Source organism: Melopsittacus undulatus, chromosome 7 (assembly GCF_012275295.1).
Source record: "Melopsittacus undulatus isolate bMelUnd1 chromosome 7, bMelUnd1.mat.Z, whole genome shotgun sequence".
Lineage (NCBI taxonomy): Eukaryota > Metazoa > Chordata > Aves > Psittaciformes > Psittaculidae > Melopsittacus > Melopsittacus undulatus.
This window is the reverse complement of record NC_047533.1, coordinates 53,686,271-53,758,359: the sequence shown is the minus strand read 5'-3', so window position 1 is coordinate 53,758,359 and position 72,089 is coordinate 53,686,271. Positions and strand designations below refer to the sequence as shown.

Here is a 72,089-nt window from a genome sequence, read left to right as displayed (position 1 = left end):
ATAAGTTACAGAAACTCCTCTCCAGGCTGCCAGACACTCTTGGGCTAAGACTTCAAAGCTGCTGCTACATAGGGAATATCCCACAGGAGCAAAGTGGGGCTTTCTTTTTCGGGGGGGAGGAGGTAATATACAGGAGCCTTACCGAAAGAGATTCTGGCTCTGGACTAACAGTACAGTGAAAACAGGCCCTCATTTGCTATAACTGAAACAAAGGTAGAGCTAACTGCTCAGAGAGGACACAAATCTCTCTCCTGTAGCAGCTTTGGAAACGTCCCAGAACTCTAGTTGTAAGAGCAGCTGGGTATGCTGTAAAAGAAACAGGATAGTAATGTTTTCCAAAATTTCAAGAGTTTGCCTTATTGCCAGCTAACCTAGGTCCAGATGATCAGATCACAGCTGCAGTTCATTTAAACTTTGTTCCTTTGTATTTGGACTGAAATGTTCTTACTGCCTTTTGCTTCCTTCACTGCTGAAGCCTTCCCAGCTGAGGTTTTCTAAATCGAACACAGGATCAGGAAAGATTTCTTGGACTATGGAGTCTAGTTCCTTCCTGCAGCAGTTAAACAGGTCATATAATCCCATTTGTAAATTTATCAAGCTTTCATCTTAAAACAGGTTTGGGTTTTTTTGCCTCCATAGGAAGCTGTTGCAGTACTTTATGTTCCTGACAGTTGGAAACTTTTCTAATCTCCATGGTAAATTTTCGTGGCAATTTTCTCAGGTGACCTTGCTGATACGGAGCTCCAGTTCAAGTATCTTCCATTTCAGTGTTTCTCTTATCCTCCTTTGTTCCCACTGTATTTGGCGAGCAATAATAAACCTTTTCTCAGATTTTCTTTAAACAAGAAAGTAAGTTAATAAGCTAAGTAAGGTAAATCCTTTCAGTTGTACACTTGCCTGCCTATAGGAAAACTGTGAGGAAGGTTTCATCTTGCAGTAAGTAGTTCTGCTGCAACAGATTAATATACTAGTTGTTTTACCTAAAGGTCTTTTATAAAGTATCAAGTATTATCTGGTGATAGAAAGTTCCTGTTACTAATTCCAAAGTGTGCGACCTTGCACTTTGTACATTTTAACCTCATCCCTTTACAGTAACTGAAGTTCAGTGACCTTTATGATTATTCCAAGCCTTTTCTAGTTTGACACTGCTTCCAGACTTTGTCATCAGAAAATGTCATAAGCACACACTTACGCTGTACCAAAATTAGCTATGATACTATCCACTATTTTTAGCCTCCAAACTAATCCTAAAGAATTCTGCTGGTAACTTTCCTCCAAACATACACTTTCCCTTTCAACGCAACAGGTTGTCTTTGTATTTTTGCCCTGGTAGTGAAGATAGTACAGTCTCTCCAATACCAAGGAATTTGTGTTTTTCTCTGTAATTTTGATTTGATTCCAGTTTGTTTTCTACCTCTGAATTCTTATTTTCTCGTGGTGAAGCCTTTTTCCCATTGTGGGCTAATTTTTGATGGGCTAATGTGCAAGTGGTTTAATAAGGTACATCAAAACTAGGCTTATTTGGCTTATTTTAAGTAGAACAAGAAGTTGCTTTTCTCTGAAAAAGGCAACTAGGTAGATCTCATACAATCTGCCTCACATAAAATGATTTTTGCTCTTCAACTGTTTCAAGTTTCCATTTACCTCGGTGTGTTAATTGTTCTATCCAATGCTGTGTGTTCTAAAACCTTGCATACTATTAAAGTCAGTTTAATAGGGCTGTAGTTCACTTGGTTACTTTCTACTCTCTCCCCATCCTCCATTTACTAATCTTTAGTAATACGATACAATATTTGCCTCATTCACATAATTAATTAACCCTTTGCTTTTCAGTTCATCATTTCAGGCAAAGTGACAGATTTTTAGAAAGTCTGTCATTCCAAAAATAAACTTGGTAAGGAGTACTGTCCTATTAGGAGCGTAACTGAAGTGCCTAAAGCCACAACTTGGCCTGAGTCATTTGCCTGTCTGCCTAATGGCCAGCACATCCACAGGGGTTGTATCTAAACTAGGGAATAAAAGAGAAGTCTTATGGTATATCATTTAAGTTAGTTGCTGAAATGCCTGTTTTTTCCTTGTCTTTGTTACTAGAAGTTATTGTGATTCACCACTATTACTAATCAGTTTATTTGGAATCATTGTTCTCTATCATATGCTATATTCTTCAAAAGTGATACTTTTTCTGGTGCTCATATCATCCTGACCTTCTCAGATATATTTCCTAATTAACACGTAATGTTTTTTCCTGTGTCTACAACAGAACAGGAGAGATGCATGAACTGCACAGTATTCTGACTGACCAGCTTTCTGGAGAATGGTATCAAAGTACACAAGGGAAAGCAAAGATCAGGGTATTCCCATCAGGAATAGTACAAACCCTACTGCGTCCCAGATATTTAAAATTTAATTTTTCCATGGTGGCGGAGTACTGAAGAGCTGAAATCTCTTAAGGCATCTGAAACTGTCATCCTTATATCCTTTATTTTAATGTGAAGAATAAAACTTGTTAGTTAGATCCTTACAACATCTATCTCAAACTTACTTTAAAAATACCATTTCAGGATGAAACAGTAATTGCATTGTTTGCCCTATGCTGTAGAAAGGAATTATGAAGGAGAATTGCAAAAATTTCAAGAAGGAATCTGAACTCCTGCTCCTTGCGTAGGGAACTGGATTTTTCTTTCCAGTATCCACTGTAAATGAACCCATTTAGCATCCCCAGTAACAATGCTAGAGAAATCTGATTTTTGTTTAGTACAGTAAGTGCTTCAAGTTAGAATTTCTGAAAGCATGGGTTTAAAAATTGACCATTTGCCTACAAATATGGAAGGTCTTAATATTTCCTATTATGTTCTAACTCTCTCCTACTTGTCCTATTTTTTCAACACTCATAGGACAAAGCCTTGGCCACAGATACTTCAGAGCTGTTTCTTCTGAAACCAGAACGTACGAAAAGAAAGTTCTCCTGGTCTGATGCCTTCCCTTTTTAACAGTAGTGTTCAAGGAGATAAAGTAGCTTATCAGTTCAGGAAGGACAGGGAATTGCTTGAAAGAGTCCAGCGCAGAGCCACAAAGATGATTAAGGGAGTGGAATGCCTCCCTTATGAGGAGAGGCTGAGGGAGCTGGGTCTCTTTAGCTTGGAAGAGAGGAGACTGAGGGGTGACCTCATCAGTGTTTACAAATATGTAAAGGGTGGGTGTCAGGATGATGGAGCTAGGCTTTTTTCAGTGGTGTCCAGTGATAGGACAAGGGGCAATGGGTGTAAACTGGAGCATAAGAGGTTCCATGTGAACATCAGGAAGAACTTCTTTATTGTAACAGAGCACTGGAACAGGTTGCCCAGGGGGGTTGTGGAGTCTCCTATGTTGGAGATACTCAAGGCCCACCTGGACAAGTTCCTGTGTGATGTACTCTAGGTTACCCTGCTCTTGCAGGGAGGTTGGACTAGATGATCTTTGAGGTCCCTTCCAACCCTTGGGATTCTGTGATTCTACATCTTTGAAAACAATGTCTGTTGGTTGTTACTTTTTTTGTTACTGTCCTCCTGAAATGTAAATAGGTGGTCAATGTGTACCATATCTGCTATTTCAGGGACATGCTTATTAGGATGGAGGAAGGCCTCTACTTTCCTAGGCATCAGATAGATTGATCAAAAGGCCAGAAGCCTGTGGGTTTCTTAATTGCCAAAGAGTGCATTTTGCTTCAAAGTTTTTTAAACCACAATGAATCAAGGGCTTCAAAAATGAACTCTGAAGGGAGAGATTACAGATTCTGAAGAGAAGGCCTGTCTTGTCTAGATAAACCACAAGGGTTGCTATAAGTGTTAGGTCTATAACAGAGCCTTTCAAGCCAGCAGCCTGAAAATGTGGTCTCTAGATGGAAAGGGTGAGGCTGAAGTGGGGAGCAAAGGAAATTATCCAAACCTGCCAAACTCTAGATTCTGACAAGCACTGAGTGTGGAGGAGTGTGCTTGAGTTACTTTGTGTGGAGACTGCTGATCCCATGTTTTCCTTCAGTGAGAATATGTATCATTCTGCCATGTCAGAACAAGGTGGTTGCTCTTTTTGTTCTTTGAATTGTGAATCTTAGGCAGTGTTAAGTTGTGGAAAAACACCTGCTGGATCTCAATTACTTTTCTCTTTTGCCTAAATAACATGAAAAGCTTGCATTGTTTAAAGACCAGGGGAAAGTCTGGGAGGCATTTGTTTGTGTTCTACATGTTGAACAAATTGTTCTTCTGTATTAAAGATTTGGCAGCCAACAGTATGCCTTGAGCCCTCTCATGACACAGTATTTGTAGAGAAGAAAGGTCTGGTTTTATGGTTTGGTTTAATACGAAGCATCTACGCTTACCCGATAAACAATTTCTGTGTCTGTGTACAAAATACAAGTCTGTAATTTGCTTATCTTGGCTTTCTCTTTCTTCTCTTACTCTGTTTTTGACAGTTAGTCCATCCCTTCTTAGTTAGGTCTCAGAAATTTCCCCAAAACCCTACAAAAGTCTCTGAAAAGAATGTGTTTTCTGAGCTAAAAAAGACACATTAAACTGTACTTGTACAATTTCAAATTGCACAGGAAGATTATGAAGGACATACTTATGTCAGATCAGAATAAAATTTTAGAGGCTGCTTTGTAAATATACACAGAGTGGTTCCTGATGTGGTTTCCCACAATGGTTGCTCTAGGCTTTCATCTGGTGCAATTTTCACTGAGTGCTGTAAATGACAGGTTCCACAAAGTCCCCTTCATTCATTTTTAGCTCTATCAAAACAAAACAAAAAAAATCAGAAGAGAACAGCCAGTAGCTAAAATCAGGCTCAGGAACAAGAACTTCTGCTCGTAAATTCTGTCTCTACACACTGAGAAGTGGTCACTATAACTGCTGAAAAACTGTATGTACAGGCAAATACTTAGAATGCAAGTACATGGAGATGGTTCCAGGCACATGAAGCAAGGTGAATATGAGTGGCAGCAAGAAATGAAGTAATTTTATGGTACAGGTCAGTTTAACCAGGTGAAAGGGAGTAAGCACAAAGGTGCTGGATCACATGGAGCTACCCTCACAGCAGGTAGTCAGCTGTTCATATGCAGCTTTGAAACCATGTTCTGGATGAAGTCAAGTAACAGCTTTACTATGCTGAGGGACTAAAATCAACATGAGTCAAAATAATGTGCAATGAGTTTGCTTCTAAGAAATTATCCCTAAATGAAATTGTTCTAATAAAGCAGTATAAATGTTCTAGAGCATAAAGAAAAATATAGTAAGGAAAATTCAAATTATTCAGTTAAACGAAACTTCATTTCCGGCTCTCTCTGAACTGTATTTTTCGTTAATTTGAAGAGTTTTAAATTATAAACAGTAACCAAACAAGAAATAAGTGCATTTCCTGTCATGATCCTTGCCCTGATCAGTGTAGGTTACCTTTCTATGACAAAAATCTACATAACCTTCCCCTCCACATCCCCCCCCCCAAAAAAAAAAAGAAGTTTGAAATATGGATGATATGGATGATATTGACTATATTCTACCTTAAGCTAGTAACAAGACCATGCTCTTCACTCTGCTCCACTCCCCAGCTCCTACAGAGAGGGATTTGAAACTGCCTTAACTCAATGTAGCCAGTATAATTATTTAGGTAAATTACAGAAGTGAAAGTTCCATGTAAAAACATTTTGGCCCAGAACCTAACCAACTAATCCTTGTGCTTCTTCCCCTCTGTGCTGTAGATTGAATTTAGGTAGCAGTCTGTTGATTGACTAATGATTGATATGTATAGATTGTGTTTACCTGTGGTAAGCTAAACCTAGCTGTAACCATTTTTTCTAGTCAAAATAACCATGGTGTTTATTACTGTAAATCATCAGTGAATGTGTAAACAGTGGAAATGTTGCAGTAGTGTTTATGGAGCACTGATGTTTGCCTCTAAAATTTACTCAGGAAGAACAATTTTCTTGAAGGGATGACTCTGTGTTTGTATGTCTGCATTTCAAGTAATTTAATCTTGATCATCTGCTTTGATTTCCAGACCAAGAGAAGATTGAAATGGGAAGTTTTGTATTAAAGAAAATTTGGATATGAATACAATGATGATTCTGCCATAAGTACACCTTGCTTTACAAAATAAACGTTTTCTTTGTTTTCTTTCTTATTTAACTTCTTCCAGTTCTGCTTCTTTGTCTTTCCTATTCAAATATTCTCTTTTTTAAAAAATGACTGTTTTATTTTCACTCTCTCAACATCTTGCAAGGTGATTCTGCAGCACAAGTTTCTAGAGAACGTTGTTGAACATTCCTTTTCCTGCATGGCTATATTCTGTATCATTACAATCCAACTCTGAGTAATGATGTTAATTTGAAAAAATATTCAGCAAAATAATAAACCTCCTAAGATTTCTCCAATTACTGTTAGGCATTCTGTTTAATGATACTTGAGTCTTTTGTGTGAATTAACATGTAAATGAATACATATTAAACCATTGATTTTAAAAGCCATATACAGACATAACCTTTATAGAGATTCAGAAATGCTAAACAAACTTTAGCACATCTGTCATGACCAAGTGGAACACAGTGTAATACGTGAGCTAATGCTGCCACAAACCAGGTCAGTCTGCCCCCTGATAGACAGCAAGTTGTGCTGTTTTTTCACAGGGCACTGGGCCTGGTATGTGTTAGGCTTCTGGAGTCTGAAGAGACTCCAGGTGTTTCACTTGTGTTTGTATTGTAAGGTGCAAACTTCAATGTACCCATACAGTTCAACAAACTGACTTCTATGCCCACTGTTGACTCTTGAGGCTCATTGTTAAGCACACTTTCAAGAAGAATTCAATTTGCAGGGGCTGTGTTTAGTTCTTTGGGCACACATAGACGTGAAGGCAAAGACTTAGTAAGCAGCAAAAGAACTAAAATATGATCTGTCTTTACTTACAAGATAGCAGATTTATTGATTAGAGAATAGTTTCTAAATGCAATGCACTTTTTTCTTTCCAATTATTCGAAGTCTGTCTATTCAATGTGACAGGACTTCTTCCTGCATTTGCTTTACCTGCTTTGAGTAAAAATGCACGTGTACGTTAGCTCTTATTATTTTTTGTTATCAGCCCCTCTTCCACAAGACTGCTTTATCTTTGTCATGCAACCAGATGATTTGCAGCTTAAATACTCCATCCTTTTCGTCTGCTACAGACCAGAAAGAGTAGGCTGTAATACAAGCATCTCCTTGTCCAGAAGATAATAGCCAAAATGTTATGATCTTATGTCAACTTCGATTGGAATTCTGCTTCAAAATGCAGGTAAAGTAGTGACATATGGGCTTACAGTCAATGTTTTGAGTCCAAGGTAAACACGGTTCATAATCAGATTACTCAAATCCTTGTAATAGGTACATGAGTACAACTATGTTCCACATAGACACAGTATATTCATAATAATGTTTAGCAGTCATCCAGTTTATCTGATTGGATTCTATATTAAATGAACCATATGACATTGGGAAGGAAACCTGATACTATTAGCACTGTTTATAGCAGATATGATTACAAAGATTCATGATAAAGACACATGTTCATAGTGTTCATGAAGTAATGATTCATTCCTACTGAGAAATTTTACAGGCTGATGATTCAGAAAAAGTTTCCCCCCCTTTTTAAAATATAATAATTTAAAAATACTATTTTTACATATATATACATATAGCTTCTCTTGTAGTTTCCTTGCCTCCTTTTCTCTCTCCATTCTTCACAGGATGATAAAAGGAGCTCTTTTTATTCATTCTCCACCTCAGTATGTCCTGTTCTGAATGCCTCCATGGCATCATTCTTGGGGCTGGTTTTTATTCAGGATTTCTTTCCACCAGTTCAAAATTGCAGCTTTGCTGAACAGACAGCTAGCAGCCTGGAAGCATTACCCGCTGTTGCTGAATGGAATGTCAGATTCTGGATGCAGTCCCATCTGGTCTGCTCACTAAAAAGTTTGCCCAAGAGATTCCACAGTCTTTTTCAGAAAGTAACAATAACTTCAGACCTTTTTCCAGGGGTGCCCCTTGTGATCTGTAAGGTTACGGACCTGTAGCAACTCAAAAGATCACTTCAATGAGTTTGCAAAGTTGAAAAGGTTTGAAAGATCTATGTTTCAGAGACCTTTATAAAATCCTCCCTCCTATATTTTTACATTGTTTATTGTCATAAGAGAGACTTTTGAGGAGACAGAGAGGAATCAAAGTGACTGTGTAAATGGGTCTGACCAAATCTGACTGTACCCACGGGAAAGAACAGTTAAAATGCCAGCAGTTATTGTTCGTGTTGCTTTTCTCATATTTCAATTTTGCTCTGTGTTTATCAGCATAGTGAAGAGTATTCTTCTCAGACATCAAAAGGAATAAAAAGAAATAAATTACTACTGTAGCATTTAGAGATTGATCCTGTTAGCTACTGGGCTGAAAGCCTCTTAAAAAGGGCTAAAACCTTCATCTTCTTTTGATTTGATTAAGCGCACTAATCATCTGTTCTAACTTAAGTCCCTGAGAGATTTGGATACAAACACTTCACAGGCTGTTCTCTGTATTGCTCTGACCAAAGCCACAGTAAAGTCAGGCTGAGATGAGCATCTGTCTAAGGCATAGAGGTGAGAAATCCATACTTGGGAATTAAGTTACCTGTTAGATACCTAACCAATCAACCAACTTATGCTGCTACCAACTTCAATAAGAAGAGGGGATGGAGGAAGTGACCAACTCGGGGTGTGAGGTATCACCAAGACATCTTTGCTTATAAACTGTGGTTGGTAATGCATTCCACTGGGGACTGAAACAGTTATTCTAAGAAAACATGATTTCTAAGTTCCTTAGAGATGTCTTGAAGAAAGTCTTTCAGTTAAAGCTGCTTCAGGCTTTCACATCTGGCAAATAATTACAAATTTTTAACCTTTAGGAAAATGTCTGTCATATGAATAAATATTTCAGATTAGAAGTGAGTTTTCCCTGGTCTTGAGTCGCTGGATTTAAGCACCTTATGAACTGAATTATAAACGTGTTTTGTGTCTCTGCTAGCTTTGGCCCTTGGTGTTCTCCACCAAAACCCATTTTATAATTCTGTACTAGTAAATGCCACCATGGTAGAATAACTTTATTTAAAGCAATTAAGCTCCTCAAATTAAATAGCTCCAGTAAAAAGAATGATTATTCAAATGTTACAGAATGGGAAATGAAACCACAGAATGATCAGCCAAAAATCTTTACAGTCAAGTAGTGATTTTGCAGACCTATTTAAAGTATCCATTTTTCAAGGATGGTTAGCATCTACGTGGTTTTAGGGCTTTAGTAGTTTTGGGTAGTCCTCCAAAACTTATGTCAAAAGGTCTGATATTGAACAAAAAATAATGGAGCTATAATGTGTACCTCCATTCCCCTTCGAGTATGCATTTCATGATTTTTGTCCTGTTTTTGAACAAGCAGACCACACTCTTCTGGAAACCTTTAATATACTTTTTCAGAGGTGATTCTTATGAAGCTACCTTCATAAGAGTTTAGTGATTCTGTGAAAACTCACCAATCTTTTAGTATCCATGTATACAACACTTGCAACACTTTCATGCAGAATATGTTTTTCCATCTTAGAAAAATGAGCAACATTCTATTTCTGAATTATCTTGCAACTTGCTAGTTCCATTTAGAAAAAAAAACAGAGATCAAGATTATGTGTATTTGCCGAAACTGCTGAAAAACCCTAAAATAACTTTTCCAAAATTTTCTTTAGAAGAAGTAATTCCTGAGGTTAACATTAGCTAGCCAGAGTTTCAAAATTTGCCACGGTTGCATTGGCAAACAGGTAAGTCAGGCTACTACAGTGGTTTCTAACAGGTGGGCATGCTTATGATACAGTCCTCTATTTAGCAGTCCAAAAACGTTTTCAAGATGAGGTAGGTATTTTTCTCCTAAATGTGTTGTACTCAGGAGGTGGGACTGCATGTTGAGAGCAATAAATTATTGAAAAGCACTCTAATGGCTCACTTTCCATTTGCAAAAAATTAAATGACTGAAGAAGAAAATGCATTTCAAGTATTTCTGAAAAAGAGCTTTCCTCATTAAAGAAAAATTGTTTGCTTTCTAATGACAAGAACTATTATTAAGTTAAATGAGCTAAATAAGCTAATTAGCTGGTGAGAAAGCAATTCAATAGCACAGTGATATTAGAAATTACTTTGCAAATCTTTATATACAGTATATTTACTTCAGTTGAAAACCATATGCTCTTGGAAGGAACTTCCTTTTCAACAGTTGTGATTTGACAAAAACAGCCGTAGGGACATTATGTCCTGGGATTGCTGACAAGTGTGAATGTCCCCTGTGTGTCCTCATCCCTAAGAAAACAATTTGTTAGTTCACATTCACTTTTTTTCTCAGGTCGTCTCTCCTACTAGGATCATGGCTAAGAAGAGCTGGTTCTTCTCTAGCTTTATGGTAAGAAATGTTGCCATCTCTTCTTCATCTCTTGCTCACCTGAGAGAAGCTGTAACTGCTCATCCTTGTTCTAGTTTTCTTCTGTGAGCATCTTCCTATCTTCCTGCCTGATAACCTTCTTCTGTTCCATTCATGATCCCAGAGACCCACCAGGTTTGCCACAAGATTTTTTTTCCACATAATGTCACATCCTGAGATGTGCAAAAAGAAAGGAAAAATGGTAGTTTTCTTCAAATGTTGAACAAATACTTTAATAGGAATAGAGAAAACACCTATAAAATTATCCTTGTATCTGCCAAAGACCAGGTGAAATTACATAATACCTAAATTTTAAATGGACAAATTTATATCGAAAATAGACATCTGTCATATAGATAAATAGTTTTGAAGTTTTAAACACTGAAATTAGGACCAGATTTTTTAAGGGTGTTAGTAACCTAAAGACACAGAGAAGCACACAGCAAAGTATTCAGGTTTCCAGGTGTATGTCTAGTTCCCAAATTAACTAGCACTCCTGAAAATGTCAGCAGTCACCTAGAACTACCTATAGCCACTGCCTGCCTATAGACTACAAGGACAGTCGATTATCTTCAGTTATCTAGTACTTAGCTCTCCTGTAAAGTTAACTGTTGTCAATGACAAAGTAAGACAAACTCCGAAATAGAGAATCGCCTGAAAGCCTGCGATATTTCTTATTCACTGACTGACCTCTAGTGGTAACGACAGCTTTTGCAGCAGTTGAAATGCCAGCACTCAGAACATTCTAAGAGGTATGCAGTGCAAAACGTGGAGCCTGAGGATCAGCTTTTTCAAAATTGCGCACTATGCGCTTTTGCTCTACCCCTGTCACTATTAACATATTTTACTTAACTTTGCAAAGTGAGCACTCCGTGAACCCAGAGGGAATTTTAAGCCGAAGTTCTAGTATCGCCACTGCCCCTTGCTGTCTCCCTTTGCTAGCCAGTACCTTCCTCAATCTACCTCTCTTGTACTTTGTCAAAGACAGCAGTGTATTACCTGGAACTAGCCACGAACCATCAACTTTCACTGCTGGCCAAAACAGATCACTTCATTCTGAACACTGACAGCACATGGAGTGAGTTTATACGTCTAAAGAGCAAACTCAGCAGATTTCGTAATATAATTGGGAAGAGAGCTTTAATCCTTAGTATTGTGGGACATGAAAAGAAATCTGAGTTGAACATTCAGCAGTATGTCAGAAAACAAATTCCCATCACCTAAGGTTTTATTAGCATTTCAGCTGATCTTTCTGTGGCTTCTTTGAGCACCTGGGCCAGATTGTTCTGCTGGACATGTGTATCAGTCCAAATATTAAATAATTTAATAAAAGCTTTTGTGAAAGACAGAGAATGGGTTCCCTGAAATACCTCCTCTATTCCCATCTTTCTCAAATATGGGAGTTATACAGGTCTTCCTGTATTTGCATATTTTGTGTGTAGATGAGCATATCTTGTCTGCAACCCAAGGTGCATTACAAGCGAGTATCCACACATTAATTTTGTCAATCTAAAGGTGCTTTGGTGGTCATCTTTTCCACTACACAAGCCTGGTGACTGAAGAAAAATACCACTTCCAACAGGAGACCACTGAATAAGGAATGTATGGTTAAGAGCCATTTGAGATTGCTTCATGGTCCTAATTCCAGTTGCAAAAAATACTCGAGAAGAGCTTGAACAAAATGCTTAATCTCTTTAAAAGGTGTTCTGAAGTTCTCACCAGAATGGCATCAAAAGAAGAATTATTTATGTGAGAAATAAAGTTTGGAAACAATGCTGACAGAACAGTGATAAATCTTTTCTGTGTAGGCAACAGGATCTATATTGAAGATGACATCTCTCAAAAAAACCCAAACCAACAAAACCAAGAAAACTGCAGCCAGCCTGCATGACCACCTGAGTTACACTGCTGGGGGTACAGATGCATCTTTACATGACATGATATCATTAAAACTTGATCAGAATGTTTACCAGAGGAGCAATTCCAGTATTAAAGGCATTTCTACTCTAATTTCTCATTGAAAGTGACTACAGAAAGTGGATTCTAGAGAATGCTTCATTAATATTTTCTTCCTATAAATAAAATAACATGGACCTTAAAGATAGTATTTATAGGTAAGACATTTGCATATCCATCACATACAAGTAGATGGTCAGACTTGAACAACAGAATACTTTGTCTTCAGTCTGTAGTCAAGTCTAATTCAGACATTCCTTTTATGTTATAATTGGTGTCTGGAAGCTACTCAAAATAATCTTGTCTATTTTTTAACATACTTAAGTTTGATTTAGATCTGTTGTTTCAACTGACATATTTAGACTTATTTTCTATGGCATTACCCCTATGTAGAATTGAAAGGATTTCCCTGGTCAGCACGCCCATATGTTGAATTTGCACTAGGCTGTCAGTCCTTCTTCAGTGGTATTACGTGGCTGCAGGCTGCTTTGTCTAAGTTATCTGTGTTCAAAGCCTGTTCTTACCAATCTTCCAATCAGAATCTAACACAGTTCTTTAATGAGTTCCTATGCTCTCTATGAAGATTCTAGCAATTTCTTTTTAACAAGTACCTCAATTTTAATACAATTTACCCTTTTAAAATTAAACACAATAGTAGTGGATGCTTTGTTTTTGTTGCTCCTGCAAGAACATTAAATGCAAATTTATTATGGTCATTTTACAGAGTAGATGTTTGGCAGAAGTATGCAACATCACAATCAACCCAAGAATACTACATCCCAGTTGTTCTTCCAGAGACAGAGTGGTTCTTTCGTAGAGCTCAGACTAGCCAAAGATTTAGCTCATGACAGAATTTTTGCCATCATTCTCTTACCAGACTTTAATAGAGCACAGGCATGTAGCACATCAGCACCATAGAGAAGGGTTGCAAGAGAACATGCTGTCATGAGAATGGTTTTTTAACTCAGAAAGCAGATTAAGAAATAACAGCAACTCATCAGAGATTGATTATTGATTTGGATTTCACTAAGGGCCCACAGAAATTTTCTTCTGAAGTTCAGAAAACACCTGGCTTGGATACTGTAATTGATCCACCATGAAAGATTTCAGGAAAATAGAACTGGCACTTACACCTTAATAGCCATGCAAAACTTACGCATAACCTTACAAAGAATTCATAGGCTATTTGTCCCCAGTTAGTTGTGGGTTTTTTTTTTTATAAATTAACATACATATTCTTCCTATGTTTAAAAAATACTCTTTTCATCTCCCTCTTTAATAGGCAAAGGAGGTTAAGATGCTATAGAGGCAAAACGCATGAGCAACAATCTCTATCAGCACAGTTAGGATAAATAACAGTAGAATTTTAAAAGGATTGTGATTGCAAATAACATTTAGAGTAACCCAAGCTGTGTAAAGCAATGTTGCACAATGCACAGTTAACCAAGTGTGCTTTAGGCATAACTGAATAGTGAACAGGGAAAGCTCTCAGCTCCCTTTTGCAGGGCAGTATACTAGCTCTCTTTCCATGCTTGGGAGAGCATTGCATGAGAGGTTCTGCTCAGTAAAATTCAGGTCCTGCTTCTGCTGTTGGTTGCCATGGTCAGAAGGCAGCCAGGCGCTTCCAGTTGCAGTTACTTGCTGGGCTGCATGCTTTACAACTTTGTCATTCAAGTCAAGCCTAAATAAGTAACTGCAATGGTTGTATAAATTCTATCTGACCTTCAAATTGCCTGGCAGCATTTCTAATTATTTTTCTTGATTTCTGGGAGGTCATCTACCTTGCATAAGGACGATAAGCTTTTAATCTGAATTTCAAGATATGCTTTAAAACCAACACATTAGTATCTTTGGAAGAATGTCTTTCTGATAGAGCAGGAGTAAAAATTCAACCACAAAGATCTTTTTATTTCCTGTGTAAACTGTCAGAGAACAAACAATCTACAGACAGACTGTAAATAGGCTAATATTTTTACAGTAAATGGAACTTGTATTAGCGCAGCACCATTTCCACCTTAAGATTAGCACTTTAGTGCTAAGGCAATTACTTTCTGGAACTGATATAAATGGACTAATATTTATACAGCAAAAGTAACCCCCGTTAATATAACACCATCTCCACCTCAAGATTAGCACCTGATTGCTAAAGCAGTTCCTGTCTGGAAGCTAGAATCCAAGAACTTCTTGTTCCAAATGCAGTGTAAGAGATTTCCTAGAACGCAGCACAGAATTAGCTTTGTTGGACTCCTTGTAAGGTGGGAGATTTAATTAACGCAATCCTTGCCTTCCAAGTCACTCCTGGCTACACTGTTGTTTCTCAGCGTTTCATCACCTCCAAGATAAGGCTTTGCAGCGAAGCCCTGTCACTCCTCAAAGACAGGGGAGAGGGTGCCTTGCTCAGGCGACGTCTTTAGCTTGTCCCTGTCACATAAAATGTATCGGCCGCTTAGTCCCACTCCCCAACTGTTCCTGAGGGATGTCGGCCTTCTTCCCAGGAGCTGAGAGTCCCTGGGTGACGGGTGCCCGCCGCAGCCCGGGTCAGCACCCGATAGGGACAGCCCCCGGCACCCCAGGCCGCCATCAGCGGAAGTGTCTGCGAGCCGCAGCTACCGCCCACCCTGCCTCGCGTCATGGCGCGGCGCAGGCGCGTGGGGACTCCTGTGCTCCCCCCAACTCTTGGTGCCGGTACGCAGCTCCGCCCTGCACCACCTTTGGCCGAGCCGCGGGCGGGGACGCGTACACGGCACAGCGCCTCGGCTGCTGCTGCGGCTTCACCCACACCTAGCATCAGTGGGGAAGGTGTGTTCTCCTTCTTCTCCCTTCCTTCCGTTGCTGTTCCTCCGCGGCCATGGAACTGCCCGAGAGCCAGTGCAAGAAAGTCAAGCTGAGCAACAGGATGCCGAACTGGGTGAGCTGGTGTGCGGGGAGCGGTGCCCCCGTGGGCAGGTGGGCGAGCGGGGCGTGCGGAGCTGAGAGGGCTTGGAAGGAAGACGCGGTCGAGCGCCGTGGTGATGTGGCAGTGGGCGGCAGCCGGGACGGGGGCTTCCTGCTCTGCTCGCTGCCGCCCGCCCGCCTGCGGCGGGGAGGGGAGGGATGCGGGCCGGAGGCGTGAGCCGAGACGGTTAACGGAACGGCCGTGCGGGCTCCCTGAGAGAAGTGTCGCCATGGAGCTCGGCGGCGGCGGCCCGTGCCGGTGTCCTCCAGAACCAGGGGGCAGCGGGTGGGGAAGGGCAGGAAGCCCCTCCGGTGGGAACCGGCGGGCTGGGGGTTTCATCCGTGCCTCTTCTGTCGTGAACCCTCAGCTTCTAGCGCCCTGGAAGAAGGAAGACCTAAGAATGCGGTGTACAATGTGGCCATTCATAAACTTGGGTTGGCCGAAGACTGAGGTTCTTTGTATAGTGGGTGTTCTGTGGAAAACTGTCGAGACAGGGTTTAAAAAAATCTAACTAAAGCCTTCATTCTTAGCCATAAAGATGGGGGAAGATCCGTTTACAGTGAAGACCAAAGCACAGCTAGTAAGAAGATACACTGCAGGCCTTTGAGAACATTTGATACTTTTGATGATGCAAGACAAGTGAAAAGTAGTATGATTTTTTTGAAACTATGAAACAGGGCTGAAACTGATGAGGGATATTTGATAATATTTGATATAAAAATAACAGTGTAAACCAGTCCTTGAAGTCTTACTATGAGTAATAAAAGCCACAGTGCTCTTATTAAAATGACAAATCTGTTAAAGAAGAAGAGTCTCATGGTTGTCTGAAAATGGGAAAGTTGGTATTGTACTAAAACAAGTTCAGTAAATGTACCTCTCCAAGCCTCTTCCACTGTGTACAAGTTCAAACTTGTTTGCATAGGAAAGTAATTGGTAAGTGACATTCTTTTGATTTCTGTGAGGAAAAGGTAAAATCAGATGTTACAAACATAGTGAAATAGATCATGTCTCGGTGGGATTAACAAATTGTATTCAAAAATTACTTAGTATCATTTAATTTGTCAGAAGCAAAGCCAAGATGGTTTTGACCAAACAAAGGAAATGTTAGGACAAACCCCAGGGAGTTTTAACTGACATTGACTGAAATTAACAGAAAGTTAAGTGACATCAACTGGTCAGTGAGTTCAGTTGATGTTAGCAATCCCCTCTGTGTTACGTGGCAAGCAGAGGAAGATGTCTACTTCTCCTTTTTTCTTCAGCAGACCTCGGCTGAATTGCTCTTTATAACCCAGTAAGCTTCACCAGGGAAAAAGAGTGCTGCTGATTCACATGCTCCACACACAAATGTTCTGGCGCTTCTGACTCTGCGTCTGTTCAGCTGAGAGCAAAGTCAAAGCAAACCATTATACCCTGATGGAATTGGCAGCCCCTAGGAGAGTGGGCAGAGCCTTGTCTTCCAGACTTTCTCTGGGCATCCAGCACTATCCAAAATACACCTCTGTCTGTGGAAATCCCCATGCCAAGCCCACCTCTGAGCACAGAGACCTCCAAGTTACAGAACAGCACATAACTTAGCCTCAAATACCGCAATTACACTAGCTTGATAGGGAGACTTGTGAAATGCTGTCTTTATTGTAGCTCTAATTCCTAATGTGATGGAGGTGTTGCATCATTTTGCAGGTAACTCCTCAAGAGAGCTTGCTCCAGTTCTTGTTTTTGAGAGTATGTTCAGCAGAGACATCTCTGGCTTTGCTTTTGTCCATTCCTTTTGATGTCAGCTAATGACTCCACTCTGGCACTGGTGAATAAGCTATCTCTGGTTTTGGTCATGCTGTTACTGTGGCAGGTGGCAAGTGAAGATATATTCCTTATAGTATGGTTATCAGTGAGTACTGTACAATATTCTGGTTGCTTTTTGCTGCTGTGATTTTTGAAACTGTCCCAACTTTATAACAAATCATTTGTGACAGTGGCAGGAAAGCATGCATTTGTCAAGTTGGGTGATGCTTCACGCAAAGGTGTTTAGATGCCCTGTTGAATCAGTAGCACTGTGGCAAACTGATCCGAAGGGCATTTGTGAGGATAAAGGTAAGAGGTTTTGTTATAAGTGTGAGGAAATTTCATGCTGTAGGCTATGGTAGAATATGGATTAGAGAATTGCTAGTTTTTTAATCTCTACAAAACATCTTGTTCAGATGCCATTTCTGGGCTTGCCCTCCATTTCCAAGCACAGTTGTCCAAATCAAGGCACAGAATTTCAAATCAGAATTTGAAAAAGTAGCTATTGGAAGACATTCCTTGCAGGTATTTTGGTGAACAGGTCCTGAAAGCTGATCTACATATGGAGTAGGTGTTTGGGTGAAATGCCATTGTTTTAGCATCTGAATTTTTGTATTGCAATTATATCTGTTCTCCTTGCTTGTGTTTGTAGACAAAGGAAATGGGCAACGTTCAGTCTGCTGGATTTGCTGTTTCACTATTGAGAACAGTTTGGTTGGAAAAAGAAACCTATCACTTGGTTGAGTTGTCATTGCTGAAGAATAAATGTCATAAAAATGTGCATTATTGGGATAGCCTTTCTTATAAAGAGGCATATGGTGATCAAGTTAGCAAATGGCTTAGAAATGCATCTGAGGTGTTTGGAAAATGGGAATGGCATTAAAGATAAGACTGCATTTCAGAGGTGATGCTGGATCTGTTGCTATTGTTAGCTTATGGGTGTTGTTCTCTTGAGGAATCAGCGCTGTCATCTTACAGCAGAAGACTGTGGATTTAGTCACAGCTTCTTGGGTATATATGGTTTGTATAGAAACCATGCCTGTGCTTTACACAGTCCTTTCCTGATGCTTCCAATGTCAGAGCTGCCTCAAGTTAGAGCTGTGGCATGGGGAGTCTCTGCTTGCCACTGAAAGCTTTACTTCCTACCGTAGGGGTCTTGCTTTGTGAGAAGTTAAAATTTGATGTCAAGTGACTGTAGAAGCACAGTGTTTCATTGTTGCTCTGAAGTAGTGAAGAATAAATTCAGTTTATGACAGTGTAATGATTTGGCTGTTAATTATGAAACAATTAAGCAATAATCTTTTCTGCTGCCTTTTGATCTTGGTGTTGCAACCTGGGTTTGCTCTCCTTTATCTGGATGTCTGATTGGAGTTCTTACCTCAAAGGTGTTTGTTACTGATAGTCAGATTTGGCTTTGGCAAAAAAAAAAAAATAGTTGCAACTGGGCAAAACATCAAGAATAAGATAAGAAAATAAATGCAGGTCACATCTCCCTCCACAAATATTTATACAGATAAATTGACAGAGATATATTTCCTTTTGGTCCATGTCTGCTTGCTTTCTTCTGTTTCCATAGTTCTTAGATGTCTGTACTCATTTTCCTGGTCAACTACCTGCAAAGTGAAAAGTTACCTTTATGACAAAAAAAATAAGCTGTGGAGTCATCCTTTCTTGCTGTGTTATTACAGCTTTTCAGTGCACATCTAAAGTGAAAGGCTTATTATTCCTTTTTTTTTTATCTTCAGTACAAAGATATTGTTATACTGCAACACGTCAGATTTCATGTGAGACACAAACTGGTATAGTGGGAAGGATATATCAGCATTCTCAGCTGACATTACTGTTATAGTGAAACACAGTGGACCAGAGCATTTAACATGCAGGAGGGAAAACATTAAAATGCAGTGTTAGTATAAGTAGTGCAGAAGCACTTAATATGTAACATGGGTGCAAGAAATATTTTTGCAGGCAAGTCAGAGAGGAAATTTCCAATGGTTGTAAAAAAAAAAAAAGGCAGATAAAAAGACCTTTGAGATTAATGCCCTTTTTTTCATTAGCCCCTTTTCAAAAATTTAGTGTGTTGTTTCGGTAGAGTGACTATTATAGTGAATTTAATTAGGCTAAGAAGTTTAAAATAGCTTTTTTTTTTTAAACAGTACTTCTTCATCTTATTGCGTTTTCTTGTTACTCATTTTCTGTTTCATTTCTTTTAATATTGATAATATGGATCTCCAAGGCTAGCAATGCTTTGATGCAGTATAAAAGGAAATGACTGTTCTTCATTTCTGCTATCATTTTGGATGGCCATTTAATTTCATCAGTTGATAGTCATAAAATTTTATGTACAGGAATTTGAAGACTGGCTAAATAATTTAAGAGAGCAACTAATGTAAGCCACTGATTTCTGCTCCTGAGTATTTCCCTGTACCACATCAATATTTGTAGTAAATATATATGTCTGGGATAGTAATTAAAAACATGATTTTGAGGATGCAGCTTTTGGCTTTTGTTGCTCAGCACTGCCAGTGAATCATCTAGTAGGAAAGTGAACAGGATTAGGAAACATTACTAGGTTGCTGGGTTTTTTTCAGCAAGAGAGAAAGACTTGCTAAATTATTAACTCTTCAGAGCACTTCTATAAAAAGCTGTTCTCTGTTGGAAGATAAAGAAGATTTTGCTACTTTGTCCAGGAGTAGTACTGAGCTCTCTTGTGTGCATACACACATAAACAAGAGGTGGGGCTGGTGGGGATAGGTGTGGTTTTGAAAGCTTGCAGTCAGTTTGGGCACTTTAACCTTTAGTCTTGGATGCCTGCTTCTGAAGGATTGTTGTCCCACCCCTGAGCTTGCTGGCTGCTCTGTTGCACTTTGTGTGCCTTGTATTCCTGCAGTCTTTTGGCCTTCCTGTTGCTGTGTCATCAATGCTCATTTGTTGCTTGATACTTTTTTGTTTCTTTTTTAAAGTTGTGTCTTATTTTCATCATTTTAAGAATCCCTCTTGCCTGCTTTCATGTGTTTTGTGAGCTTAGTGCAATACCCTGATCAGTTGCATTGCTGCTTTGCTAGTTCTGGAGAACAAAGAAAACTGATGCAACTTACTGAATATAGTCTGGAAGAAGTCTCCTTGGATGAGACCTTTGACCTCCAAAGTGTTTGAGTCTGATAACATACTGATCGCCAGGAGTCAACAGCAAAGTATGTGTGTTTTTACATTTTAGTGTGAAAGAGTTAGTGGCAAGGGAGCTGTGCTTTGAGACTGTCTTGTGTTTTTTCCCGTGCCTGGTACAATACAGTACAACTGGAATTGATGAGAAAGAATGTTGCTATTAATGTATTAGTTTGAATTGCTATGTATAGTGTATAAACAGTATATCTTTCTTTTAATTGAAGGCCAAGTACTTAAATTCTTTTTGTTGTTTTCAATTCCACAATCTGTCCATTTGCTTGCTGATATCTCTGATTTTATGTAGTGCATATTTGTTTTTACTGTAGGAAGAAAGAATAGATATATTTTTTTTTTTACTTTTTGACTTCTGGCTTTAGTTATCTGTACTGTAATAATTTCATGTACAAAACAGCTTTGGTTTTGGAGATAAAGTATTTGAAGGTAACATGATCAGCAAATACAACTTAATTTTTGTATTTTTATAAACTGTTTGTAGATGGTGGTTTCTTATGGGTTGGTATTCAGTCTTCATCTAATTTTAGATGCTGGACTGTCACCTCTGAATTATGGGGTTGTGTCTGAAAACTTGAACATCTGTTTTTACCTTAACTATGAGCCCAGCTGTGTATAGAGACATACAATCAAACAAATTCATAACTTCCACTTAGGTTATAGATAAACTTTAAAGTGTTCTTCTGCAGAAGAATGCTGTAGCAGCAGCTCTTGAAGTCACAAGTAGATATGATTTTTCTGTTAACACTACTTTGTGGTGTTTCTCTCTAAAACTATGAACAGCTCCCTGCTAGTACTTTGTAATCCTGTATCCTCCCTTCTTTTGTTTTTATTAGATGTCATAAGTGCTTTTCTTTCCAGCTAGTACTGAGAAAATGATGAAAGAGAAGACAGTGTGAATATCTTAGAATATGTTTGTAAGCAAGAGAAGTCAAAGCAGCATTACATACACCACTAATTTCACCCCATCTCTCTTTTTTATTTTTTTTTTTAGCTTTCTTTTTCTGTTTGATTGTTCATGCTTTGGTTGTCTAAGGTCTTGATCTTTTATGAACAAAGTTCATGTTACCTGATGCCATTAAAGCTTAAGGGAATGCTGAGGCTGATCTTCCTGTGGGTTCCCTCACCTTAAATTGTGAAATGTGTTGACAGCAGTGTAATTTTTCTTAAGATACTCATACAGCAGCTTATTATGAGGAATAAATAGTTTTAAGAAAATCTGTAACCAGCTTTGTTGTAGTCAAAATTATACTACAAAAGTCCCATCTTTAAAAGTATATTCTTTAGTAAATCACTTGGAAGTGGTACTTTATTTAATCATTCAGAATATATAATTGGCTCAGTTCTGGAAACTGATAGTATAGATAAAGGCAGAGTGGTTTGGAGGTGTGTCTGCTGAACTGAAAGTTGGACCAGACATGCACAGTTTGCAATGAAAAGGTCTCTTAAGAGTAAAAAAATTAGCTGATGTTTGGCTGTTTTATGACAGAAACCTTTAGCTCGGAGAGGAAGAGTCCATTTGATCTTACCTTTAAATGACTTGAACAGAAGTAGTGTCTAGCAGCTCATCTCTATTTATATAGTTGATTTTTCTTAAACAAGTTGTATTTGAAAGTAGTAATTGCCTAACCTGGCAATCTCAAGTTTCACTGAAGGAGCACAAGGGATGTGGTGTGCTATGGGTGGCTTTTCTAATTTCCTTTGTGTCCTTTGATCTATGCTGCAGCTGATGGATTTGGTATTGTTTTTGCTTCCATTGATCTGTCTTCAAGTCTTTCTCTGTGTCTGTGAAGAAGCTTCAGTATGTTTTGCCAGCTCATCCTATCAGACATTAAAGACCTAATGAGCTGCTGCTTTTACAGGGAATGCAGAGGGCAACCAATGTTACCTACCAAGCTCATCATGTCAGCAGAAATAAGAGAGGCCAAGTGGTGGGAACAAGAAGTGGTTTTCGTGGATGCACAGTCTGGTTAACAGGTACGTTCACAGATTTCTGAGGATCTTCTTGTTTTAGTTATTCTTCTGAAAAGCTACTTAGTGGTAGATCCTTCTTTTTCCTGCAAAGTTGAGTATTTGTGGAATCTGAGATGCTGATGCAATTTTATTACTATTTTTAGGTAGACTAGGAAGAAATTGCTCTGGGCAGATAGTAATTTGAGAATGTATCTTGTTTGGTGCTCTAGGATCATTTTTTTTGACACTGTCTATTGCTTAATTCTGGTTGAGTTTTGAAGTGCATGGAGTTTTTGTGTGTTGTAACTAATTCTGACTCTTCTTACTGTCCATTTAACCTATTAACAAATGAAACCTAAGTTGTCTCCCCCATTCTGCAGGACTGTGTTCCTGAATCTTTTCTGTAAGGGTCTCTTCTCTTTAGAATGATCTTACCTGTTTCAGATGAAATAATGATTCAACATAAAACCTATGCTTTGGACAGCAACTGAGTGTTCAGGCAATGCGTACTGAGAGTTATTTTTAAAATCAGTGCTGTATTTTTGCCACTGAGTTGTTTTGGCTGTAAAAAAGAGGGGGTGAAAAAATTCTGGAAGACACCTTTGTTTCATAACTGTGAAGGGATTTTTTTGTTCTGTCTTTCAAAGTTCCTTGAAGCTTCAACATATTTCCTTTGGAGCTTTTGGTTTTTGTTGTTTTTTTTTTTTTCCCCAGTTAAAATGGAAAAGAAACAAATAAATATAGCAATGTGTTAAGTATTTTGTAAACCATTTAGAGCACTGTTATATTGCAATACAAAAAATCTTCACAAAATATTCGAGAAACTTACTGCACTAAGTAAAATTTGTTTCCACTAGTGTTAATGAACATACGGGAAAGGTAAAGTAATAGTTGATATCAAATTGCAGAAAGCCACTCAAAACAGAATTGATACAGGAACTTGCTGTCATGTATTTCTTTGGTGAAAGAATGGAGCACTTTGTCTCCCTATATCTGTCACATAGCTCCAGCATGTCTCAATGCTTCAATGATCTAGTAGGCTGTCTTTCTGTTTCTCCTGCTAATTCATTAATATCCTTTTGAAAAAGGTCATGATAAAAATGTTTTCTCAGTTATCTACACAGCCACATTTTCCAGGCATCATTCTTTTAAAACATGACAGACATTAAGATTACATTTGTTTAAATCCCAGCTGGCAACTAAGTACCATGTAGTTAGTTGTTCACTCTCCCCACCCTGATAGGATGAGGAGCAGTCCGGAGAAAAAGGTAAAATCCATGAGTTAAAAACAGTTTAATAAATGAAATAAAGTAAAATGCAACAACAATAATAATGATTGTAATGAAAAGGGGAGAGAGAAGGGAATAAAACCCAAGGAATGAAAAATGATGCACAATACTCACCACCAGCTGACTGATGCTCAGCCTGTCCCTGAGCAGTAACCAGCTCCTCTCAGGCCAATTCTGCCCAGTTTGGGCATGAAGTTCTGTGGTGTGGGAATAGCCCTTTGGCCATTTGGGTCAGGTGTCCTATTTCTGCTCTCTCCCAGCTTCTCATGCCCCTCCTCACTGGCAGAGCATGAGAGACTGAGAAGTACTTAGGGTGAGCACTACTTAGCAATAACTAAAACATGAGTGTGTTATCAGCATTGTTCTCAGACTAAAGCCAAAACAGCACTGCACCAGCTACTAAGAAGTAAATTAACTCTGTCCTGGGTGAAACCAGGATAATGCCCGATTTCTTTTTTTTGTAAGGAGGAAGGAAGTTGGTGGTAGAATACAGAAAAGTAGGAAGGCAGTAAGGTGTTAAAAAGAGTGTGTCAGGGAAGCTGGATTGTTGACGTTTGAGCACTGATGTTACGGAATTAAATGGACTGTAGGTATTGAAGTAAGCAATACTACCCATTCTAGAACTGTGCAATGAGTCTTCAAAGCCCTACTAGGTTTTAGAATAAAAGCTGAAACAGTGGTATACTCCTTTCAAGATTCTCTCACGTCACCACCGTTCCTGGAGTGGGAGTGTACTGGAAGTTATTTCAGAGGTTTTAATTTTTTATTTTTAATTTTATTTTTCATTTTTAAGCTCGGGTTTATTTGAGAGTTAAATTGTAGTAAATGTCTTGTGGTTTTGAGTCAGGGGGTCCTAGTAAAAATGAAAAACAACATCAAAAAACAAAGAATGTATAAAAAATGGGAAAGCGTTACTTTAACATGTAAAATAATATGCAATTTTGAGAGTGTAAGTTATTCTAAAGACTTGTCAGCTCAAAAGCTAGTTTTAAAATTCATTATTATATAACATTACATTTTGTATTTCATTAAACACTGGAGACCAAGTGATACGTGCTAGAGCATTTGGGTAAATAGCATGCTAGATGTGGGGACAAAAACTGCAAATCAAAGACTGCATTAATGAGAATTAAATTATGAAGTTGCTGAAATCTTAATTTGGACTGCCGTGATTACTTTCTAGGAAGAGGGTGTGTGTAATTGCTGCCAAAAGAAGACTGTTCTGTTTCCAGCCTTGCTTTCCTTTCTTGCCTCGCGCAAGCTGTAGTGCTTGCCCAACCCAACCTTGAGCTGATTCAACCTCAATCTAAATCATTCTGAACTTAACACAGCCTCCTTCCAGGCACAGAAAATGGAAAAAAAGTGTGTGTGTGTGTGGGGAGTGGGGGAGGGAAGAAGATGAGCAAACTGAGTTGGCTAAGGGGCACCAGAGGTGTTGAAGTAATAGAGTGGAGATAGGGGAGGGCAAGAGAGCAAGCTTTCTCCTTTCGTCATGTATAGCTGTTGCTTTTTTCAAAGTAGACAGGTGAGCACTGAGGCAGGAAACCTGTGTTGTCCAAGAAAAAGTAGATTATTTTAATAGATGATGATAGGTCATTATTCACAACTCCGCAGTTTTTTCAGAGTTTTGAGTGTGAGCCAAACCATACAGAAATCTGTGATGGATGTGGGGGCTTTCCTTGAGAGAAGTGTGGGCGCAAATTCTTATGTAGGACTTGCCCTAGGATGCACATATTCTTATGTTTTCAGTAGGCTGCTCTGTACCTTCTGGATTTTGAGTGAAAAAGGAACCAATGCAATGACTCCATCTTTAGATTATCCTAAACTGTTAAAGGTGTCAAGGTTTCCTTTGCACTTGGAGTTTTCTTAGAACATGCTTGTTGTATGATTGTGATCCTTTGCTGCAAAGGTCTTAGCAGTAATATCAAACTTGTGGAGTTTTATTTTATTTTTTCTTGTTTGCTTTGTCTAGAAAGAATCTTAACTGCCACTAAGAAAGTTCAAAACATTTTTCTTCACTCACTAGTTTATTTAGACTGCCATCACACTTATTTTTTAAAATATTTTACTTACTCAAAGGATTTGTGTTATCTTGTGAAGATTTGTGTTTGTGTCCCATTTAGCAGCTGATTGCTCAGTATAAGCAGAAGCATGTGCTCCAGATAAATTCCTGAAATCTAGTCTGGAAAATTATTTAAACACATTTGCAACTTAAAGCAAACAGTAAACTTTTAAGTGCCAGCAAGACTTCTGAATTGTTTAAAGGTTTGTTGCCTAAGATACTGAACTGGGCTAAAGTTTAGTATGAAAATTGTCTTTGCTTGTTACTGACCTGTTCCAGTTAGTAGAACATGACTGCTCTGTCTGAGTCTTGAGTAGGCGAGTTTTATTGTGTCTGTAGTGTCTAATTCAGTGCTGTTATTCTGCAAGGAGTAAAAACAGTGTGATCTGGTCCCATTTCTTATGTTGGCTGGAATTCACTTCAGAGATCTTCCTCTTTTGATATAAACAACATCTTAACTGTGTTCAGTCTCCAAGTTTAGTTTGTTCAGGTAGTATCAACTGCCAGCAGCAGCACTGGGGAATGTGCACAACCTCTGTAAGTGGCAGCAGCTCTCAAGGCCACACTATTCTCTGTTTCTTATGGCCCACTTTGCTTTGTGCCTTACTGTCCCTATACCTATTGTCTGTGTAAAAGGCACTTGGCCTGTGTTGCAGGCATTGCTGATGCTTGTCAATTTGGGTAAATGTACTTCAGTTTGCCCTAACTTGTTTCTGTGCTTATGTAGTTATATTATTGAATATTCTAGGTCTGTCTGGTGCTGGGAAGACTACAGTGAGCATGGCACTAGAAGAGTATTTAGTATGCCATGGCATTCCATGCTACACATTGGATGGTGATAATATTCGCCAAGGCCTTAATAAGAATCTGGGTTTCACACCAGAAGATAGAGAAGAAAATGTCCGTCGTATTGCAGAGGTTGCTAAACTTTTTGCAGATGCTGGTTTGGTGTGCATCACTTCCTTCATCTCTCCGTATACTCAGGTAAATATGAAAACCCTCTAGATAAAGTGTGGGGAAAATACAAAATGTAACTCAGTGACAGGAATCCCTCACTGAACTTAGCCAGGATCAAATACTTGCTTGACTTTTTCTTTTTGTCTTTTTTAATTTTTTTTAATGACATTTGTGCTTTCTAGAGATGATTATTCAAATTTAATTATTCATTTTTTAAATAAGAAACATTAATCTTAAATATAAAAGTTTGCATTAGTCTCTTAAATGGAACTGTCCTTCAGTCTGTTAGACAGAATTACTTACCTAACACAAGGAACAAACACAAATGATAGTTCAAGAGTCGCAAAATTACAATATCTTGTTTGATCCATGTAGATTCTAGTACTTTATAAAGAATAGGTATACACTTAACCTGAAGACTCACTTAAATTTTTTAAAAGCATTTTTTCCTCTAAGTGAATGAATGGTGTGAGCTGTATTTTACCAAATGGCTTAAGGGAAAAAATGTGTAATTGTCCATAATTATTTTTATTTTATTTCATGCTGTATGTCCAACATAACATTTGATAATACTGAAAATTAACCTAAATCCATGTTTCCATTGTTTTGTGAAGACCTTTCTTTTTTGTTTGTTTGGTTGTTTTGCTTACCTATGAGAACTCAGATGGGAGAGACAAAGTGAACACCAAGTATCTTGAAGATACTTGCAAGTATCCTGTAAGCTACCTGGGGCTGTAGCTTACATGTTTCACAGCCTGAGAAGCTGTTACTTCTTTGGTTATAGTGGTGCAAACAGTTCTTGCAATGATAAACTGGGGAACTCAAGATCTTGCAGTAAAATACAGGTCTTTAGACGTAAGACTAATAATAATAATATTTAATGGGAGATTATTTAGAGTGGATTTTTGGAAGTGTTTTGTTCTCTAACTGAAATTCATCAGATGTATGGCTTGATCAAGCACTGAAACAAATAAAATAATGTTTGAAGTATGGAAGCCTTGTCAGATGAATGAATATAGATAAATCTGGTGCTCTGGAGAGAAGGTGGTTGTATCAGGGGTAGCAGGTAATACCTCCTCTGAATTAAGCAAATGTAAAAGTTAGGGATGTGCTAAAAGGTAGAGGAAGGTACAAAACATTCTGCAGTGTATGCCTGGGTTCAGTGTTGGGTGTTTTTTATTGATTTATTTTTTAATAAATCAGGCTAATGTAAAATACCTCGAATTTTCATGTTATCTTTTACCATGTGATGAACTATATTCAGACTGGTATAGCTTGCAGGATATCAGTCAATCAAATCATGTTTCTTTTTTCAGACTTTGAAACTTGCTTACATTTTACTGTCAGCTTCTTTAAAAAGAACTTTGAAAGCAGAAAGTCACAGTATGTGGGTGCAATCTCTTACTATTTTTTTTCCTGTTTTCTGTCAGGATCGTAATAATGCCAGACGAATTCATGAAGGGGCAAGTTTGCCTTTTTTTGAAGTATTTGTGGATGCTCCGTTGCATGTCTGTGAGCAGAGAGATGTTAAAGGACTCTACAAGAAAGCCAGGGCTGGAGAAATTAAAGGTGAGCCTAGGTGTAGTCACATCCTTTCATACCTGAAGCATTGGTGTAATGTGACTCCACATAGGTGGATGTGCTCAAGTCTGTGCCATGCTTAAAAGCAACATGAACTGGGGAAAGGACTGAGCAGAAAATTGTACCAGCTATTGCAAGCTCTTACAGTTGAGGATTAGTCTGTCCTTTGTGTCCATTGAGTAGTTAAAGAAGAGCCTGATTCTTTATAAAGAATTGCATTAACAAGAGTTACTTCTTCCAGAAGGCAAAGCATGATCTCTCTCTGTAAATCCCATTAAGAGCACTTCTGAAGAAACTTTTTGAAATTAGGGTTCTGTGCTAGTGCCCATGAAAATTACTTCATATACCCAGCCTCAGATCAAGATCTAACTACAGCCTGCAATAAAAATAGCCTAAATATGCGATTACTCTTTGTAAATATTGCTTCAAATGCTTCCTTACTCTGTGTTATATTATAGTTTGCAGGGGCTGATGATAGCAATTTTTAAAGTAACCATTTTTCTGAGCTGAGTTTACTGATGTTATAATGATGAACTCAGCATTTATCAGAAGGGTTATAAAAATTCAGGAAATCTAAGACATTGCACGTGATTGATTGTTTGATACTTCCAATGCTACTAAATATGTCCTGTGAAGACCAGGAATAAATAAGGCTGACCTAAGGTTTGCTCAGAATCATAGCAAGGTGGCTTGAGATTGTACGACACAAATCATAGAATCAAATAGGTTGGAAAAGACCCTTAAGATGCTCAAGTCCAACTGTTACCCCAGGACTACAGACTACATGTCTGTACAGAATCCATATTTGTGCTGTAGAACTTCCTTAATACTTTGTGAATTTTGAGAGCTCCATAATGGGATTGTGTTACTTTAAAAGTGGTAGTGAGGTATACAGTGGATGAGTAAGTTACAGGTGGGTCTAGCACTGGCTGTGTCTTATAACCCATCTGATACATGAAGGATGAAAATTAAATGAACTTGTCTGTTCACAGAAGTGAGCAACTGTCACTGCCTTTTTCTCTGGCCGTGGTAATGAGACACTTCGTTTGTTCCTACTGCTCCTAAAATGCGATAGTTATAAAGTATGCAGGTTTTGGTACAGATACTGGGTTTTATTTATCACATGAGGTACTGCAGCAATCTTTTTTTCTTAGGTGGGGAATTATGCTACTAATTTTCAGAGTATTTAATACTGAAGTGGAAAACTCAGTTTTAATGTTTGTAGTTGTGCAGGATGCAGATGTTCAGTGGCTGTAGCTCATCTGATATTTCTGCTGCAGATCTGACTTGTAAACTTTACATGCTTTGCCTTTAGCTTTGATTTCTTTTCCTCCTTGTTCATGTATGCTCAGTCAGAATCTCCTCCTTTTCAAATCAGACTACTGGCTAAGTAGGCCAGAACAAGCTCACTGTAGCTTGTAGTGCCTGTGGCAGTAGTTGTTACAACTATAGCAAACACACACATCTACTTCATATTAACAGCTATCTTAAAATTATATATTAGCTGAACTAAGGTAATAGATGTTGGAATTTCCTACTCTTCTGAGTACTGCCTGGTGTCATGAATGTAAATTCACCTATACACTCATTGTTCTACATCATGCTTTCTGTTAAAAAAAACCCCACAACATCACAGCTAATAATAAAGGACAGCTGATGGATGACTAACTCTGGGTTGATGTGCACAGTTCTACTGCCATTGCTTCTTTCTTTCTTCACAGTAAAAATCAAATAACATGCCAACAAAAATGAGCTATGTATATGCTACAGAATGCTGAAGTTTGATGCAGTTGTGTAGCAGGATTAGCAGATGGTATGATTAAGAAAAAAACCTGTTGATTACCCGAAGAAATGCTGTATTAAGAAAGTTAAAACCCTGTGCTCTTGCCTGTTGTGTTGCTTTATATCTAGAAAACTGAGAACATTGTTAAAATGCAGTAATCATTTGGGAAAAGTTGCTTAAGATTTTTGTCTTATGTTCTGTAGGTTTTACTGGGATTGACTCAGAGTATGAAAAACCAGAAGCCCCAGAGCTTGTGCTGAAAACTGATTCCTGTGATGTGAATGACTGTGTACAACAAGTTGTGGAACTTCTTCAAGAAAGGGTGAGCAGAAATGCTTGTATATCTTAGTAACTTTTTTCAAAGCATGTGTGCCTGTAGTCTGAATGTATGTTCTAGGAAAAGCAAAGACAGTTTTTAAGAGTTAAAGGTTTATTCATCTTTAAATTCTAGCTTTTAAACTTGTCCTGATGTGTGCTTCATTTTTAAACCTGAACATTGCAACATGTTTGATCTCTAAGTGGAAAAAAGAATTGGACAAGTGGAAAATTATGTTATCTTAATTATCATAACTGATAACTGGAAGGGAGAGAAGGTTGCGTCAGTTACAGAATCACTGATGAATGCTGACTTAGCAAATTATATGAACCAATTTTAAAGATTCTGAAATTTTTTGCTTTGTCTCTATATTGTACAAGTTAATATATACTGCAGATAGGAAGAACCAGGGATGCACTCACACAGTACTTTGAGCTGGCTTAAATAGGGGTGCAGTGGGTGTGTCTCGTTTCCCTGGTTGCCACTGTTTTTCCTGCTCTAGTAAAAGTAGTCGTGCAATTGAGTAAGGACTTGTTCAGGAAGCTGTTCTTTACATGCCTGAGTTGAGGTAATGGTTCATAGCTTCTGAAAAGGTAAGACTCTCCTTGTTCATGCCTGCAGTCTACACCATCCCTTTTCAAGCCTCTGGGCCTCCTCCCATTGTCTGCTAAGTGATGCAGTTCATTAACCAACCTAAAAAGACCAACCAACCAAAGCAAAACAAACCCAACATAAAAACCCCAAAACAAAGAAAAAACCTAAACAACCACACCTCCCATCCCCCCAAAAGAAAAAGCACACCAAAAACCCTATGCACAAAACAAAACAAAAAAAAGCAGCAACAAAATAAGGCAAAGAAACAAACAAAACCCCACCAAAACACAAAAAAAAAAACAGACACAACAACCCTCATCCCAAAACCAAACCAACAAAAAAACTCAAAAACCCAAACCTTACTAGAAGTGAAGGCAGCCATAAGATGGCCTCTTGAAACCAGATTGCCAGAATTTGCTAGTATTCATGTAGAAGAAATGTCTCCTTACATTCTTATCTATAGCCAGTGGGTAGTGAGCAGATGACATTTCAAACAATCATTTTAATTTTGATACTCCAGCAGACAATTATTCATGTGTTTTGTGGTGGATTTGTTTGTTTTGTGAGTTGGATGTTCTGGAAATTTAGGATTTAGCTTGAGTAAAGCTCCCTTCCAACCCAAAAGATTCTGTGATTCTATGATTTTTACCCTAATGCTCATGTGAATGTTTTTTGGAATTAAAAAGGAGAGTGCTGTATCAGAGTCCTGTGTATGGGAGGTTACAGTTCCTGACTGTGGGAGGCCATGTGCCTCCTGCTCAGAAGAACAATTCACCAAGTTTCATAATTGTAGAAACTAATGTTGTGTGTGCTGAGATGGTGATTCCCAAAGTCTTGCGTTAGCACGCTTGGTTTACAGTGCTGAATGCTGGCTCCTAGCCCAGTCAGCTTAGCTCTGTCCTTTGCTTAAGGCACATCTTAGCACAGATTTTTCTTTCTTTGTAGACAACAGTCTCATGAATGCCAAGATATCTTAGTGGTTGCTTACTTCCTTCAGTGAAAGAAAATGAAACCAAGGCATGGCTGAACAGGCATGTCTTGCTCTCACACCATCTTAATTCAGTGATACCTTGAGAGTATAACTTCTGTAGGTTTTCTTTAGTTGGAACAAGCCATCTCTGTGGTGTTCTTGAATAATCCATTGTGATTTGTAAAGAAAAAAGACCATAGGCAAGCAGTATTAAAAATAATTTGTGATGTTTGTTTTGTTTCAGTAGCTGTGAAAAAGTTTTGGAAGGAATCCTCTCAAAGTGTTGGTAATCCTTGAGTTTCAAGGAGTGTTTTTATGTACTAGTTCTGACAATAGTGGCAGAAGAGAGAAGACAATTGGAACTGTATAAGTGTGTATGGTAGCAGAGATAGATATACATACAGAAGTTTATTAACCAAGAACTTGAAACACAGTTGTTTTGTAGGTAGTAGAATTATTTGGTTCTTAGGATTTTTCGTATTATTTGAAAAGAGCTCTGAAGCAAATTTAGCAGGACTTTTCCAAAACTGTGTTCAGTCCTTTGGAAGAAAAGGGAGCTAACCATGCAGAAAAAGGAGTTATATGCAGATATTTAATCTGGAAAGTTCTTGTGTGTTATAACTTGGTTTTGAGGGTCATCTGGCTTGGTTTCTTTGCACATAAATGCAACAGACACTTGAAAGTTCTTTTTAGGGACCTAGACTTCAAGGTACTGATGCATATCTCCTACAGCTACCAAGTGTCACCCCCTGCTGCTTTCAGTACTATACACACTTCTTTTCTTTTCACACACCCTCCCCCCCCCAACCAGAAAGACTTTTGTGGCTTTTGAGCTTGATAAATTTGACTTGAAACAAGGGGGGCACAAAATCACAAAATGGAATATATAAACCTTTAGAATTAGTTTTAAGCAATGTTAAATTTTAATGGCTTTGTAACAGTAGCAATGGAAAATTACTGAGGTGCATGACACATAGAAAAAAAACCAGAGTACAGCTAGAGAACGTACTGAGAATTCTTTTACAAGAGAAATCATTATAATTGACATAGTTTTAAGAAAAACAGTCTAGAAGTACAGGACACAGGGATAAGGAATATCTGGGAATACCAGGTGTCCAGGATAGGCTACAGTTTAACTGATAGGTAGGAGAACAGGAGGATTATTATGTCTCTGGTGCTAACAAACCAATTAAACTAGTATAAGCATCTACTGAGTGTGCTTCAAAGGCTGCCAGAAGTGATGAAGATTGTTGGAAGAAGTAAACGACCCTCAGAGACCACCACCACGATTTTGTGCGCATGAGGGGAGCTTTCTGGAAAATAATGTAATCTGTATGTAGCCTCATGAATATGTATGTATGCCCAGGGACTGTATAAGGACGGCTTGTGCAGCAGCAGGGGAGACACATGTTAGGAGGAGCTATCCCCTGTGTCTCTCAGCGCTGCAATAAAGAATACCTGCTTGTCAGCCTAAAAACTTTGTTGGCAAGTTTGTTCATGGAGTTTTCTCCGAATCAGACTTCAAATCTGCTGACATTTTCTAGTGGAGTCAGACAACCCTAGTGCAGGTGTTTGGCAGTAAAGATTTAATTGGTTATGTTCTTGTTTTTCCTGTCAACAAATATAGCTGATCTAGCCCATTGCGAGAAGTTTCTATTTCCTTACTATGGAGTAAATTCAATATTTGGCCTGGCAAGTATTTTCTGAAAAAGTCATAGTTCAGAAATGCCACCTTTCCTGTTAAGGAAATGCAAAATTGTACAAGGGAAGAGTTGAATTTCCAGTAGGTAACTTGAAACTTTGAACTCTGAACTTTTTCTAAAAGTCCCACACTTCTGGATATCAGTTTATGGAAGCTCTGCAAATACCATCCCCTAAATTGGAATTTGATGACACCCTTCTTCTACTGTTTAGGTCAATGCATTGGGGGTGTATAAACATGGTGTCCCTTCTTCCATCTCCCACTCATCCCCCAACAGTTACACACAATTTCCTGTGTAAGCTTGGCATTACAGTGGTATTTGGGAAGGTGTTCCTTGTGGTTACACAGTACCGGTTTACTAGCTCTGTTCACACAATTCCCTGCAATTGTATTTAAATTCTGTACTCAGAATTAGGAACACAGTAGAAGCTAAGGCTTGTTCTTGGAAGTCAGTCTCTTTTGTTTGGTTGGGGGTTTTTTTGTTTTTTTGTTTTTCTTTGCTTAAGATGCAAACTTTGACTCTGGTGGGTCTTGGAAAATACATGGAAATGTGTGAGACTAATTGGTTTTCAGAAGACGTGAGTTATGTGGGAAGCCACCAGGGTGGTCAGGGACTGGTGCATATTGCTGTAAAGGAAAGGCTGAGGGGAACTGGACTTGTTAAGCCTGGAGAAGAGAAGGCTAAAGATCTTTGTGCTGGTTTTGGCACTGCAGTGGGAGAGTGTAAAAAAAGACAGATTAAGGCTTTTGCAAGAGGTGCACATGGGTTCGATGAGGAACAACAGACATGAAACATAGGAAATTCAGGCTAGGCATAGGGGAATAATACCTTTTTACTGTAAAGATGATCAAATATCAGAACAAGTTTCCCTGAGAGTTTGTAGATGTTCCATCCTTTCAGATATTCAGAAATTGATTGGCTGTGTCCTGAGCAGCCTGCTGTACTGGATCCAGTTTTGAGCAGGAGGCAGGACTAAGTGACCTTTGCAGGCTCCTCCATAATTCTCAGATTAGGCTAATAGTTACTTTGTGTGTGAAGCTGAGGGGAAAAAAACCCACTCTGTAAATGATGTGCAAGATTATACTATTAGTTTTATACTATTGCACTGAAGATTTGAACACTTAACAAGAAAGATGTAAACCAGAGTGAGCAGTATAAGCTTCTAAGCATAATTAAAAAAAACACACCTCAGTACTTAACTTTTGTACTTCCCACATTAATGAAACATTGATTTTTTCTTACGCTTAGGAAAGTACACAGAACTTCCTGTCTTTTAAGTTACAGAATTCCTATTTGTGAAATATGTCTGCTTTCGTTGTGATTGCTTTCGTTTGAAAACACACTACTGAATGTTATAGAAATAGATTTCAGTAGCTCAACTTGGAAAAAAACAAGCAAAAAGGCATGTATAATTTTGGAGTTGTTATTAAAAGAACAAGCTCCAGTTACACTGAATTGTGTAATCATTAATACTATGATGGTGTTTATTTTGACATCTATTCTGCTTCCTTCTCTTGTTTTTAACTTCTGGGCAAGGGCACAGAGTCACTCTGAGACTTTGGCTGGGCAACAGTCATCCAGGTAGTTCTGTTGACTGATAGGTTTGTATGAATATTTTGTAGATGTTTTCATTCAAAATGATTTAGGTTGATACAGATGTACTGTGTAAGCTAAACATTACTTACTTTGACCAGAATAAATTCGTAAAGGTGTCTTTACACATTTGGGAGAGACAGCAGCGAATGCCTGTGGTCAGAAGTTCCTCTTGTTGGCACAAAAGGCATAGTTTTTCTGTGGCTTAAGTGAATTTAAGAAGTGATAGAACATAACATAATGGGCATAGGGTTTCAGTCCAGAAAATTGTACCCCTCTCTTAAGATCACAGCTGTTACTCCATTTTTCAGTTTTCCCTGTGTGTAAGGTACTCACAAATTTGCCTGCAAGCTATAGGTACCAAAGCAGTAATTACTATAGTCACAGAAATAAATCTGTTTTTTCAATATATAAATAATTCAGTGGCCTCACACCTTAATTAATATGAATTTGTAAGACTAGTAATTCAGTAATATAAATTGGCTTTCACTTGTGGATTCCCATCTGCTGGAAACTTGCCTGGAGGCACTCTCTTTACAGGATGTTGAGGATGTTTAACAGCACTAGCAAAGAATCTACTATAGCAATCTATGGAGGCAAATTCCCATAAAGCATCTAAGTTATTTGTTTATTATTTTGCTGTTTTCTGTATGAATGTGTTTAGAAATAATAAATGTTGAGGAATGTTGTATAACTTGTCTTTTGGTAGAATGGACTTTTGAGAAGTTACTACCTTAAAGTGGTCACTAGATGGCTTTCTAGCCTAGAATTTTATTAAAATTCATAGTTTAAAGACCTATGGATTCCTCTTTTTTGAAAATCTAAGATGTTGTTTTAAATGACATTTTTTATGTCTGCAGAGGATTCGAGGTTTAGAAGTCCTACAAATTCTCTAAATGTCTGACTCAGTGTTGCTAGAACTATCTTCAGGCTATTTACATCCTTATAATGAGGTAGTTTGTTGGCAGAAACTGCATTGTGAAACCTTTTTCTCTATTGTTTTGTCCATTAGTGTGACACTAAAACCAGGATGATATTTGAGTATACCTTTTTAATAGGCACATATATTTTCAGCTTTTGATGGTTTGTAAAATTAGGATATTCTAGCATGGTAATGACCTATGGTCCGGAGGGGAATCTTCAGTGAAGCAGCATAATGCGTACTCAGTCATTATACTTGTAAGGTCTGCTGTTCTTTCAGGCAATGCCTTCGTTTGATTCTGGGAGTCTACTGCAGCTCTCCTGGGCTGTAGTGTTGCTGCTCTGGCAGAAAAAAAAGAAGGCAAGTTTTGCCTACCTTATTAGCTGATAAAATCAGCTTCCCAAATGACGTCTGATATGTAATGGACTGAGCTTATAAAACACGATTGCTAAGTGCTAGTTTAATTTGTTCTCCTTTTGTTTGTCTTTGGAGGCATGAATTATATAACAGCCATTGAGACTCACCATGCCTTTTTACGCCTGCAGTCCTTTTATCTCCCACTTGCTTTCATCATCCTACTCCCTTTGTTTTACTTTCCATGGAGGTAGTGCCTAATACCTGATAAATGCTTGGATAAGCAGTCTATAATGCTCAGGCAAACTTGGTTTTTCCTGCAAGCATAACTGGGAATAACTTGGGAAAATAAAGATAATTTCTTTATTCTTGATACGGGTCTGTATATACTTTGCTTTAAGGTGAGCTTTTTTTTTTCTCCTCAAAAAGTAAAGCATTACTTCATGAAAATTTCCAAAACTCTGAAAAATATATTTTAAAAAGAACTGTCAGCTGCTTTTACTTTTTTTTAAATGATTTTATCCTTATATTCATATCTTATGAGAAGTTTAAAGTCTTGAGCCTTGAGTGTCTTGCAGTCTTGTTTAAAATACGTAAAGGAAAAATGAATTTTTTCCAAATTCAGAAAAATCTATATTCTGTGGGCTTCTGGTTATAAGATGCGATTTCAGTTCATTGCATATATATACACAGATGGGTTCTCATTTAAATATTGTAACTGTTAGTATGTAGATTAGGACACTGGTTTTGTAACATTAGCTGTAGGTAACACATTAAATTTGTACTTCTGTATTAATCACTTTTATTTGAGAGGGTTTTTTGTACTCCATGTTACCACTTCTAATGTACATTGTATAGTAAATGGCTCAAATTTACAAATGCCCCATGTCTAAAACATCTTTTTGCTTTCTAAAGTATAAAAGTGTAATCTTCCTTTCTGCTGTAGGTATTGTAAGCATTAATAAGTCATAAACCCTGCATTTAATAGTTAAAATATTTTCTAGGAAATGTTATATGGATACTTAAGATACAGAAAAAATCACTTGTCAGAATGTTTCGCTTGAATTATTAAAGCTAGCAGCTTGGCTAGCAATATATCATAATCTTGGAACAGTGTGGGCTTTAAATGAGTAAAACAATGAATAAACTCTTGCTACAGAGTAGTGCAACGTTAGAATTTTACTTCTTGACCATGTGTTCAGAGTCCAAGAAGCATTCTGAGCAAACACTAAGTTCTATTTGTTCCTTTTATACAGGATATTGTACCAGTGGATGCCTCTTACGAGGTAAAAGAGCTTTATGTGCCAGAAAACAAGCTACAGTTGGCCAAAACTGATGCTGAGTCTCTGTTAACCTTGGAAATCAATAAGGTATTGTGTATTCAGTTATCTCACTGAAGTTGAAATACAATCTGTTGCCCAGTGAAAGGAGATAAAGTCAAAATACCTGTACTGCTTACAGAATGTATCTTGATATGCTTCCCCCCCTCCTTCTTGAGAGAAATCACAGCATCTGTGTTTTCTTTAATCAGTTACTGGAGATAACAATTGAATCTTTGTATTTTAGTACATTATGTCTGCTATAGTGTTACTTAGTTTATCCCAAGCCTGGAGATTAAATTTACAGTGATTTCCTCCCACATCTCTCTCCCCCAGTCTATGGAGTAAACCATGCCTGGCATGTCTTGTAGGAGCAGTGATTTCTAGAATAACAACAATGATATTTTTTTTTGCTTTGTTTTTATTTATTTATATTTATTTTATTTTGAATTGTAATGACCTAAAAATACAAAGGAAATCAGTTACTATTTCTTGATTATTCTTGTTAGTAACCTTCAGCTGAAAGATAGTGTGACCTTTATATATACCAGGCTCAAACAGCTGTAAATTTAAGTCTACAGAGAAATGATCATATGTACTTTATTGTTTTGTGGTTGGTATTGTGTTGGGTTTTTTTTGTGGGGCTTTTGTTTGGGTTTTTTTTTTTCTTCCTCTCTCTTCCCCTATTAGAACATGTTGATGCTACTTTTCTGGCTTCCAGCAGTGAAAATGTGGAAAAACCTGGAACAGCTTGATCAACTTTGTTCTTATTTTGGTCAAATGCAATATCTTCCAACTGAAATAAATTGGACAAAGGTGCTTCTGGCTCTGTTTCAGTTCTACCTCATAATTTTTTTGAAAGAGCTATGCCTAAACACACATCCAATGCATAAGTTTTTTTACTGGCTTTTTGACAGTATTACTAGAATTTAAAGCTAAGCATTTGGTCTAGGAGCTGACAGAGCTCAGAGTTCAGCCTCTGCAGTGAGTAACTTGACTTTGAAGGACTGAGACAACATACTAAGCACAGCAGTAAATAGCCTTCTACTACTAATAAACTTTAATACTTGCTTTAACTGCATCTTAACTAGATTCCCATATGTTTGTAAAACTAGTGCTTTGATAGGGAATAAATATTTAAGATCATGATTAAATTTTCTTAAGTGTCCCATTCTAAATTGCTCACCCTGCAACCTAGAAAATCTAGCAAATCCTTTCCCCCTGCACCCCCAACTAGTGGTTTGCTAAATATCAAGGAAGTGTATAATATAAACTTGGCAAGAGAACATGTGTTGTACTTGTATCAGCATAAGTTAACGAGTGTAATAAAATTAGTCATGCTCTTTGAAAGAGACTTGCACAAGCAAAGCCTGTCCTTGTCAAAGACTTGACCAGGTCTTAGTAATGCACATGCAGAAATAATAGTGGCCGCACAGTAAGTTATAGTGTGACTGCTTAAATGCTAAGGAAGGAAATTCCCTGTGAGCTGATACCTCTCAAACTAAACTAAGTACTAGTCCCAAGAGAATTTTACTTCTGGATTGTCTCACTAGTTTCTGCAATAGAAATTGTCTTTCCAATATGTTTTAAGATGGGACCTGTTAATATTCAACCCAATAATTCTGATTTTTTTGGTGGTAACTGTGTTGTTGTTTTTTTTTTTTTTCCTCAACCTTTTAGTTACCTTGCTTTGTTAAAAAGTTAAATGCAAGTGGGACTTCCTACTTAAGTTGAACTTTATCAAACATTTACAAATAAAGTTTGTTGTGTTTTTGTTGGTTTGTTTTTTAACATATGGACATTTGATCTAGTGGAAGGACTGGAAAATAGCCAGAAATATGAACAGTGAGGAACAAGTTGCTCTTTTTTTCTTAATCGTGGACACTTGGAATTCTTTGTGATTAAAATTGTAATACTGAGAAATCTATACTATCTGTGTTTCATGGGTAAATTATGATGTATTATGATTAATCATAAGACCTGATGTAAATCAGTGAGCAACAGCTTTTATTTGCTGTAAGTCTGTTTTTCCATTTCTTTACAAGGTGGATATGCAGTGGGTACAAGTGCTGGCAGAAGGCTGGGCAACACCCCTGAATGGCTTTATGAGAGAGAGAGAATACCTACAGTGCCTTCACTTTGACTGTCTCCTCGATGGTAGGGTAAAAGTCACCATTTGTAAAACTGAGCAAGATAATCCTACTTCTGAAATGTTGTTGCTTTGCTCCTTAGTGGTGATGTGGTAACATGTTATCATGCTTGCACACAACATGGGGTAAAGGAGTAAGATATAACCATCCATTTAAAACTTGATGGTTTTTTTTCTTTCTATACCTATGATTGTGTTAGAGTTTGAATGTCTTGCCTTTTTGCCTTTACAAATTATATTTCAAGTATTTTAATTTTTGAAAAACATTAAAATCCATGTTTATTATTTGTTTTGAAGAAATTGATTTTTAGAATTTAGAATTGAGTTTAATTGCTGTTTAGCTTTGTGTACCAAAAGATTTGTTCCATAGCAGTAATGAAGGGAAGGACAGCAAACTGACTTGAGGGCTGGAGCTATGGCAAGTATGAAATCAGAATTTGAGGAGGTGACTTGAGCATGGACAGTTGTCACATGTAACTGAATTACTATGACTTAGTAATTATCCTGTGATAATTTAAATGAATATATTTTATTTTGCATTACCAACTGGCTAAGAGCAAGTGTTAAGAGCAAACATTAGTTAAGGTAGTCAAGTGATAGCATCCTTGGGTTTTGGAATTTGAGGGTGATGCTTTGTAATTTTTCATTTATTCCTTTTTGAAGGCTGTTTTACTCAAGCATTTTAGGGCTTTTTCCCACTCTCCGTATCAAAGACGGGTAGGAAAAATTCCTGTCTCCCCACTTTGTTTTGCGGTACTTCTCTGCTGGAGACCAAACAGCAGAAAAAAAGTAATTTGTCTTTCAGTTCTGTGATCCAGGTGTCTGTTGTCCTTACATTGTCTAGTTCCCTTTTCTGTAAGTCTCTTGGATACTATTGTAGGCAACATAATGCCATCCTGTTATCTAAAGTTACTGTGTTGGACTGCTAATTTTGTTTTTACTTCTTTTGCCTTCTGTATGTCTATCCAGGTAAAATGTACTGTGCAGATGGCATGCTTTGCATTCAGCTGCGAAAATAGCTTGTAGCTCCTCATTCTGCTCTGTAGTCTTTTGTAAATCAGAATTTTTATAAGGCTTCTAAGACCTTATATAGGTGACTTTTTCAGATATGGCAATATTACAAGTTTTTAAACTGCTCTTGCAGCTGTTTTTAGTACTTCATGTATGCAGCAAAAAAATTTGAGTAATGAAAAATAGTAACTTACTGATGGAAAAAATCTTCAGTCCTAAGCTTCAATAGAACAGTCATGTTTCTCTACATGCTACTGTATTTCCTCCTCTTAGATATCTACTGCAACGTTTATCAATGAGAACCGTTTTGGAAAAATGTGATTGCCTTAAAGCTGCTTTGTTCCTTGAAGCAGTGACAATGGTTAAGTCAAAACAACATCCTGAAAGTTTCCTCCCTGCTAGATTCTCAGCAGCAGTCATTTTTTCAAGGGTTTGATTTTGAAGAGAGTGAAATTGTTTAATACCTACAATGCATCTCTTCCTTTGGGCTCTAGCTGGAATGTTCATACTGACTGACTTCGTCATTATGGAGGTCAGTGCAGGTGACTTTAAAGCGTAAGTTATCTGAAACAGTTTTAAGCTGACACTGTGCTCATCTGTGATTTACCAAACTCACTCGCTAATTTGCCTCAGTTTCTCATTTGTGCAGTGTCTGAAGACACATGTCAAAGATACTATATATTGGCTATTGGTTACTGACAAAATTTGAATAATCAACAGGTTTGAGATCTCAGGTTGAAATATTTATTTCCTTGTTTGCAAAGCAAAACGATTTTTTAAGTTATCAAAATGTAGTGGCAAATCACCCTCCCTGTGAGTGTTGCCAAGCTTAATCTTATGACCTAGTTTAAAGTAATTCTGAGCAAGTTCAAAACTGAACTTAGGAGGAAATGTGCAGCATGCTTTTCATTTTGCACAATGAAGGAAGGGGACCTACTTTTCTATTAAACTTTTCATCCAGCTTCATAATTTTTAACTTCCTCCCAAGTTCCTTAAAGTAAAATTGAGAGAAAGTTACAAAAAAATGTATTTCTCAGATAACAGGGAAATCAGCCTTCCTTACTTAGGGTATTGGCCTCATTAAGCCAATGGCAAACCTCCCATTAACTTCAGGGGGCTCATTGCCTTTCTCCTGGAGACCACCCAAAGGTTTTGCAATCTTTCAGCAAGTGTATGCTCATTAGAATTCCAGCCTTTGTATGAGACTCGCAGAATTTACTCCATTGGGTTTCTCAACTCTCACTCTCTTGTAGACAAGAAAAACAAGACTTCCAGCATCTAGCATTAAAGAGTGAGGACCACACATAACCTTAAAATTCAGAAACATTGGTTTAGCTTTAGAAGTAGATGGTAAGCTTTCAGCTGAACAAACTGTGTGAAATGTCTGTCTCACCAAATAGTTGTTTTTTTTTTTTTTCTGAAATACGTGTGCTTGAATCCAAATATGGTTTTAAGTAAACACCGAAAGTCACCTTTTGAAATAGTTGAATTACATATGCTAACTAGTAGATTTGGCTGCTTCTATCACATTGAACTTTTCTTATAGACCAAAAGTATGGCTACTGAGAATGGTATTTCCTTTTTACTCATTGTCCAGTCCTGTAGCAATCTGTCCTAATATTTTAGATGATCTGTTTAAAGATGTCAGTTGTGTATTTTTGCTTACTATATAGCTTGAACAAGATAATTTGAGATCCCCAAAAATCAATATCCTTAGTCTAAATAGTGTGCAGCTGTAAATACTTCCTATTTTCAGTACTTTATCCTTTCTCAGATCTCAGTGCTTGGACATTTTAATAGCTTACATATATTATGCAAGACTTCTTTCTAAAATTTGCTTGTAACCCCTGTTAAAATAAGTGCTTGAACTGTCTGTTGAGTGATACAGTCTAGACTGTAACTTGTTAGGAAGGTAAATTTTCATAGTATTGTTGATCACTGTTACTAAGGATAAAGGCTTTTATGTTTTTTTCTTCTTCACTCTGTAGGGGGAGTTATTAATCTGTCAGTGCCTATAGTGCTCACGGCTACTCAAGAAGACAAAGGAAGACTGGATGGGTGTACAGCAATTGCACTGGTGTATGAAGGTCGCCGTGTGGCCATCCTCCGTAATCCTGAGTTTTATGAGCACAGGAAAGAGGAGCGCTGTGCTAGGCAATGGGGAACGACATGCAAGGAACATCCCTATATTAAGGTGTGTGTTTAAAAGTTGAGGATCTAATCCTATTAGCTTCCATGTTTGTGGGACTGCAAAGTAAGTGAAGTTGATGTCTGTGACCAGTGTATTTCAACAGCAAAACTACTTTGAGAACCTATTAAAACATTTGAGCAGAAACAGAGGTGACTGTTCTGCTCTATGCAGCTGATAATCTGCACTGTGTGAAAATCTAATGTCAATATGCACACATGAAATGAATTCAGAATGTACTGTAGAATCTGCTACAGAAGAGGGAACTTTGCTCTCTAATTTGCCTAGAAAAAAACCCTCTGTGTATCTGGATGGACCATCAAAGCTCCTTAATCAGCAAATATATGCATTGAGAAGGCAAGAAAACTTCTGTTCTGAAGAAGAATTCTAGTGAGTGTACAATATATGTTGCCTTGTAAAGTGCTACTGTGAAATAAAGCCAAAAGCTATCCTACTTCTGATTTTATTTACTAAGTGGGTGAGTAGTTAATCAGAACTGTTTTATTTGTTACTTTTATTGCTGACCAGAATCTTGTCTGTGAGCCCATACTGAAACTGCATTTGCTTGGGTCAACTAATATAAAGTGTGCAACTTCATTGTACTTAATATATTAGGCTTTCCAGCCATTTTCTCTTTTTGTAATGTAATTATGTTGTTAAAGAATGCTGCCTACTTGTATTTCTATATATTAAAAAAATCCTTTCTTTTGAAAGAAAGGCATATACCTACTGAAGATTTGTGCATCTCTCCTGCACCATAATATGTCTGGGCTATGTTCCTGTGATTTCTTATTTATTTATTTTTTAATATATATTGACACATCAATATAAAATAAAATTAACCCACAACTCTTCCCTTGGTAAATATATGTCCCCATTGGAATGCTGTAGATGCTTGGGAGAAGCTGACAGCCAATCAAAACAAAGATTTTTCTTTCTTTTCTTAGATGGTTATGGAGCAAGGGAACTGGCTTGTAGGTGGAGATCTGCAAGTCCTTGATCGTATTTATTGGAATGATGGACTTGATCAATACCGTCTCACTCCAACTGAACTAAGGCAGAAATTCAAGGAAATGAATGCTGGTGAGTAATTTTTTTTCTTGTTCTGTTTCTTCCTGCAGAGATTTATCCAAATGTCTGCTGCCTCAGGGGCTTGCATTGTTTCAAGGATGAAGATTTTGAATGCTCTCTTAGGAGGCATTCTTTGCCTTTTACTGGTATTAATTTTTATTATCTCAGACATTGCATTGCCTAAATACACATGAAAAGCTGGTAATGCCTGAGATTCTGAATTTTATCTTTTCATTTGCAATAGACATGTTACTAATGCAAGAAAAGATAATGTCAAAATGTGGTAGAATGAGATTTAAAAATTATCAGATTTGGCTAAAACTGTAGCAGTATGATTGAGTGCTGAGCTTTCATGCTCTCCTATTTTTAAGTCTGTTTCACGTTACTCCTGGGGAGCAAAGCTTATGACATTAATGTAAGTAGACTGGTGGGAAATGAAATGTGTCACAGTTAAAAATTGTAAGTTAACCGCTAATTTAAATTGCAGAAGAAACAACAGATTTTTCTCACTAAAGAATTGTGTTAGATAAATAAGAGGCTGAGTAATATTGCAAAGCGGAGCACAATCACACATACCACCTTCATTGTGACAATTGGCTGGCAGCTGATAAGCACTTCTTAAGTGTAAGGAAAGAGGTTAACAGCAGCAATGTAGGCTGATATTGGTCCTGAGCTCCTGTCTTCTTTCAGCATAGTCAGTATTTCTAGTATCTGCCAGTTTGTGATACTTAGCTATCCCCTAAATAAATATGATACCTGAAAAAAACCTAACCCTGTTCTCTAAATGTCATTAGCTTCTTTTTGGAAAAGCTCTCAGTTATAGTGATTTTGCTGTCTTGCAGGGAACCTTAGCTCATCTTTATTTGCAGAAGGGAGAAATCCCAGTTGTGTCAGGGTTTTTCATCAAAGGGTTTGTAGTACTTTTGAATAGCAGTTAGCCTTGCTTTGTTCTTACTGTGTGTAAACTCTACTATGCTGTTTAGGTGAAGGAAGTTTACTAAGGCGCATTAAATTGCCTTTTATTTATTTCGTTGCAGATGTGTCAATTTATTCTCCTGATCATACATTGAGCCTTTAAGACAGGTAGCGTAGTTTGATTTCCTCTTAGAATTTAACATATGTTATATGCTCATGCAAATGGGAAATCCAAAGAGAAGATTATAGCTATTGGAGAAACTAGAGTAATTCTGATGAAATCTCAAAATGAAGGAAGCTGATATATAGGGGTGGTTTTGTATGGTAGTTTTTTATTAGTTTTGCTTATTGAGCATAACGATTCTTTAATAATTCATAATCCTTTAATAGCCCGTGACTACTGCTATTTCAGAGGAAAGATTGTGCCGTTTGAAGGTACATTTCAATGGTTGCACAACTCCTGATAAAATAACTTGCTTTTCTTATGTCTTTGTCTGTTTGGTTTTCTCTGTAGATGCTGTCTTTGCATTCCAGTTACGCAACCCGGTGCACAATGGGCATGCTCTTTTAATGCAGGATACTCATAAGCAGCTTTTGGAACGTGGCTACCGGCGCCCAGTTTTACTTTTGCATCCACTGGGAGGCTGGACAAAGGAGGATGATGTTCCCCTCATGTGGCGCATGAAGCAACATGCTGCAGTACTGGAGGAGGGAATCTTGAATCCAGAAACAACAGTGGTGGCTATATTCCCTTCCCCCATGATGTATGCTGGACCAACTGAGGTAGATACATCAAGAGTTTAAAACAAAAGCAAACCCCTTTGATAGTGCACTAAGGTAGTTAATGTTATGCCTGATGATTGTGCATTGTGGGTTTTTTAATGGAGAGAGGAGGTTAATTTTCCTTGGGAAACCAGACTGTCAAAGCTACCTCTGTCATCAACAAAATATTCTTCTGTGAAGAAACTTCTATTCTGTAGGATTTTGCTGGAAGTGGTAGGAGACAATATTGGGTTTATGTGTTCCTTTCTTTACAATTGTAAGGGTATGATAATGAATTAATTCTTTCTCCTTTTTTACAGTCCTTTTCAGAAGGAATTGTGAAATCTGTTGACATACAAAATAGTTGTTCTGAATGTTAAATACTTAAGTTCTATGACTGTTAAAGAAAAAGTTTTTATGTTGGAGGGCTATACACAAACTAGAAAAAAAGAGTGAGCTTTGTTTATTTTTTGGCAAACTTAATTCAGAGAGAATTATTTCAATGCTTTTGTATGAAATAATTTTTTGGCAACACTTTATTTTGAAGCCAGGTCTGGGGTTGGAATCCCTAAAGGTTTGTGGGAAACAGTAGAGAGAATAAATGCTCTCATTTGAGGGCAATTCCTTTAGGGGATATTGGTTCTCCATGTCATTACTTTCTTTTTTTTTCATTTTTTTGCTTTCATTTTTTTCCCCTCTCACCACCCCTCTCCATGAGTCACAGGAAGTTCAAATTCTGACCAGGCTCAAGAGGTTAACTTTGTGGTAGCTTTTTGATACAAGATCTCGCCACTGGAATGAACTTTTAGGCAGGTGTCTGGCCAAACAGAGCTTGCACTGCCTTTCCGTCCAGAGCAAAAACTGTAGTCCAAAGCTAGTTGAGGCATGTTGAGTGAATTACTGTGTGGGAAATCTGGTATGTTTCACATAGACTTTTTGTGGAAAGTAAAAGTAGTCTTCTACTTCAGTCTTCTATTCATGAGCATATAAGGAGGAACAAAATCCACAATCTTTATTCTAAACAGAATAAAAGCTTCCTCCTAAGCCATACAGTATTTCCAGTAACCTCAGAGTACAGCCTGACAATAATATTTGTAGCCAAGTAACAAAAGATACTCGTCCTTTAATAACTTCCCATGGGTTGTTTGAAAGACATTCTTGCCAGTTTTGTTTCTGTAGCACAAGTCTCTACAGAGCAACAAGCAGTTGTTAGTGTGTTGTTATCTACAGGATGGGTGAGGCCTTCCAGTCTGTAAAGATTTCAATGGACATGTTTCATAAGCATCAGTTTAGCATTTTTGTATTTTTAACATTCCCTGTAGTTACTTGGAAGAAAAGAAAGTTCTGTAAAAGAAAATTCTATATCAAAATGCAATAAATTCACCTGCTTAGGAAAGTAAATATGTTCTGAAGTAGTATGCACATGTAGAAATGGGACAAGAAGTACTGCTTTTAGGTCTCAGATGTGGTTTACATTGTTATAAATTGTCTTAGTCAAATAACTTACTCAAAAATGAAGTTCTTACTTGCTGTTACCCAACCTGAAATTTAAATTTCTTAACTATGCTAGAATTGTTTCAGGAAGTACGCTGCTAGCTGCTGTGGTATGCTGGAATTTTCTGTGTATGGCCCACTCTGTACTTAGAAATATTAAAATTATTAGCATAATATAGATGCTTCCATACCACCCTATATTCTTGAATAGCAGTGTAATGGATAATGGCTGTCTGCAGTCATGATGAAAACTGATACCAGTAGTACCCTTATAACTCATGACTGGTTCCTGTAAATCAGATTATGAAATTTGGACTCTGTCCATATTGACTACAAAACTTCCTCCTTGAATGGTTCCTTCAATGGTTATAGAACTAATGTAGAGCTAAGAGTTACTACTTTGTAAAATCACCTTTGAGCCTGTTGCCTAAAGCTTGTTAACATAGAACAGCAGGCACAGTGACTAAAATGTGGTTTTGTTTTATGTAAAGATTTGCAGTAGGCAGATGGATTTTTTTTTGTGTTTTTTGGGTTTTTTTTTTTGTTTATTTGTAATGGAAAGAAAATTTATTCTGCACATTGTCCTTTTACCACAAGGTAGTGGTAGCAGCTTTTATCCTGTGATTTGTGGGGTTTTTTGCCTTCTGCCTCCCCTTTTTTTTTACATTTCCCTCGACGGATGTTTGTTACCTTTCAACTTGGGAAGCTATTTAACACCACACAGTTACTGGGTAAGCCCTTTAGTTTTGTGTGAAAGTGAGGCTGGAACATAGAAGAAACTACTGTTCCATACTTGCTGATTCTTTAAACTCTTCTCTGAGTATCCTTTGGCAGATACTAAGCTGTATAGATAGTATGACAATTCTTTTAGGGAGTACTTCCCAGTATGAGATGAGAACAAACTGACATGTCCTGAAGTGGCATGCCTTTGTTACCTAAAGTAATGTAATAGTTATTTTACTTTTCCTGTACTGTGCAGTTAATTTTTTTATTCTATAGAAAATATTACATATATCAGAATGACTTTAAAAAAATTCACCAACAACCCTATAACATAGTAAGTCTAAAAGCTGGCATAAGTGTAACCTACCTAATGGTCTAGAGTCCAGTAAATACTGCAAAAAGTCCTTGGGAGACAAAAATCATCTCGCCGTATTTCATAAGAGATACACTTCTAAATAATTTGAAAGTATTTCCTTGTAGAGTTTGGATGATTGAATAGTCTGCAGAATTTCCTTTAAAGTATCTTTTATTTTTTTTTCTATTTTTTACCTTCAGTATTAAGAGAGATATGAGAGGTAAAAAGTAAAAATTAAGTTGTTAGTTATGAAACCACTCATTTTGAAATGTGCAGTGGGTAATGTGGAAAAGCTGTTTGTCAGTATTTACAGTACTTCAAATACTAGGTGAAGAGAGTTGGTGCATCCAAGCAAAAATTCAGCAAATCTTAAGTTTCTGATTTTGACACTGATTCTTCCCCATTTCATACAGAGGTGTTAGAAACAAGTTATTTCAAAATAATCAGGGAAAAGAGACTAAGTATTTACTAAAGGTGGAGTTGCCTTATCATTTTTCATCTTAGAAGCTTGTGGTATGAGTAGGCAGCCTTAGTGGTCTGAAAGCCTGTTCTAAGCATTCATGTGCGGTATGTACCTAGTTCTTACGTCCTTTGGATGTTAATATTGACACAGATTAAGTGTTGAAGCCCTTCCTTGGGCAACACCCTTGCCACATGCACCAGGTAAAAATGCAGACCATGGGTAATTTTTTGTTTTTAATGTGTAGAGAGGTTGGCTAGATCACTCATGAACACTGTGTTTAAGTAGCCTATATTGTCTTTCTTCCGTTAAGGTGTTTGGCAGCTATCTATGGTCAGAGTGTCTTTTTAGAGAAATTACTGTGATATACTGTGGTATACTGCTACATCCCAGTCAGCTTCCCAAAGGAAAAAGGATGGAGGGTGACAACATCAGAAAGAACTGAAATAAGAAATGGATGAGCTCTGTCTTTCTTGCCCTGATTATACTATTCCAAACACTGTGCTAAAGTAGCACTTTTAAACATCTGAATGTGCAAATGAAATGGAGGAATATTATGCCTTAGTTATTAAGTTTGATGGTGATTCATATAATTGATTCTTTGTTTTGTGGTGACTCCATAGTAAAAGTAATGTCTGATTAGGGAAAAAGTGGTAATTATACAATGTATGTACATTTTAAGGGTCGTATTTTGACCATTTTCTTCTGTTAACTGTTTTTCCATGTATCTGTTCTAGGTTCAGTGGCACTGTAGAGCACGGATGGTTGCAGGAGCTAATTTCTACATTGTAGGACGAGATCCAGCAGGAATGCCACACCCTGACACTGGGAAAGATCTGTACGAACCTACCCATGGTGCAAAAGTGTTGACAATGGCTCCAGGCCTCCGAGCGCTGGAAATTGTACCCTTCAGAGTTGCAGCCTATAATAAGAAAAAGAAGTGCATGGATTATTATGACTCTGATCAGTAAGTTGTATTTTTGTTTTAAGACTTTTTGAGCAATAGCTGCCTTTTACTCCCCCACCCACATAAAAAATTAATCTTTTTAAATTAAATTCATATTGTTCAAAGATGGCAGTGTTTAGATGTGGCCTTAGATCATAAATGCAACTTGACTTCAGCATGATTTGGGTGCAGTTTCACAGCACAACAAAACTGATCCAGCTTTAGCTGCCACTGGGAGCTCCCATTTTCCTCCCAGGTACTGGAGGGTAATTCTGGAACATGTTGGTACAGAGTGCTAAATCCATAGAAAAATACCACTCTTTATTTTAATGGTAAGATTAGCTTTCTGCTGGTTTATCTTTCTAAATATACTTCTCACGTGTCAGGTATGCATCAGATATGATTGAAGAGAAGCAGTAAGAGAGTGCAGCAGGGAGATGATTGTGGACAAGAGAGGATGACAAATTATTTGTTATTTGCTCTGCTGTAAACTGGGCCAGGGTTTTCAGCTTTTTGTTTGTTTGTTTGGTAGGCTTTGATCCAGTTACATGACAAGTAATTCCACCTTCTGCATGTTCCAGTATTTCACTCATGTGGCACTCATTCCAAAACTCACTGTATGTGCTGCTGTAATGCCAAATGAATGGGACTGGGAAGGTGACTTGTCACTTTAGCTTACACCTCTTTATTCACATTATTGAACCATACTTTTTTATTACATCAAAGTGCAGTTGAAGTTAATACTGAAACGTAATCTGTCAAGCAAGATGTTCTTTAAAAAAAGGGAAAAAACAACTTTTTCTATGTTCTATTTCCTACTGCCTCTGAGTATGTCTGAACACCACAGTTCATCTTTGAAAGCATGAAATCAGCATGGGATGGATTGATCTGTAAAACTGAACACATAATTTGTTCTTCAGCTGCTTATGCTGCAGTTACACTGAGTATAAATGTCTCCAAGAATGTCACTGTGGCCTGTGACAAGTATTCAGCAGTTTGTCTTTCTTACCATGAATTATGTTTATTTGTAGAAAGTGTGCTTGACCTTGTTTGTAAGTTATTTAACTGCTTTGTATTTCAGCAGTAAATTCCACCTGAGCTAGTCTGCTTTTATTTTGGAAAGCAGCAAAGTATTATTATCTCTTACATAACTAAATATAACTTTATGGTATGCTTTTCTGTTGTTTGGAAATCATAAGCAGCATGATAAAGGCAAATCTGTTGAAACCTGACAAAAATTAAAATAGGTTCACTGTGTGTTAGTGTACAGCATCCATATGTGTTTAGAAATTTGATGACTGACTACACTGCAGATGTTTTAAAATTGAAGCTAATCAGGGAGGCTTATAATAGCAGCTGTAGTTTACTGATGTTCTTCCTTCCTCCTCCCTCCCACATAGGGAGCATTCCAGTGTAAGGTTTTCCTTAGAGCTGTAAAGCTTATCTGTGGATGGCATTGCAGCAGGTTTTGTCAGTTTTGTTTTTTTTTTTTCTCAAGTGAAACTATGGACACTGGCATCAGATCAGAGACCTATGCCCACATACATGCGATATTTTCATTAGGAGTAAAATAAGATGCTCCTGGTGTATGTGATATGAAAATCTTTCTGAATGTATTGCTTCTTAGCTAGCTGTTGAACACTTCACTGCCTTTATGCCTTTCACTATTTGAAGGGTATTTAGAAGTTCTCAGTGGTGTGCACAATAACTAGATTGTGATGTAAATACAGATAGTTTTATGCGAACCTGTATACGTTATAAAATTTAAGTTCAAAAGGATGTTGTTGTAGATACTGTGGGTATTGTTCTGATTGTTGTCCACATAATTCAGCAATTTTAGATGATAAATACACCAAGATGTCACTTCTTAATTTGGAATAGAAGGAGAGTGTGAGAGGCCAGAATTTCCATTTCATGTAACAGAAAATCTTTGTAGAAGAATAGTGATTCAGTGATTATTGATACTGTACTCTTAGTGGGATAGATACAATTTAGATCAAAGGGAGTAAAATTGTACCTCTGTCGTTAGGCAATGCAAATGATAATAAAACCCAAAAAACCAAACAGTCTGTGGTAACAAGATTTGCTTTTTGTCACACACTGCATTATGCCCACCCTGTTACCTTTTCATCATGTCTGTAGGGACACTTTGGTTTGAGGCTTTTTTTTTCCTGTTCTTGTACTACTAGTGTGCAGTTCTACCCTGCTGCTTTCAGAAGGTAAGAGATTATTTGTCCTGTCCTTCCCCTCGATACTGTTTGTAAAGCACAGGGTGGACTGGAGTGTGGCAGCAAGCCTCTAGGTGGCAATGCAGACACATGTAGACTCCCTGAAGAGAGCCGTTACAGCTCCTTCTTGTCAGGCAGAGCACTGTTGTAGGCTCCAGAGAGAGTTAGAGCTTGAGTGGGTACAGCTGGCTGCATTTCAAGATAGTCTGTGTAATGCTGGAAATGTGGCAAACTCCTGGACCATGTGGTATTTGACTGTAAGGAGCATGGCAAGGAATAGAGGATTGTCTGGAAATATATCAGAGGATCAGTGCTGATGGAAGACCATTGGGTAGGAAATAGTGATGTTCATGGAAATCTTTCCAGAGCTTACCTGGTGAAAAACACTGCATGTAAATGTGGGGAAGAACATTGTATGCATAGATGCATAGCTGTGACTTGTTTTAGAAAGGGGCAACTTGAATTTTATTGCACCTTTCTCAGTTCTTCAAAGCTTGAAGATTTGGCAGCCAACAAGGCAATTCAAGAATTTACATTACTAATGGATGCGCAGGATGTTATGGCAAGAGGCTTTCTCTTGGACTGAGCTATAGATCAGTTGTGTGTCTGGGCTGCTGGAAGTAGTTACTCTTTCCCCAAGTACTCATCTCCTACTCTTTCAGGCCTCCTATACTCCTGTGTTTGGAAGATGCTTGCGAGAAACTGTAATAAACAGTCTGCCATCTTGGATGTCTTTTAATTTGGCAGAGTGGGATCCATACCAGACTTGGCAGTAAAGACATGCAGAGGTTATTGCAGTTGGGTTCTTTGCTGATATTAGTGACTTATCCTTGTGCTTCTGAAGGCAATCCCAAGCCATGGGGACAGAGTGGGATGTATCTTTGGCTCGCAGTGGGAGGCTACCAAAAGCTTGATCCAGCTGCCAGAAGGATGCCTGACAAGTTGGTGCTGCAGCATCAGCAGTGGCAGAGACTTGCTTTGCTTGTGATATCTCTAGACACTCATGCTCTGCTTTTATGGGAAAGAAGTTTGTTTCTCACTTCCCTTAGTATCTTCTAGAATGTTTGCTGCCCTCAGAGCTTTAGTAGAGCCTGTCTCTCTGCCTGGGAGCAGACTGAAGAACGTGACTGTTGGGTGTCAGGGGCTTGTGCTGCTGTTTGACAGTGTTGAGCTGCTGTGGTACTGTGTTGGAGCTGACGGTTGTCTGCAGCAACTGTAGCTGCAAAGTGGTGCACAGAATTTAATGTGTATAAATTGACTACAGTTACCCTTTAAAATAATAAGACTTGTAAACAATCAATGACTTGGAACTATATTTGTATTTTACCTCATGAAGCCAGCACAATTTTTAGTTCTTCTTGGACATTTTAGAATATGTTTAGCACCTCTTGAAATTGCAGTCTTAAAACATGGTTTTGAAAAAGATGTGTGTAAAACTAAGATTTAGGAAAGGGTTTTGAGGAATGCATTTGAAGTGATGCATAGCAGCGCAGGTAGAGTTGACTTCATTTTATTTTCCCTTTGTCAAAATGGGGATATTAAAAAAAAAAAATCCTTTGTGTTGTTACTGAAATCAGATAACAAACCTAATCTGTGTTTCTGTGGGAAACCCTGAGCATTTCCACTTGCATACAGTCTGAAGGAAACAATATATATAAGTCTTTTGCTTATAGTTTTTATCCTTTTAGAATTCACAGGTTTTTTTGATTAATAATTGAACACGTCCAAATGTGTTCTGGAAAAGTTTATGGGGAGAATTCTAGTTATAATGGAGAAATGAAAAATGAATGTCTGGCTTGTGAACCACTATTAAACTGAAGTGTAAAGGACAAACAACCAAAGAACCAACCAACCAATAAAAACAGCTCCCTCACTCCCCCAGAAACCCCAAACCTAACCCTACCCAATGCTAAAATCCCTTCAGAAAAACTTAGTGTGCTTCTTCAGCCAAAAAGGCCTCTCAGTTACCACAGACAAGTGTAATTTGGGATTGGTGGCTTAATAATAGTAGCTGTTTGGGTGAGCAGATTCCCAGTTCTTTACAGAAGATCAGTCCTATAAAATGCAGCCACAGACTGCTGCTGAGAAAAAAAATTATTAAGAAAGGAAATTAGTCTGGCAATTAAATAAGCCACAGCAGTGTCTGGAAAAATGGATTTCTTTCTGGCTTTTTTTTTTCCTTGCTCCCCTGAAAGAAAACTGATGAGATCATTTTGGCTAAAAGAAACTCGTAGGTAGGGTTACTGGAGCAGCCTCTTCATCCTTTCTGTAATGTGAATTACATGGGTATCTGTGAAGAGGAGAGATTTAAACTTTACATAGTTTATTCCCAGGACCTTTAATATGTTGTCACGACTGCTATAGTACTATCAAATCATACTTACAGAACAACTGTTCCAGCTAAGTACATGCTGTTCCCAGATTTGTTTGGTGTGCTACATGATTTTTAAAATGATAGTACAAGGCTGAGATAAGAACACTTACTAATTTAGCTATATGAAATACAGTTTATCAGTTAACATTAGCGCATAATTTAGGATACATTAAAACACTACAGCAGCTCAGAAGACTTAAACACTCATGCAATCAGAACTTCATTCATAGCAAGTAAAGGATTTTCTTTGCATATGTTAATTATTAAGTATGTTGTTATATTCTGCTTTCACAGAGAGTTTGTGGCAAGTTAGGTTTTGTACCTAGCTGATATTAGCCAGTTCATTCAGTATCATGGGGCATTCTCAAAGCATAACATAGACTGACATAACAAAAGACTTGACACTGTAAGGGTTCAGCATTCTGTTCCTGTAGGAGCTATGGTGCATGTTGTGACTTCATGCTGCAAAGGTAAATTTAAAATTGGTGGAAATCCTTCTGAAAAGTGTTGTAAGGTTAAACTTCACCTCATGACAGATCCTGCTCAGGAAGCATGAAGCTGGAGAAGAGAATTGTTAAAAGACCTGTTAGAAGGTGCTGAGGCTCTGGAATGGGTTGCCCAAAGAAGTAGTGAATGCTCCATCCCTGGCAGTGTCTTAAGGCCAGGTTGGACAGAGCCTTGGCCAACATGGTCTAGGGTGAGGTGTCCCTGCCCATGGCAGGAGCTTGGAACTTGATGATCTTGGGGTCCTTTACAACCCTAACTGTTCTATGATTCTGTGACTGAACCCCAGATAAGGAAACTGTGAATTTTCCTAGCAGTTAATCATATCTGAAGTCTACCAGCCGAGTAGAACATGGCAGTCATTTTGAAGCCAGACTAGGGTGAATAAGTCATGTTACTGTTTTATTTCCATACACTTGTTTCCAAACCCCTTATTTTTATAAACAGGCAAACCCATGAGTGAGTGGTCTGTGCTTTTATAATGAGTCTTGTATTTAAAAGTAATTTGTTAAGATCTTGAGAGCACCAGAAGTTGCCCTCCACAGAGAACAGGAATTTCAAGAGGTCTTTTGCACAGTACCAGATACCCTAACAGAAGGTTGGGGTTCCCCAGGGAAAAATCAATTATGTAATATATTTTACACTTAGATTAAACCTGTAGGGAATAGTTGTTGAAATGGAAAAAATATTCTCTTCAATCACTTTCAGGTACTATATTGACATCTCAGAGATGCAGTTTCCTTGTAGGACTGTGGGCTACTTCATGCAGTTGTTTCCCACTTGCAAACTGGTGATAACAGTTCTTGTGACAAAACAAAGAAGCTGGGTCTTTGAACTCAGCCTCACACACTGCTCTTGGAGTGCTTGAGTTCATGAAACCTAAAGAGCTGTCATTGTTGCAGAAATCACTTGTGGTATTATGATAAAAAATAACTGCTGATCAAACAGAAAAAAGGGTAATCCATTTAAGAGATTAAAACATTAGTTTTTGTAAGAGAGAGGAAAGAACTGGTGTCTGAATTCTTAATCTTCTGTGCCTGATTTGTAGTATTCTTTGAGTCCAACGCTCAGTTATTGTGAACAGTTTGAAGATTAATTAACAGCAAAAATTTGATCCTATATTATTCTGAATAAATAACTGCTTTTCAAATACAGTATACTATCATGTGCATCTGTGGGTGTCTGTATATGCATATAGCTTTGTGTATGTGAAAGGAAGGCACAATGTGACGTGTAAGAAAAGATTCCTTTTCTCTTTTTGCTAGATGTATGAGAGCACAGCAAAGTTAACATATTTTCTGTCTGCCTTGCTGTGTCCTCCACAAGCAAGGAGATTTCACAGCATGCGTATGAAAGACTTTTTCCGCGCTTTGAGTGTAGGTAGGGGTCTAGGATGCTATGCCATGGAGTAAATACCAGTCTTGATTTAATAGGTTTCAAGACTGGTTTTCAGTTGTCAAATTTTTGTTGATTTATTTTTGCCTTTTTTTTCTTCTTACTTTTGGAGAATGCTTTTAATTGCATTGTCACCAAATATTACGTCAATACCAGTCAACCTCAATTTAGCAAATCATAGTAAAAGGTCAAATCAGTATTACAAACACTTACTAACATGGATTGTGGCTCAAACAGTGCCAGTTTCAGCAGACACTGAATGAAAATTAAAAGGCACTTAAATCTTATGCTTAGGAAAGTCTTAGCTTAAGTTTCATTGAGAGTCATTCCAAATCTCACTTGAGAATGGAATTTGGATGGCTTTGATGTTTATATTTCATAGCAGCTTTAATGGTCAACTATTTCCCTTTCTTATGTTCTACTCAAATCCATTTTATGTAGGGTAACTGCTGCTATCTTTAAAATTAACTGGACAAAGTTACTTGACACTACTTTCTAGCTTCTTTTTTCTACAAAAGCAAATTACTCATACTGGTATGTTTTATTTCAAAATGCTCAAGGTTCACATAGGTGAACATCACAGTGCCAGTACTGATAAGGTATTTCTGTTTAGGGGAAATCTCAGTTTCAGATATTCAATAGATTTGATTTTTACCATTAGTAAAGACAATGAGTATTCAATGGTTATTCAGATACTCCGGTTTAGGTATGAAACTGGAGGTCAAACTGGAAATAATAAAATTGCAAATGCAGTAATTTTAAAAAAGGCAAAATTACTTGTTTCAGTGTGCAGTATATATTCTCAAAGTACTATTTGTGATGTACCATAAATTTAATGATTACTAATTAAAGTAATTATGTTTTAAAGAAAAATCTTCAAAAGAGAAGTTTGGGATTATGAGAGGGCATCGTTAGTACTTTTGTATAATTTAATAGATTTTTGAAACAGTTCTAGAAATGAGATGCTGAAGGTAGTGTTTCTTTAGTGCTCCTTGCTCATGTTTTTCTTTCCTTTTCTTGAAGTTTTTATAAATAATTCTAGCTCCTTTTTGTGTTTTTTCTCTTTCTTGATATTTCCAGTGCCTAGAGCTGCTTTTTATGCATCTAGGGATAAGCAGCTGGAAGAATTGGGGGTTTTATTGACTTATATGGCATATATAAATTTATTGTCTTAGTACATTACTACCACCCTAGAATTAACCAAACTTACCACTTTCCCACATATGTTTTATAGAAATAGTTCTTTGCAAAGCATGCAAGTTACCTTCAAGCACTGTTAGTGACCAGGTGAACAGTAGGCATGTCTCTGCCAAGGAACAAGATTTTCAGCTATTATAAATAAGCGACATAACATTTTTTCCCGTGGGATTGCATCAACTTTAAATTTTCATTTTGATGTAATTTGTATTTAGCAGAATTCAGGAATTCACAGTCCTGAATTGCGAGCAATAAGAAAAGAGCATTTATGGTAGTGATGCTGTGTAAATGTATACAATCCAATTCAAGTCATGGGGCTAGTGATTTTTTGAAGGGAATTGTGAAATGCTTTCTGCAATGTGCTAACTTCCATACCCTACTGAGCATAGCTCTGCACTTAGAGCCAAGTTCTAACCTCTGATGCACACACTTGGCTCTTGTTTCTGTAAAAGGCATATGCATCTGAGATAAATATTTGGGTTTTATTTGAGGCAGACAAGTAAAGAATGTGTAATGCACGCATGTTGCAAATTGGGCAAATGGCATAAGCAAAATTGCATGTTTAGTTTAAGAATAAATCATTTCTCCTTTCAAGCATTTGGTAGAACTCTGGCATTCTTGTCTTGCTTTTACTATTTCAGTCTCGTGGGGACTAAGGGTTTAACTTGTGGAGCTTTTGGTGCTTATGCCACATACCTGACAAGTTAATATTAATTTAGATTGTCATGTTAATAAAAACATCTTTAGGGGAAGATATTTTTATTATTCCCCTCCTCCTTTCTCTTTGAACTGTGTGTACCATATGCATGTATAGATACATATATGCATGCTCAGTGGCTTGCAATGGCTCAGCTGTGAAGCTTACCTCTACACTCTGAGGCTTTTACTTTCTCTGTTCTGCAAACAGTCCTTCACTAAGATGTCGTGCAATGTTTTTTTTTTTCCCCATTTTCTCCTGGAATTGAAATGATCTTCCTCAACCAGAACTGGAAGCTTCAACCAGCACATAGGGCTGGTCTGCTGCTATGGCAGGGCAAGATGCAAAATAGGATGGCTGCTGATGCTTGGCAGAGAGCTGAGACGGGGTGGAGGAGATGGTTTTCTCTAAACAACAATTCTGTGTGTTTTCATAGAGAGTGAGCCAGGCTAGATGGAAGAACAGTCTCGATTCAGTCCCCTGGAGATCAGTTGGACCATGCTGCTAAACCTCAGGAGTTACCTAATCTGAATATAGTGGAGGGTGTATATTCTAGAGATTAACTGGCATTGCCGGCCAAAAGTCTGGTAATGACAGTTGCTACAAAGCATTTATATGCCCAAGAAAAAAATGATAAAGTATCAGGCAAGCAGAAGAATATGAGCAACTTTGCCTGCTTTTAAAATATGTTCTTTTTTCTTCCCTCTTTTTCCTCTTCCTTCCCCCCTCTCTCCCCCCTTCTTCTTCCACCTACTCTCTCAGCCATGAAGACTTTGATTTTATATCGGGGACCCGCATGCGCAAGTTGGCTCGAGAAGGACAAAACCCACCGGAAGGCTTCATGGCTCCTAAGGCTTGGACTGTGCTGACAGAATACTACAAATCCTTGGAGAAGGCTTAGGCCTCTTATTAACCGCAGATCAACCTTTGACGCCTGATTTGTTTACGAGAAGGGGACCACACAGTCACCGTTCATGTTGCTTTGTTGTGGTGTCTGTCAGGAAGTTCTTCTCTGAAAACAGACTCTTTCTGCTTAACTTAGCATCATTCTTTGCCTATCCTTATGGGTTCTATTATGTCCTGGCACCTAACTAGATGCTGTTTTTAATGTCTTCTCTTTTATTACAGTTAATATTCTTGCAGTAGGATTTTTAACTCTTGTCATTTTTTATATTTTATTGTCTCTGTCCTATGACATCTGCAGTTGTTAAATAGATGCAGCTTTCTCATATGTTATTTAAATTGTTGGGTAGTGTCTGGTTTTAGTAGTTTGTAGGAGAAAATGCAATGGTTAGATGCTTAACTGTGGCTAGATTATCTATAAATTGAAAAAGTAAATAAGTTTTAAGACATCCATAAAAGTGTCTTCATCTTTATCTCATCATCATCTCCAGAAGCACTTAACATTAATTTCTCATTATATGTAATCAAAAAGCAGAGATTTTTTTTATATACCATAGTTATTTTTTTTTGCTTTCTTCATATAGTTTTGGGATTCATTGAGCTGTCTGGTGATTCTTTTGTGCTGTGGACCTGTGAAGATGGCCAAGAAGTGAATAAAAGAAAGTATCTAGTTTTCACTTTGAATTGATAACTAATCCAAATTTTTTTTTAATGTATGTGCTTGTTTCCATATATGTCAGTAGGGAATGTTCTGTTTCATTTTATATAACTGGACAGTTTTTGGTTACAGATGTACTTGTTCAGCTTATTAGAACTTAAAAAAAAAAGAATGTCAGACCAATCTTGAATTCATGTTTAATTATTGCAAGAAAAATAAAAAAATTCTTTACATATTGGCATATGCTGTGATACAAATGTTCATTCCTGAAGTTATTTTTTTGGCCATGTTTCAAGGTGTCCAAAGAGTAGCTTCTTTTTCTTGTTTCAGCTTTGCTTGAAAGACAAAGCATCTGTTCTTTTCCTAGGATTCTTTGAAAATCCTGAAGTTTGTTAATTTAGTATGCAAAATGTTAACTGCTAAAGGAAAACATAAAAAGTGAAAAGTAAAATGCTTCAAGTGTAAAGTAACATTGACCTATTGGGATTGATAACATTGGGATCAATAACATTGGGATCAATATTGGAATCAAGGTTTGCAAGTAGTCAGTGTCAGTGTGAAATTCATAACCCCTCTTAGTCTTTTAGCTAGAAGCTATCTCATATCCTTGTCACAGAAACTTGCTTTTCTGTTCTTAACAGGAGGAACCAGCTCAAAACTGTTTTTAAAACATTGATGCTGGCATGCTGCTGAGCTTGGATGAAGCATATGTTCATCTAGAGTCTTTTGGAGATGGGGAAGGTTGTGACGTAAGGATTTAATAGCTGGAATTAATGCTACTTGCAATCTTTGTTTACTTGTTTAAAGTAACCAGTATTTAAGATATACTTTGAGAATTACCTTCTGTTTTATTCCTCTGCCTCATTGAAGAGATGTAGAAAGTATATTTTAATGGGATTCTTACCTCTGACTGACAGAAAGTAAGGCAGAATTGGGAAAAGTCAAGAGGCATATTTATTAGTGAACCACAACAATAACTTGAGACTGTGTTTTGGTAAGGTGAAGCTTATTTCTTCAGAATTGCTGAACAAATTTTTTTCAAACTTGGTTTTCTTTTTAGATTGTATCAATATGTAGGATGTGTGAAATCCAGAATAAAGAGCCAGTTCATCTGTATGCAGCTGTTCATGCAAAACTTCAAGTTTAACTATGAAGTTAGCAGTTGCTAAAATGGGATTTGCTGTTGGAAGTTGAAGTTTGGACTCTTTGCTGTCAGGTTTGATTCTTCTGCTTGCTATGATGAAGCATAATAAAAAGTATTTTTGCAATATAGCAAACAGGACTACAGAAGTGAGTGTTTTTAAAGTGCTACGTGTGCTACGTGAAATCTTGAAGATACAGGGCAGTGGTGAGCATGAATGTGAATCATCCTGTAAAGTTAACTTAGAAGCAGGAATGCTTTCAAGCAAATTAATACAGTGATAACAAATAGATCTAGTTTTCATAATTTGCTGGTTTGATGCTGAGCCCCTGTTATAGTGCTTCTGGAAAGTATTCCTTGCAAGTGTCCGTATTAAAGAAGCTTTCAGGTTTATTCTAAGTTTAAGCCAATGGCCATGGCATTCCCAGCATAATGTTGATTGAAAACAGGAGCATCTGGTCAATTTGTGAGCAGGACTTGCTCTATGCAACAATATTTTTCTGTATCATATAAGTTTTCATTGTAGAGTTTAATTTTTATCTCTTGTTTGCAGCTGCATTATTTAAGGAAATCATACCTACTGGAAAGGGCTACCCCAGAAATTATTCTTTTCTAGTGTCTCTCTTTAGCTTTTCTCTGTTTTATCTCAATGGATAGTAAGTTATCTCAGTTGGCCAATCTTACTGTTCTGCTTTTTAACAGTAGGTTCAATTTCAGTAACAGTGTTAACGGCATGTTTGAGGCTCTTCTGAGACAACAGTTGGGTATCTTCCAGGGGGCAGCAACAGGACTAATGAGGTGATGGTGGTTTCACCCAACACCTGTCTTCACACACCTGCTCTGTCACCAAAAAACAATAATCACAGGAACATGCCATACAAAAGTAGTAATACTTTTGAAACATGTTATGGATATAAAGACAAGCAGGTCCTAACTTTCAAACTGGGAAAATAAAAAGCTGCATTGTCTTATTTCTTCAGTTAATAAACCAATTATTTTTTTTTACTGGAAAAATACCGATATGTACATTAATCACAAGTCTAAGCAGCCTTATAGGTATGTTCTTTTCTTATGAAGAACAGCAAAATAAGCTTGCAAGTGCAGCCTTTTTTTTTAAAAAAGATTGTTTTGCTTTAACAGTCAATAGAAGTTTTCCTGTTTATTAAGATGAAAAATGTCAAAATGTGTTCCTCCTGCCTCCCACTTTCTGCCTCCACCTTATAAATGGTTCTTTACCTGCTACTCTTGCACAGGATAATTTATGGCTATTATCCTGTGACTTTTGTAGAGTCTCAGTGTGATTATTCACTTCTAGCTGATCATTCTGATATATTGAGTGTTTGATGTATGAAAGTAATAACACTGCCTATCTGTATGGGTGTTACAAGGACAATCTGTGCCCAGCTTTCCGAAACAGGATGAGGTGGGTGGAGATTACCAAACCCTAATCCTTGCGGTCCTATAATGGTACAAAACTACTACCTTTTTGAGGTGAAATGATTAATTCCAGATGACTGATTTTGAGTAACTTCAGAAAGCAAATTTTCATGGCTGAAAATTCTGGTTTCCTATGTGAACTCCTGTATGCCTGTTTTTGACTACCATGAATATTCAGAGTAACTTCTCAAGTAAGGATTTACAGGTTGTGATTGAGAAAGAGTAAATGAATGCTGAGGATGCTGAATTCCATTTTTTTTTTCTTTCAATAGGGGATCTGAGCACTAACAACTCGGTAATAGAGGTGTGAAATGGAAAATGTGGACTAGGTCATGGGTTTTTTAGATGCAGTTTGGACCTAACAAAGCTTCTACATGTGCAACAATTCAGTAGAAGTCAAGAGGTTAGGAAATGAGTGGATATCTTGGTGTGGTGGTGATGATGGTGGAGGAAATAGAACAGGGTTACCATGAGCTGTGTATCAATATTATAACTAGCTTGAATTTGGACCTTCCTTGCTTTTTGTATTTCCTTAATAGAGTAGTCCAGATCGTTTTCCTTTCCTGATGGATTGAAGGTGCTAATCAATGAATTACTCCCTTTCCGTAGAAACAGTGACAACTTCAAAAATGTGTGTTGTGTAATTATCTCTTTCTATATTTACACACATGTCATCCTTTGTATCTCTGGTCATGAACCTTTATACTTTTGTGCTAGACACTATAGGAACACAGAAAAAAACTCTCATCTCTGCTTCCCTGTGAGTCAGAAAGTAAGTTTACTGCGTCCATAGCAGTGTCTGCAAAGAAAGGGAATGAGGAACCTATTCCTTTTAATATAGTAGAATCCACAGGAAAAAATAAGATGGAAACTGAATCTGCATTGAACTTTGTGTGTGTGTCTGTTTATCCATCTATAGAAACAGGATTTACTGTGGTACTTGAACACCAGTAAGAAATGTATACAAATGCTATTCTACTTTTCTAACCTGACACAGAATCTTTCACCATCACCTGTAAAATAATAGGGACTTCAGCTTCTAGCGAGTTGGCCAAATTAAATGCTGGAATGAAAGCAACTGGTAGCTCAGAATTAGTAGTTTGTTGTTCTTTATGAATTTGTCCTGGAAACTTGCTTATCAAAACTCCTGATTTATATTGTTAAAGAGGAGAGTGGCGATAGTTCCATTTGTCATGTTTAGAGTTTTTTTTTACAAGATGGAGCTGAGAAGCAAGATTGCTAAGGGTAAATCTAAAGTCTTCAATGGCCAATTTGTTGGATGTGGGAGTTCCATGCCAGCAGCCAAACTGGTGTCAGATAATCAGGGGATTTAAAAGAAGACCGTCCTGAGTTTTCTGCTGAGTTGTGTTGTTTTACCTTAAAAGAGCCTTCAGGCTTTCTTCAAGTTTGCTTTCTCATTCACAAAAAACTTTTTGATTAAGAATATAGCTGGGTTTTTACTAGGATTTTGAAGTGTCCATTGAAGGGTTTTCTTTGTCTCTTGCAAACTCTGTGTCTGCTCCTGTGGTATTAGGATTTTTTTTTTTACCTGGATCCCTTTTTATTATTTAGTCTTTATGAAAATCACCTTTTCCTTCTTTATGGGAGTGTATATATATGCATGAGCCAGAATCATGCCTTCAACATTTCCAGAGCTGTGTACCCTAGAAACCTCATCTTGAGATCATTTTGAAGTTGAGGCGGGAAGGCAGCTACAGTGAAAGCTAGAAAATACTGCTTTAAAGCCACATCTGGAATTCTTAGACAGTAAATGCTCCAACTTAAAACAGAGAATACAGAGATTTTATGTGCCATAAAACTCATGGATCTTGGATTCAGTATAAGGGCTGTCACCTGACCTTCAAGTTAAAATTCATCTACAAAATGCTTTGAAGTGTCGTTGTAGTCAGAACACTACCTGTCTGTATAAAAGGAGGAAGAAAAAAAATTCAAGTTTCAGTATAAATTTTAGTGGGGTGGAAATAGTGCCCAAATCTTGCATTTTATCATTGGCAAACAAAGGTGTTCTGTTTGTGAAGTCCTACACTCATCACATTAAATGGTATCTTATTAGAAGAATACAAGCTTTTTGACCATATCCACTTATTTTCATCTCATAACAGCAGTTATAATTACAAGTAAAAGACCTGCAGTCTAAGGTGACAGTTTTCAGTATTTGCTGAGTACCTGCAGATCTCCAGGCTTTCCACCCAGATGACTTGTATCTGAATGTTTTTTGTCTAAATCAGTTATTTCTGTAATGACTGACAGTAAAGTCTGTTGCAATAATAGTTATGAGACAGATGAGAGACACCAGTATCAATGTATTAAGATTCCCTGAACATTGTTGGTGCATTTTATTTTTTACAGAACATCACATTTTGTTCAGGAGCACAAACCAACTCCTCCAACATGGAAACATTTCTCTGATTTCAGGAGTGTGTGTCAGAGAAAGAGAAAACATTTAGGTTTTTGTATAATTAATTTTATTCCATCATCAGCTTTCTCAAAGGCTTAAGTGGAAGCAGAGCAGGCTGCTTGACCCTTAAACATTTGATTCAGATGGATTGTCTGCCATTGAGTGGAAAACTATAACCATATAGTCCAAAGAAGGTTGTTTGCAGGATTAATCACGTGTCATTGAGTTCTGCCTTGTTTATAGTTCATCTACCACCTGTGAAAAACAATATTTTGATTCAATTGTTTCCAGACAGTGAAGACAATCATGAGACAAGATCATGTTTAAACATAACTTTCCACTAGGAAAAAGTTTAGCACTATTATAGTTTATATTTAAACTAGGATAGTCTGAAAGATCCAGTGTTACAATTATATGAGCAAAAATTTCCTGTCGTACTATGTGACAGCAGAGCAGTAAACATGCCATCAGAGTCAACATCAGAAGCACAGTGAAAACGCTAAGTATTGTTGACACTTCTTCATTAGAGAGTTATAAATAACGCCTTTGTTCATTATTTCTTCAAGGAAAAGTACTGCTTCTTTCTGAAAACTGAAAATCTGTTTGCCTTACTTGGTAGTTAGAGACATTCAACATGGCAATGATTCTTCATATTTTTTACTCTGAGTATTTTTAAATACACGCATACATCTGAGCTCCACGATGAAATGGCTTTGCAAAGAGCATTGAAGTTTTTCTTTGTAAACATTCTTGGCTATTTTACTTATAGTAGCTTGGTAATTTTTCCTTCTGTACATATAAAAGTCTCATGGAAGTCAATCTTATGTAGAGATTGAGTACAGAATTTTCATCAAATATTAAAACAACTGTAGTTAGCTTCCTTTTCATTCAAGCTTTTGGTTCAGGGATGTCCTTCATTCATGTAGATTTCTTGTCAAATGCTTTGTATGCTGGGGAAAAGTGTATTTAGATGGTGAGTTGATGGTAGCAAATTCCAGGATAGTCTCTTTCAAGCACTAACAATAAAAGACCACATCTTATAATAGGTAGTTCTTTCTGTTGCTGTCTAACCCCCACCAGCCCTGAAGCCCCACAGAACTGCTCACTCACTCCACTCTACTCTGGTGGGATAGGGGAGAGAATTGGAAGGATAAAAGTGAAAACTTGTGTGTTAAGATAAAGACAGTTTAATAGGAAAAGCAAAACAAGAAATTCATTCTACACTGGCCACAAGGTGTTCAGCCATCTCCAGGAAAGCAGGGCTCCGTCATGCGTAAGGGTTACTTAGGAGAACAAATGCCGTAACTCTGCATGTCCCATCCTTCCTTCTTCCATCAGCTTTATATGCTGAGCATGATGTCATAGGGTATGGAATGTCCCTTGGATCAGTTAGGGTCAACTGTTTTGGCTGTGTCACCTCTGAGGTTCTTGTGAAACCCCAGCCACTTACTGGTGGTGTGAGGAGTAGAAAAAGGCCATGACTATGTAAGCACTGCTCAGCAGTAATGGAAACATCCCTGAATTATCAACACTGTTTCTAGCACAAATCCAAAACATAGCCCATATCAGCTACAATGAATAAAATTAGTTCTATCTCAGCCCAAACCAGCACACTTTCAAAAGAATATTGTGCCTTTTCTATATATCATAGTAGGGATATAAATGTAAATTCAAAGCATCATGTTCTGTCTAAAACATTGCAGGAAAAAAATACCATTCTTCAGTCAGTTGGTTTCAGGGAGGAGAGGGGATGCTTCCTTTTAATCACATTTTAATGTACTTGAAAAATGAAATGTAAATATCCTGAACTTTCCATTTCCATACTTAAAGGTGTGTTTGCATGGGGGTCTGTCAAATTCAAATAGTAGCATTGTCTTCAGTTTGAAGATTTGGTAAATATTGGCAATGAACTGAAAATAGTGGTCTGTCTAGACCAATGCTACGCTAGATAGTCTCAAACAAGAGAATTCATATTTTCATTTAGAGATACTTAACTGCTTTTTCTCTTTTTTTTTCCCTGTACATTGAAGAGTTAGGTGCCTTTCCACATTCATTTTGTGATGTTAACTCTGGAAGACATCACAATTCATCAGTGTGAACTTAAAGAAAGTCCTGGCTGCCTGTGGATAAATTAATCTGAGTGTATGGAGAACCTGCAGAGTGTGTACTTACTCTCTTTAAGGGTGTGACTGGATTTTGAAGACAGAAAAATTTTTTTGACACAGAACCTTTCATTTTGACAGAAAAAGGGGTAAGTCACTCTTTTCTTAAATGTGACACCACAGGGATTTCCAAAGGAACAGATTTATATTAACTAGCCAAATAAAGACAAAAATGCGGCTTACAAAATGATCAGTACAAATTAAAGAAGGCCTGCTCACTAAAACCCAGAGATTTGTGCCTGCGTATATCCCCAGGGAGAATACCACTAATATGAAGAATTCTGGCATCAAAGAGGACTTCACGCAGTATGAATTTATTACGCATTTCATGGTTCCTATGGAATTTTCAATGTCTGCTAAATCTCCACGTGCAATTTTAATAAAATATGTGCTCATAGTACATTCCACTCTTGTGTCTTTTTCTTCCTTTTCTCATAAAATATCGTTATTGTTTCAGGCTGAAATTTTCTAGACTTGGATGTGTCGAGGGAAGCATCACAGTTTGCAAGGGAGCTCATGGAGTTTACATGGAGTCAGTCATGACAACTGAATGAAAGGGCTGGAGAGTGTTCTATGACAATGGAGTTACTGATTTCAGTCAGGGACAGCATAATAGGGGCCTACAATCTTCTTTTGTTTTGCAGATTACTACAGGTGTGTAGGGATCTTTTGTTTGGTTATTTTCTTGGATTAGTAGACCTGTAATCTTATTGTTCGGTTATCTTCTGAAATTTCTTCAATGATAGTCTGTGAGCCTTGCTGAGATGTGCAGTTCACAAGTTTAAAACCATTGCTCTAGAATAACAGTTAATAAGTTTTTATGTTTTTTGTCTACATAAAATTATGAAGAATGGAAGCATTCAAAGAAACAAGAATAAAAATAAAAGATTATAAATCCTGCAGAGAGTATTTGAAGGGTTAGCATATTCCCATTTAGACCATTTTACATCCACCACATACAAAAAAGTTGCTTGGCTTTCTGGGTTTGTACATTACAACAAATGCAGGTAAGAACCCAGTTAAAACTAAAACAAAAGCTCCAAACCAGCCAAGGCTTTGAAGGCAAGCATCTGAATGAAAGACAACTCTTGCCTTCCAATTAAAGAGGTGGAACAAAAGAGGAACAGAGACCCTGAACTTTGGGACTTATCTCTTGTACATCTCTTGTACATTAGATACAGAGTTGGAGCTGAAACAAATAGCACTACTTTATTGGGTGGAATGGTCATCTAGAATAGTCTCTGTACACCAAATGTTGAACCCTGTCGGTATAAGAAGAAAAACATGTATTGTCTTTCCACTTGCTTTTCCTCAAGCAAGCATTGTCTGCTGTGTAATTGCTGTCCTAACCCCTTGGCTGTTTTGCATTTATTTGTCTTGGGTCTGATGGTCTTGACCTGGACTCTAGCTGTCTTTGTGGGGCTCTTTGGACTTGGCTGCTTTCTCAATGTGGTAGATGCTAGATTTCTTTCACAGGACAGATTTTTTGGGTTTCCTGAGCATGCTTTTCAGTCAGCTTTTTGTTGATTTTACTATCTCTGGAATATGCGTGCATGGTCTGTGGTTTGGGGGGGTATTGTTTTTGTGGACCTGAAAGCAAATTACTGTAGCATGAACCCAAGTGTCCTAGTTCACCTCTTACTCTTTCAGTCACAAATGCGTAATGCAGTGCCATATGGGCTACTGTGAAGAAGGTTAACTCCATCCCAACCAAACCCATAAACCCTTGCTTCTTCCCTAGAGCTGTGAAGGCTGGAGCAGCTGCAGCTTCAGAAATCCTGAGATTTTTCCATACTGGGCAGAAGCTGCTCTTCTCACGTAAGCAGAGAGATAGTAAAGGTAGCTGCAATTGTTTGTGACTGCTGTACTTATGCTTCTATCTATGGAATGCTAAGCAGCAATGTAAGTGTGAAGCCTGCTGAAAGAATTTGTACCAGATCTGGAAGCAGAGCACTGCAATTATTTGTATGAGGTGGTTTTGTATTTGTTTTTTTTTTCTTTTTTTTTTTTATTCTTGCCATGATATGGCAGTTTATTAGTACACCAGCCAGAATGATTTCACCTCAAAAATAAGGAAAATCAGTATGAGCATAAGCAACATGGAAGCAACTGAAATTAAGACAGTGAGGACCTCTTAATTACCTTTTTCTCTTAATGTCTTTTAATAAAGCATACTTAATCTTTTGACTTCACCTCTCCATTGGTCTGTATTTTGTTTTCTGTAATGCTTCCATGATGAGCAATATGGGTCAAAGAGATTAACACTTAGTTTGCAACTAATCTGACGTAAAGGCTGTGGTTCTTCAGTATTTCAAGGTAGAATGATAAATAATTATAGTAGAGAGGAAAGACTCCTTGTTTGCAGTATGACACAATGAAGCTGCATCTGGTAGCGCTTCATTTACAGGATATTCACAGAACTGTTGTAACAACATCCATGGTATTGGAGTACAAATTGGGAAATAATCAAAAAGACATATTTATTACAGGCTTAATTGGAAACAAAGAGCAAAAAAGAAAAGCCCGCTCTTCTCCAAGTAGAAACATGCCAATCCTGCAACAAGTGGAGGACATGGCGGAACACTGAAACTCAAAATTGGCACACAGAAAATACTAAAGGAATTCAGTGTTTTCACTAATATTCATCTTAAGCAGGGTTCTTTACTAGAAAACTGATTGAATAAAATCTTGTGTAAAATAAGCTTGTTCAAAGAACTATTTCTTGTTTTTAAAGTGACTGTCTTTTATCCAAGAGCAGCTGAATTTTTTTAATTAATAATACTTCTACATTGTAGGAGGGCAGAAAAGTGCACTTAAAAAGTGGTAAGTTTCTCAATGTTTTAGAATTTTTCTTTATCTCTGGTACCAGCCTGGGAATATAAAGCTGAATATGCAGACTGATGGTTATTACACGTGAACATATCTGTGAGCCCTGTCACAGTCTCTCTGTGGGCTTGTTGACCTACTAATTAGAAGATATAATTCCCAGTGGGATAACAAGAGATCTGCCCTTTCTCCTCATGCTCAGGGTTTAATTTAATGGGTGCAGAGCAAAACACTATGTAGACTGCAGTCAGAACAGGCTGCTGTGAGAACAGCTAGCTTAGCATGTTCTTCCTTGGTAGACTTTCAAGCCACTTTGACCTTCTTTCTGCAGCAGTCAGTGCTGGCAGATGCCCTCATGTTCAGAGGTGAATTTTGTCCCTGGAAAAGTCATTTTATAAGTGCAAAAAAAGGGCACTGTGGTTTCACTGCAGGAGTCAGTACTTGATCTTTTCCTGATACGGCTGAACTGGCCTTGCTGTCTTGTGTATTAAACTGACTTAACTGGAGGATTGGAATGTTGTCAAAAACTTCAACAGTTGCTGAGGGATTTTGTTTTCTGCTTCTGTCCTACTTGGTAAAATTGAACATTCTCTGTAAATACATGTAGAATAGAAGTCTTTCCTTTGTAGAGTTCTGCTGGACAAACAGGGTTGTATTGGTCTTCCTCAGAGCTAAATACCAGCCAGACCTGCTGTTCATATGTAACATGCTTATTTGCATTTGCTCTGATCTTTTGCCCAAATGAAAAAGCAGGAACTGACTAGGATTTAATTATGTTCTTATTTAAGCTTTCTTTTATGCAGAGAGTTGTGCAGTATGTACTTGAGTGGAACTTCTGAAATGTGGTGCTTTCTGCTCTCCATTTTCTCTTTGTAAGAAAGAGAGATCTCGCCACTGATGGTTTGTAGGTTTTGTTTTAATTTTCTTCTGATGGAAGTGTAATTACATTTAGTGTAATGACATCAGGCTACTTCTGTCATAAATTATGAATTAAATTGTTAATTTCTCACTATAAGCCTTAAGGAGAAAAAGCTTGCATTTTTATTTCTGGGATGTGTAGTTTTATAGGGTTCTGTTTCATCCAAAGGAATACATATTCATCGGAGTGTGAGTGGCATAAAATTAGTTTAGATTAATCTTTCTACTGTTTGATAAGGCTTTTCATTGCTTCTCAGAAGAACTTGCCCAATCTAACTTCCATCACTTTAGGGGTTTGGGTTTTTTTGTTTCTTTGGTTTTGTACTAAATGGTACTTATCACCCATAAACCAAACTGTGTTACTTGAGCTTAAACAGTTCAGTTACCATTAAAACCAGACATAAATCTTCAGCCATCTTTAGAAGCAATTTCCCCCCTCCCACACCCCCCAAACTAAATATGCATTATTTTCTCATTTGCTGGGAATGTCTACTAGAAATACTAGCCTGTTTCCACAGGACAAGTTGCCTGACAGGTGAGCCTTGGTACACTAAGGTGTACTTAGTGTGATGAGATAGTGTTTATTAGATGAGTTTTATTCTAATTTATGATCAAGAGGTGAGTTTGGTATTGATCCTTTCTGCCTTGCAAAATTAGTTCTAGAGCTAAGTGATATTTAGTAGGAATCACATAATGAGAAATACAAGAGAGCTTTTTAAAAGATAGATAACTTTTTAAAAAACCACGACAGTCTCTAATATAATGATATTGATAATGAAGTGACAATTGGGAGGTATATTTTTTTTTCTTCAGTGTGGTTCATATTCAAGAGATGCTAAGGTATATGTAAGTTTTTGTATATATATGCATATATATAGAGAGAGATATAGATATGTGAAAAGAAAGTATCTTAACCGCAACATATGTTTCTATTGAGTTTTATCTGTTTTCTTCAGTGACAAAGCCACATGATTATACCTGTTGAGACTGCAGGCTAATACAGATATGGAAGAATGGGCTGGATACCATATTGCTTAATCGGTTAAGTGGCTGGTTAGTCGTTATTTTCTGAGCAGGACAGATGCGTAGCCTCTGGCAGAAATAATACATGATTTTCAGATCCTGTTATTCTTTCTTTGCTGGCAGTTGGGAAAAAGATATATGTTATACAACCAAGCTTTGTGTACTGAAAGTCAGTTCTATGAAAATCAGTGAAGAGCAAACAGTATCTTTTTCAGTGCTGGAATGTTTCTTGGAGGTTAAGGGGGTATACAGAATATTAAGTACTTTCAGCACTTCAGTTATTTGTTGCTTAGACAAACCTCCTCAGTTTCCTCTTTGTTCCCTTATTAGAGAGCATAGTCAACATATAAAATATAAGGGAAGCTTTTTAGAGTTCAAGGTGGAGTCCTCCCTGCTCACACTCAGTGTTGTTTTG

General features: G+C 37.5%; 1 protein-coding gene across 3 annotated transcripts; it reads left to right on the top strand.

Moving 5' to 3' along the window:
• Nucleotides 1-15,097: 15,097 nt before the first annotated feature.
• PAPSS1 (3'-phosphoadenosine 5'-phosphosulfate synthase 1) lies at nucleotides 15,098-59,989 on the top strand. Of its 3 annotated transcripts, none has more exons than XM_005148635.4 (12): nucleotides 15,098-15,339; nucleotides 22,185-22,299; nucleotides 26,375-26,610; nucleotides 28,014-28,152; nucleotides 30,151-30,269; nucleotides 37,656-37,769; nucleotides 39,764-39,875; nucleotides 42,867-43,072; nucleotides 44,014-44,149; nucleotides 45,567-45,835; nucleotides 49,584-49,813; nucleotides 58,950-59,432. In XM_005148635.4, exons 1-12 carry the CDS (start codon nucleotides 15,280-15,282, stop codon nucleotides 59,086-59,088), a joined length of 1,875 nt encoding a protein of 624 aa, XP_005148692.1. In that variant the 5' UTR covers nucleotides 15,098-15,279; the 3' UTR covers nucleotides 59,089-59,432. The 3 variants fall into 3 exon arrangements, with proteins under 3 accessions (XP_005148692.1, XP_030904372.2, XP_030904373.1); XM_031048512.2 differs by lacking the exon at nucleotides 15,098-15,339 and adding an exon at nucleotides 15,731-15,829 and having other exon boundaries at nucleotides 58,950-59,989; XM_031048513.2 differs by lacking the exon at nucleotides 15,098-15,339 and adding an exon at nucleotides 20,231-20,339.
• The last annotated feature ends 12,100 nt before the right edge of the window (nucleotides 59,990-72,089 follow it).

Coding starts and splice junctions, on each gene's coding strand:
- PAPSS1 (XM_031048512.2), top strand. CDS start 15,767: ATGCGGTGTACAATGTGGCCATTCATAAACTTGGGTTGGCCGAAGACT. Junction 22,300..26,374: donor ATGCACAGTCTGGTTAACAG/GTACGTTCACAG, acceptor TGAATATTCTAG/GTCTGTCTGGTGCTGGGAAG. Junction 28,153..30,150: donor CAGGGCTGGAGAAATTAAAG/GTGAGCCTAGGT, acceptor TATGTTCTGTAG/GTTTTACTGGGATTGACTCA.